General features: G+C 38.6%; 2 protein-coding genes across 2 annotated transcripts; both read left to right on the top strand.

Annotated features, from left to right (window-relative positions):
• Positions 1–14,978: 14,978 nt before the first annotated feature.
• On the top strand, positions 14,979–22,268 carry LOC114278318 (strychnine-10-hydroxylase). The gene is given in 4 exon segments (XM_082876108.1): positions 14,979–15,493; positions 15,495–15,963; positions 21,130–21,568; positions 22,183–22,268. Coding segments are annotated over 4 exon segments (1,461 nt in total). The 5' UTR covers positions 14,979–15,026.
• Positions 22,269–39,892: 17,624 nt separating this feature from the next.
• On the top strand, positions 39,893–42,027 carry LOC114278322 (ERBB-3 BINDING PROTEIN 1-like). The gene is made up of 5 exons (XM_028220346.2): positions 39,893–40,053; positions 40,320–40,404; positions 40,556–40,675; positions 40,770–40,923; positions 41,845–42,027. Exons 1-5 carry the CDS (start codon positions 39,963–39,965, stop codon positions 42,025–42,027), a joined length of 633 nt encoding a protein of 210 aa, XP_028076147.2. The 5' UTR covers positions 39,893–39,962.
• The last annotated feature ends 30,062 nt before the right edge of the window (positions 42,028–72,089 follow it).

Raw genomic sequence — 72,089 nt, 5'->3', positions numbered from 1 at the left:
CCTAAAGTCATGGATGGGAGCTCGGTTGTCTTTCAGCACCATGTCTTCCCCTCCTTGCGATTCTGGAACTTAACTTTCTTGTTAAAATCCCTGGCAATTCTGTTCTGGTAGCCCTGAACATGATACAATGCTTTTAGCCTTCTTACATCAAACAACATTAACTCCTCAAATCTGCTCTGTTGCCAGTTCGCCTCCGCTATCTGACACTCAACTATAACTCGCAGTGACGGGACTTCACTTTCAATTGGCAAAATGGCTTCCATCCCGTAGAGGAGAGAATAAGGGGTTGCCCCTATAGATATCCGGATCGAGGTTCTGTAGCCACAGAGTGCGAATGGCAATTTATCTGGCCAATCTCTGTAGGTCTCAACCATCTTCTGCAAGATGTTCTTGATATTCTTATTGGCGGCTTCAACAGCTCCATTGGTTTGTGGCCTGTATGTAGATGACTTATGAAAAGCTACATTGTATTTGTCCAACAAGTCTATCACCTCTTTCTTGAAGTGGAAGCCATTATCTGATACGATCTCATTCGGGACTCCATACCAACAGATTATATTGTTTCTGATAAATCAGGCCACATGCGATGCCTTCAACACTGCATAGGATTAATCTTCCACCCACTTTGTAAAGTAATCAATCGCCACCAAGATATATTCATGCCCATTCGACCCTTCTGGTGTAACTACACTGATAACATTTATTCTCCAAACAGAGAAAGGCCATAGCAAAGTCATGTTATAAAGCTTTGACGGGGGAATATTCATGCGATTGGCATGAATTTGACATTTGTAGCAGCACCGTACATAACCAATACAATCCTTCTCCATGGTGGACCAGTAATAACCTTTCCTGAGAATCTTCCGGGCTAACATCACACCATTCATATGCACCTCGCATTCTCTGCCATGGATAGCCTCCATAAGGTGCTATGATTCTTCTTCTTCCACACACAATTTATGCATTCCCAGATGACCTCTTTTATACAGCTTACCTTTACAGATGATATATTGGACGGCCATACGCCGTATTCCCTATTTGTCCTTGGCACTTGCCCCTGGTGGATACATCTCCTTTTCTAGGAAGTTCCAAATATTGTAATACCATGGATTTTTGTCTTGCACTTCATCTATCGTGGCAATAGTTTCATAAGCCGGCGTGTATTTCTGTTCGATGATAATCGGGCGGATCCGGACTCCAAGTGGGATGTCTATCATAGAAGATAAAGTTGCTAAAGTATCAGTGAACCTGTTATTCTCTCTTAGTAGATGCGTGAAAGTTAGCTTTTTCAAACCACGGAATTAGAATATCCAGGGTGTGTTGGTAAGCCTTCATCTTCTCTTCTTTGACTTTCCAATCTCCATTTGCTTGAGAAACAACTAAGTTCAAGAACCCAATGACAGCCAATCTCATTGCCCCTAGTTCGAAGGTGGCTTCTAAACCAACAATACACGCTTCATATTCTGCTTCGCTGTTGGACACCTTGAACTGGAGTTTGAAGGCTAAAGGTATATGCGAGTCGTCGGGTGTTATCAACAACACACCTATCCCATAACTGTACTGATTGGATGCTCCGTCAAAGAACATCATCCAAGTTTCCTCTTCAACTTGCAAAATGGCATCATCTGGGAACAAGTATTCCACTGCCTCATCTCCTTCTACCGGGTGGTCTGCCAGAAACTCCGCTACGACTCTTCCTTTGACCGACTTGTGGGATTACATATTTGAGATCAAATTCGAAAAAAATGAGCAACCAACAAGCTAACCTACTCTTAAGCACTAGTTTCTCAAAGAGATATTTGATGGGATCTAATCTCGAAACTAGGATTACAAAGTGAGCTAACTAGTGCCTCAACTTCTAGGTAACCCATACGAAGGCTAGGCAAGCTTTGTCCAACGGAGTGTACTGGGTCTCATAATCCAGCATTTTCTTGCTCAAGTAGTAGATGGATTTCTCCGCCCTATCTTCAGATTCCTGAGCTAGCATGCACCCCATGGTCGTGTCTATTACTGACAAGTACAAAATCAAAGGCTTTCCCGGCTCTGGCGTCAACAACACATGAGGATTCTAGAGGTACCGCTTAACCTGTTTAAAGGTGAACTGACATCGATCATCCCATCAGAATTTCTTCCCTTTCTTCAGGAGACCAAATAATGGTTCACAAGTTAAGGTTAATTTGGAAATAAACCATCTTATGAATTACACTGTACCCAGAAAGCCTCGCACCTCCTTTCAGTCCTCAATGGTGGCATTTCTAGGATGGCCTTGATTTTGGAATAATCTACTTCAATGCCCTTCTATGTGATCAGAAAGCCCAACATTTTTTCTGCCGTTACGCCGAAGGTGCACTTCTACGGGTTTAACGTCAATCTATATTCCCTGATCCGTTGAAAGAATTTCTTTAGCATAGTGTAATGGCCCTCTTGTTCTTTAGACTATACAATCATGTCGCCCACGTACACCTCGACCTCTTTGTGGATAATCTCATGCAGAATGGTGGTCATAACCCTTTGACAGGTAGCTCTAACATTTTTCAAACCAAACAGCATAACTCAATAGTAGTAGGTACTCCACGGCGTAGTGAATGTGGTCTTCTCTCTGTCCTTAGGCGCTATCAGAATCTGGTTGTCCCCGAAAAACCCATCCATAAATGATAGCAATGCATGGCCCGCAATGAAGTCCACTAACTCATTAATGTGCGGCAAGGAAAGTCATCCTTCAGACTGGCTCTGTTCAAGTCCTAGAAGTCTACAAACACCTGAAATCTACCATCCTTCTTCGGCACTGGGACGATGTTGGCCAACCAAGTCGGATACTCAGATACTAACAAGAAACCTACCTCGATCTGCTTGGTGACCTCTTCCTTGATTTTCAGTGCCCAATCCAGACAAATTCTATGTAGCTTTTGCTTGACTGGTTGGGCCTCGGGGTCAAAAGGGATCCGGTGCTGTACAATCTCAGGATCGATTCCAGGCATGCCTTCGTAAGACCACACGAAAACATCTTTAAAATCATTTAATAAAGCGATTAAACGTTCGTGCTCCTCTGAAGGCAACATGGACCCAATCTGGACCAGGTGCATATCCTTCTCAATACCCACATTAATGGCAATGATTTCATTAACACATGGTTTAGCAAACCTCTCCTCCTCCCGATTAATCAAGTTTTTTAAAGCCATGGGAATTTCTTCCCCTTCGTTTTCATTAAAATTTTGAAAATCTCAGTCAATACAATAAACCAACGGCACAGAAAAGTACACAGAATCTACAAAGTTCTCATTCAAAAAGTCCAAATCTTCGGTTACAGACCTAAAAGAAAAGCTGAATGAAGACCTAGACAGAACTTTGGTATTCGGGTTACCACCCCCAGAAATTCCAGACTCATGCTCCGAAGAACTTGAATCTGATCCCAACCCCACAGACTCAGTGAAATCAGATTCTAGCTCATCACTTGATTCAAAGCTGGACAGATAGCCTTCCTCCAGCTGCCAGATAAGAGATGGTACCCCTGATGCATCCAAAATACCGCTGGTTGGGTTCACACCCGATTCTTCCCCGATCATGGAGACAGTAAGGTTATCCCCTAAGTTCTCTAGGCGGTCGCAAGATCTGTCAGGAGATTAGCCAATGCTGTCCCTACTCCAAGTTCGCTACCATCTGAGTCACCTTCCATTCTCTATTCAGCTTTGATGCTTGGTTCAGGCCTTTCCTCATCATCACTGTCCTACAGCTGCAGATCAAAGAAAATCTCAAATCCGGGAACACGTTGCTTTGAGGAATTCATCCAAGGCTCGGGAAAGCCACAAAAAGAGAAGTCTTCTCCCTCCCTAACAAAGCGGCCATTCAGTGTCCCTTAGATTGGCCTGTAGATGAGTTCATAATGCTTTCCAACTCTCTTGGCCTTGGCCCTACCCTTCATATCTTATCCCTTTCTTATCCAGTCCGCTTTGGTGGGCACATGGCCTAGTCTAAAGGCATGTGGGTTGTGTGGCACATCTATCAGTACTGCAACACCTTTCTGACCACTCATTCCGAGTCCCATTCTCAGAACGTGCTGCAGTTTGTTTATGAAATAGATAGACTGGGCGCTAACGTATATGCCTTCGTCTGCGACCAGAATGGTCTACACTACCTGGGCTTCAACTGAAGTGAATCCCAAGAGGAACACATCCTCCTCGCCATGGTTGATCTCTAGCACTGGCATAGTCACTTCTGGCGGCGGATGGATGGATGAATTCACAAACACAATTGCCACTCCTTCCCCATGAGGATACATCAACATCTGATGAAGAGTAGAAGAGACAACCTTCACATGGTGCAACCAGGGCCTCTCTAACAACAAATTGAAGGTAACTGGCACATCCAAGACATAAAACTCAACCTCTTGCTCAACTGGGCCCACTTGGACTCTGGCTTCCACTGTGCCCATGACCTCTCTACTTGTGTTATCATACGTCTGAATTACTTAGACTGTGGGAAAAAAGTCCGCCAGTTTGAGGCCAATTGCATAGGCGATATGGGAAGGACAGACATTAATGGTTGAATTCATATCTACCAACACCACCAGCACCCATTTCTCCCTGCATTCCACAGGTATGTACAACGGTTTGTTATGAGTCGAGCCTTCCAGCGGCAACTCTTTGTCAGAGAAGGTAAGGGTTGGCCTGGCACCACTTGGAAAGACCAAACCCACAAGTTGTTCGGGCGTAGTGTCAATGGACAATTTAGCCTTGTCCATTGCCGACAACACCGCCTGTCGGTACACATAAGAAGCCATGAGAAGACCCCAAATGAAGATGTCAGCTTGGATTTTCTTGAATTATTTTAATACTGCCCCTCCTTCTAATTGTTTCTCTTTCTGTTTCTCAGCTTCTTTGTCCTTTCCAGATGCCTCTGCTTGATCTAGGTGTGACGGCTTAAAATACTGCCCACTACTTGTCAGATGGTCTATTTCCTCGACATACCATGTATTGTTCAAAAGGCACTTGCTCTAGTCTTCATCAGTATGGGCTAGATGCAAATCATTATCATCTCACCATTTGCCCTCAACGGCTGACAAACAGTTTTCCGGCCCTGCTTATATCACCTTTACATCATAGGTATCCCCCACAGGGTGTTGTGCATTTACAACTTCCTAGTTATCTTCAATCCTTTCTCGTTCAAACTGGCTCGGTGCAGCTTCCTATTCAACATCCCTAGTGTTTACAGTGCCTACTTCTGAGGCTGGGTTTTCCACACCAGCATTCTCCAGCAACTTTCCTTTCTCATCAACCTTTTCGGCCACTACAGCGATCTCTGTTTCCTTTTTCTCTAGTTTCATTCTAGTTTCTTCTTCTTTGTCCAGCTCATCACTCAGCCATCTAATGTTGTCAGTTGATCCGTTCAGGTCAAACCACCCAATCTACACATCTCCCTGATCCTACTCATCAAAGAACTGTAGGTTATCCAAATCCTCCTCGAGTTCTGCTAGATCATCCAACCCCTGGCTCAGGCCATCTTTCTTGACCACATTGATGTCTACCAAGGTTGGCAGCACCAATTCAAGCTTGTTTTGACCAGTTGACACAATATAGAAACTTGGATCATACACCCTATCAGGTAGGTCCTCAGGACACTCTAGCTACGGACTAGTACCTTCCTCCAAGGTCGACTCCCCTTCCACTATAAGTCTCATCACCACAGGCTTGGGTTGAGGTTTGGACGTGTCCATCATGCACAGATCCGCGCCTTCCAGAATGAACAACGTCGGTTTTGGTAGGTGAGATGGAGTAATATATATGCTGGGGTCATAAGAGGTGGCCAGTGTATGGATTACGTTGAGATTTCGAGGTGGGAGGACTTGATTATGGAATGGGAGTGGATTTGTGGTCACGTTTGGCTTCTAAGGTGGAGCGATCACCTTGTTGTCAATGAGATCCTGAATCTCATGATGCAATCGAAAGCACTGATCGATGTCATGACCATGTTGTTGGTGAAACGCACAGTATTTTGCGGGGTTGTGTTTGGGTGGGAGAGGATCAGGAAGCGAGCGAGGTTCTAAGGGTTTGAGGTGCCCTTTTTTGACTAGCACCTTCATGGCTTGAGAGAGAGTCATGCACAGTTGGTTGAAAGTCCTCTGGGATCGGGCAGGGTTAGACGGTGTTTGTGAGCTTGTGTTGGCAAAGGGGTCAGCGGTCTTGGTTGTGGTGACAACACTTGCGTCTGGCTGCCTCGCAACTGTGCTACCACTGGCGGCATTGGAACTGAGGACAAACGGCCTTTTTGCCTGCTCCTTCTCATCTGTGATAAGCCCCTGTATCATAACATCCTCAATTTGTACTACCATTTCATGGAGTTCTGTAAATATGAACAGAGGTAGGACAATCATCTTGTGCAGTAACTTGTCGTGTAGATTCCAGACAACCATCCTAATCTAATCCTTCTCGGACGGCCTTGTGGTCATCATTGAGGCTTTAGCTCTCCATCTGGTCACAAATTTAGAGAAACCCTCATTCGGCTCTTGGCGTGTTATCTCGAGATCACGAGTTGTGACCTCGATTTGAGAATTATACGAATAATGTGCAATGAAGGCCTCAGCCATCTCCTTCCAATTCTATTTGATAGAATCTTCCAATTTAGCTTACCATGCGGTCGCTATACTTGACATAGTACGGCAAAAGAGAGACAACTTATGCAGTCTCGTTAAGTCCAACGGTCGCTAGATGCCTAAAAACAGTCATAGGTGAACCATTGGATCTTCAAAACTGTCAAAACGGTCAATGTGCGGCATTTTAAACCGATCCGGTAATGTAACTACAGAATTAGTATACCCGTCCTCTATGTCCGGGATAGAGTTAACCCCTTGTGCCCTATTGAATAACTTTCTAGTTTATTGACCTTGAGTGCAGTTGGGTCAACCTCAAACTCAAATGGAGCCTCAGTCTGATAAACAGGGGTTTTGGAGGCTTGTGTTGGGATTGGCTCTACTGGATTGCCCTGGTTTTCTTGAACATTGGTGGTATGAGCAGTAGCTCCAGGTGCTGGGATACCTGTGGTAGGTGCATGGGATGCAGAGGCCGTAGTTGGTTATGGTTGCTGTTGTTGTAGCCTGGTTATAACCCCGGCCTGACGGGCCATGACCTCAACCTGACAAACCGCATCCTGTTATAGGGCTTCAACTGTCTACTGCAGATGATGTATCAAGTCTTCCACACTGGCTGGGGGATATTGTGCCATTGGAATAGGTGAGTGATCTCGTGCTGGGCTAGAAGTAGATGACCGTTCCCGAACCTGACTGGACACAGGTGAGCTGAAAGGTGACTGTTGTAAAAACTGAATTGGTGAATTCTGCATGATTCTCCTCTGTCTTATAACCGATGGGAGTGAGGTAAACACGGGCTATCCCTGAACAAGATCTCAGGCTTTACAAAGTCCTCTGACTCGGGTCCAGAGTACTTAGGGGATATCTAAACTTTCTGAAGCTATGGTTTTAAACTACCTAGCAAAAGAAATAAAGAAAAATTGTAGTAATCAGAAACCACACAACACCTCAGCTAATGATGTTATCAACACAGACATGATCAAAGTTATAGGATTGTACTCTACACTGAATTCTGCCCCCCAAAACAAATACCAAATTTGCAATTGCTATGCACATTCCTGTACAGTTTCACTATAAGGCACATACCAGTTAAGAGAGAGCCAAAATACCCCTATGAAGGGGTAGGGTTACCCTTCCTAGTTTCATTAGGAACTAGGGTTTCACTAGTCAATCCTATATTTTTGGGTGAGCATCCTGTCCTAGTTTGGATCAGTCACTAGGGCTTTACTATATGCAGCTAGGCGAAATGGTCAAAGAGGGTACCTCAGCAAGACTACCTAATATACCTCTCGCACCTAACAACGAGAAGTGAAAGGAGGATCAAACAGTACAGCGGTAGTCCAGATCCAAGGATTGTGTTTCCATCATGGCAGAGCCCACGACCAATCAGCTTTTTGGCATGCTTTTGGGCAAGCCTCCGACAAACCGTCCAAGAACAGCAAATGGCAAACACAGTGACTTAAGCGCACCAATGCAAATGCAAACGCAAAGAAACATATAAGTATAGATAAAAATTTCGCATCATGAAGTTCAAGTCAAGTTCTCTAAATCCCTAGCAGAGTCGCCAAAAACTGTAGCTCGACTTTTTGCGCTCCTTTCGGAAGACGATAAGCCCTACAGTTCGGACTCCCGTGCTTCTAAATCTGATTCCACAAGTGCAATGTGAAATAGAAAACACAAAAGAGTCCAAATCCGGCAAATCTTTTGAAAAATCGATTTTGAATCAAAATGCCAAAAATGGACTACTTTGCTAGATACAGAGTTGCCACCTAAATATTTTTAAGAAAGTTAGGAAACCCATGACTCATACCAAAGGCCACGTGTCCGTCATCACCAAGATTGTCTCGGCTCGGGAATTTAGGTAGAAGAGGGGAAGGTCGTTAATTAAGCACTCCACTCACCCAATCAAAGATGGACCTCTACTAATCATAATGTGATTCTTATTTATATTATATGCTCTTATTCTGATTATTAGGCTATTGTTACTATGTGATGCGCACACAAGTATAGACTAATTTGTAAAAATTAGAACAATTTGATTCTTGTATGTTTTGAAAATTGTTTCGAATATGTACCACTTGAAAAAGTGATCACATAGAAACATTACTCAAATTATTCCAATTCAAGCAATTAGCCTTCATCCACAGGCATTCAAACAATTTATCACTTAAGCACTTAGCCTCATGGTGAACATGCTTTGACATGGTAACAACCACACTCATGCCATATGTTAAAACAAATAAAATCTCACGTAGTACTCCAAGCCAAAAAAGATGGCAGAGTTAAAATAATGCATGATCCTAACTATGCAATATGACTAATGCAATACATGAGATATGCAATTACTAGACTCAACTACTAATATGGCATATGAATCAATTTGATAGCATGCGGTCTAAGCACGTGTTCAAAGAAGTATTAACTAACAATGCAAATTAGAATGATGCGCTAAGCTCAATGCATGCAAGACAATGGATGCAAGGCATGAGAGATGCTAAATGAAACATGATGTCCTAAACTAACCATCATAAACAGGTAAATTAAAGGGAGAAAGACATGGGGTTGGAAGACATGCACATTATTGCAATTGTGCCCTCGCGTAGAAGGGTTCGAATAAACTAACTAGCTAAGCTAATTAACTAGCTATTACAAAACGAATTAACTAATTACTTCAAACTGAATAAACTAACTATGCTAGCTAGTTATTACAAAACCATTAATTAATTAACTATTCTATGGAACTAACTAATAAATTACAACATGAATACAACATAAAAGAAGTAACTAAGCTAACTAATCAGCCCTAGAAAGCAAGGAATGCTCATGCATGCACGGATTTTCACCTGAAATGCCCATTGTTCTGCTACCAGAATGCCTCTGTTGCACAGTTAGAACATCTTTTCACCTCAGCCTCTGCTCTGTTCTGTTCCAAAAAGTTACCGCTCAATTTGACAAAAGTAGGGGCCAGCCGGCCACAAAAGGTAGCCTGCCGTCCAAAAGAAGTGGCCTACCGAATAGATAAAGTGGCTTGCCAGCTACTAAAGCCTGGTTCCTCCTACTATAATAGAAAGCATACAAAGCACAAATAGGATATTCTCGAGGTATGTTTGTACACCGTACCCCTCTTTATCATCAAACAGCTCAAAGGAGTGGCAAGCTCAATTCGCAAGCCATCAATCGATGAAATTTCATTGCATGATGGCCTATGAACTAAGATGTACAAATTCAATAAATGTACAATAAAAGACTCTCAAACCTCCTCCCTATCATGGATTGATCAAGAGAAGTGGTTGACCTTGGAAACTTGAACTATTTCATCACTAGCAAGTATGAAATGCTTCAAGTTTCTATGTATTCAATTAACATCTGATTGAACACCAAATTGCTTATTATCTTGCATCATTTTTAGTCCAATTTTGTTACTTCATTTTAACTACCAACCATTCCTTAGTTCATTAAGTTCAAAAGTGAAGATTAAGTTCTCTAATGGAAATGAGTACCAAACCAAGTGTTGTTTTAGGCATGAGAGAAGTGTCATGCCGTTGGTAATGAATCCTCAAAAGGATTAAACCATCAAGCACAATACCTCTATCTCAAGCTTAAACAAGCAACTAGTTTGAGACAACTTTCAAAGCAAAGAAAAAGCCAAGAAAAGAGGGAGGTTGCAGAGGTGATTAAATATGAATACAGGTATCGAAAGTAAGAAATAAACACTATCAACTCAAATAGATTGGTGGATAAGGCCTAAACACCAAGCCTATGAGGACAATTACACTACAAGCATGCTATACAAAGCTCAAATGTAGAGAAATAACTAAAAACAGTCCTAAAACAGTCCTAAAACATGTTGGAATTAAGACAAAAATAGCTAAAACAATAAGCTATAACATGGAGCAAGTTAAGCTAGTAAGCAAGCACAAGATGGAGAGGCTACCTCCTCCATTTTTGGGACTTCAAAACATGGTTTTAGCCACTAAATAAACTCTGAGATTCAGCAGTAAAAAGCTCAAAAAAATTTGGCAAAAATGTGGGACACACAAGGGCAAAGGCCTAGGAGATGAGGTACAAAAGAAGGGGGATCCACCCCTCCACCCTTGATGGCCTTAAAGCACAAGCTTCAGCCCAAAAATACAAACTATAAACAGTCCAAGAACAGTTCAAAAACAGTAGGAAAAATAGCAAATAAATCAAAGAAACAAGCCAAGACTTATACATTTTCAAGAGGAGAACCCTTTCTAGGTGACAAACCAACACTTACACGCCCTCAAGAGCTCAAAGTAAACTCAAAAGTACCTCAGTTCAAATACCACAAGGTTTGGTTTAGAATGTATAGGCGAAGGCTTAAGAATTTGCAAAAAGAGAGAGGGAATTGTAGAGAGAGAGAAATATTTTTGCTCGAAAATTTTCAACCTCAAAAATGGAATGGGAGGTCTTCTATTCATACAAAAACATGAAACTCACTCAGAAATATCCATATATATACGTGTGGGCAGATGCATGCACCTGTGGAAATAGCTAGCATCACTACAAGAAAAAACACTTTCCGTGACCAACATTTTGGTCGCGAAAAGTACCGTATTTGGTCGCTAAAACCTTTTCGCGACCAAAATATGTTGGTCGCTAGTTGGTCGCTAAAGCCTCATCACAGATAGTTTTCTGCGACCAAAAAAGCCTTTGGACGCTAAAAGGACCATTTGCGACCAACTTTTTTGGTCGTGGAAAGTCCAATTCATATTAGCCAAAAGTAAACTTTTAGCGACCAAAGATAAGTTGCTCGCCAAAAGTCAGCGCCTTGACCCAAAAAGAATAATTCTTTTGTGCTACCTGGGACTTGAACTCCTGACCAAGGAGTCACCATGCACCCAATCCACTCTGCCAGTAACATGCTTCTTGTTCATATTTGGCAAAAAATATATATAACCCATAAAAATTGGGTTATATATTATTTTATAAAACTTTTAATGCCTAAACAGAAAAATAGCATGTAATTACAGTAGTATCATTTTTTTTTTAAATTTATCCCGCCATAACTTTACGCGACCAACTTTTTTTTTTGGTCGCCAAAGGGTAATCTTCCGCGACCAAAAAAACCTTTGGTCGCCAATAGTATACTTTTCGCGACCAACTTTTTTTTTTGGTCGCCAAAAGGTGATCTTCTACGACCAAAAAAACCTTTGGTCACCAATAGTATACTTTCCGCGACCAACTTTTTTTTTTGTCGCCAAAGGGTAATCTTTCGCGACCAAAAAAGCCTTTGGTCGCCAATAGTATACTTTCCGCGACCAACTTTTTTTTTTGGTCGCCAAAGGGTATACTTTCTGTGACCAACTTTTTTTTTTGGTCGCCAAAAGGTGATCTTCCGTGACCAAAAAAGCCTTTGGTCGCCAATAGGTATACTTTTCGCTACCAACTTTTTTGTTGATCGCCAAAAGGTGATTTTCCACGACCAAAAAATTGTGGTCGCCAAAAGTTAAATTTTGGTCGCAGAAAGTGGAGTATTTGCGACAAAAAAAAAATAGGTGATCACCAAAAGTGTTTTTTCTTGTAGTGCATAGTTGGCATAAATATCTGCAAAAACACACAAGTGGCCGGCAGGCCACTAATGTTGGCCGGCAAGCCACACAAATGGCCGGCAGCCCACATTGGTGGCTAGCAGCCCACACTAGTGGACCTGCAGGTCCCAGGGTTTTTAAGCTTGAAAAACTGTGGTTTTGGTCCAAAACAAGGCAAAAGGTGTGTAGGGTTTGAAGTCTCAAAGTTGTGGCATTCTGTTGAAAACTTCGAGCACTTGGCAAACATATACAAATTCGTCATTGGGTGCGCAAGTGGTGGCGCCCAAGTCATAAGGGCGGTCAAAAATGGAGTGTCTGCAATATGTCTCTGTTTAGGCTACCTAGAAGTGTGGCAAAAGAGATTGACAAGATCCGCTGTGAAAAAGAAAGTTCACTTAGTGAAATGAAAGGATGTAATGAAGGATAAAAAGCATGGTAGGCTGGGAATATGAAATTTACAAGTAGTGAACAATAGCCTACTTGCTAAGTGGTGGTGGAGATTTGGGAAAGAAGATAACTCATTGTGAAAACAACTCATCTGCAGTAAGTACAAGTTAGAGGGAGGTAGATGCTTTCCCTTTCTTATGGAGGTAAATAATATTTCAAGATTGTGGGGTGATATTATACTTGTTAATCATTCTAATAGTAGTTTGGCCAGCTTTTATTTGGACAATGTTGAAATTAGGATTGGCAATGGTGAAAGAATCAACTTCTAGGTAGATAATTGGATGGGAACCAATTGTTTGAAGTTCCAATTTCAGATTTTACTACTTATCAGTGAAAAGAAACACAACTTTGAATCTGCAGGTGAATAGGGCCAGAAACCAAAGCAGTTGGGAATTCAACTTCAAAAGACCCTTATTGGTGTGGGTGGAAGAAGAACGGCAGAGACTACATGATGCTCTAGGTGAGGGCTCTGCATTGAGATTGGAACAAACTATGAAGCTGATTCTTCAAGTATTTTTAGTGTTAAATGTGCTGTTGATTGGTGTGAATCATTGAATGGTCATACTCTGAAACCTCTTGACTTGATTTGGAACAATCCTTCTCCACCTTAAGCCCAAGGGCTTCTTTGGTTTGCATCTCAAGAAACAATTTTTGAGAAAAAATTTCAAAATTTTGTTTGGTTCAAATTTATTGGAAAAAAAAAATCCAAAATCACTTTCTCTGTCATACACATCAATCAATCACTTTTTTTCTCTCATCTTTCCTTCTCAATCATTTTTTTCTCACACACATCTACTCAACTACAGCAAAATATCAAAACATCTCACACTCCCAAAGTCCAAAACTATTTTCAAAATATACAACCAAACAAACTAAAAAAAATTCTAAACTCTCTCTCTTCAAAAAAGAAAAAAAGTTTAAAATACAACCTAATTTTTCTCTTGGTTGGCCTGGAAAGGGAGGATTAAAACCTCAGATTATTTACATAGAATTGATGTTCTTAGTAATGATGTCAGATCTGAGTATGTTATGTCATTCTGAGATTGAATCACTCAATCATGTTCTGTTTATTTGCCCTTTTGCTTGGAAAGTTTGGTCCAACATAATCAAGTGGTGGGGTTTACAATGGGCCTGTCCTAGCTCAGTGGACATGCTTATGCATTGGTGGATGAGTTGGAATTTTAGAAAAAGAGAAAAACAACTTTGGAGATCAATTATTATTGCTAGTTTATGGTCCCTTTGGTAGTGTAGGAATGAATATTTGTTCAACGAACTGCAACCAAACTGTGAAGATCTTTGTGAGCTAATCAAAGTAAGAGTAGCCCTTTAGATGAAAACACACTCAGTGGGATAAGGCTACACGGTGGATGATTTTGTCTACAATATTCAACAAGTTAGACGCTGTATAGTGTGATTGTTGTAGTGTCGTGCGTTAGTTCCTCACCAACTCTTTTGGCCTAAGTTAGCACATGATAGTGTGGTTTTATTGGTACCAACCTAGCTGGAATTAAGAAGTTTCACTTTGATGCTTTCGCTCTTGTCTCTTTTAATGATATTTTTCTTATATGTATCATTTTGATTTTATTAATAAAAGTCTCTCTTTTGTTATTATACGTACTGTACCAGATATTTCTCTTTAATCAAATACATTGAATTGATTCAACAATCTCTCAAAAACATTTATGTCCAAACATCATTAAATGTTTAAATGTTATTATTTTTTTAACAACTAATTACATTTAGTCTCTTCTATTTTTAGTATACTTTTTAATAAAATTATTAGTATGTGTAGAATTATTCCTATTTTATATGTGTTGGAGGATTTTTATTAGATATTTAATAATTATAAAATATAAATATAAATTTATAATTAGTTTTAATTAAAAAAAATCATTACACGTAGAGACGGATCTAAGATTATGTCTTTGAAAGAGAGGGCTATTCTATAGTATAAAAAATTAAAAAGCTATTTTATATAATTTTAAAATTATTTATAAAAATTTAAGGATGCGAATTCATATAATTTGAAATTATCTTACGGTGCTTCTAAGCCTTAACTATACAGACAAAACTTGTGGAAAATGTGTGCCTACAAAACAAACTATCCTGCTGTTTGGTAGAGAAAAAGTTTGAGAACTATCCTGCTGTTTGGTAGAGAAAAAGTTTGAGAGAGAGAGAGAGAGAGAGAGAGAGATGTGAGAGTGTGTGAGAGTGACTAATGAATTGCTCGGGAACCACGGGTTGAATTTAATTCAGAGTTAAAAAATTACTCAAAGTCTGCAATAGATTCATTCATGATTGGGTACACAACAACAAAATCAAAATTTTATCTTATATTTGAATTTCTGAGTAACGTTTTTTTTTTTTTCCTTAGGCATGTGCATGCTTTATAAAGCAGCTTAACCACAGAGACTCTGGACTGGAGTCCTCCAAGTGCATAATCTGCCATGGATTTTTTTCTATCACACATAAACACTGCCATAGCTGAAGTCTTATCCATATTTCTAGTTCTCTGCTATTTTCTATGGATATCTAAAAGAGCTGCTAAAAACAGCACAGCACCAGAAGCTAGTGGTGCATGGCCCATAATAGGCCACCTTCACCTCTTAGGAGGCTCTGAGCTTCCCCACATAACCTTGGGAGCCATGGCGGATAAACATGGACCAGTTTTCACCATCCGGCTCGGGTTGAAACGAGCTCTTGTAGTGAGCAATTGGGAGACAGCCAAAGAATGTTTCACCACCAACGACATAGCTGTGTCAAGCCGTCCCAAGTTTGCAGAGGCAAAACACCTAGGCTACAACTATGCCATGTTTAGTTTCTCCCCATATGGTCCCTATTGGCGTGAAATCCGCAAAATAGCCTCCCTCGAGCTACTAGGAAGTCGCCGCGTCGAGCTTCTAAAGAATGTGAGTCTCTGAAACTGAGACCTCCATGAAAGTACTTCACAAGCTTTGGAGAGAGAAGAAAAACAGCTCAGGCCATGTGTTGGTGGATATGAAGCAATGGTTTTCAGACTTGGCTCTGAACGTGGCTGTTAGAATGGTTGCCGGAAAGCGATATTTTGGTTGTGAGGAGGAGAAAGAGGCGAGGCGGTGCCAGAAGGTATTCAGGAATTTCTTTCACTTTTTTGGGTTGTTTTTGGTGTCGGACTCAATTCCTTTTCTTGGGTGGTTTGATTCGGGTGGACATGTGAAGGCCATGAAACAAACTGCAAAAGAAATGGAAAGTTTTGTGGGGGGATGGTTAGAGGAACATCGCCATAAGAGAGATTCTGGGGAGGCTAAAGGAGTTCAAGACTTTATGGCTGTCATGCTTTCTACTCTTCAAGGCTCAGACTTTGCTGGTTATGACGTCGATACCATCAACAAGGCCACTAGTCTGGTATACTATACTACATATACAGATATACCCTAAATCATAATTAATTATAAATTCTTAATTGTTTATTATTTATTATATTTTAAATCAATTCTTAATTATTATTTATTTTCTATTTTTATTTAATTATTTTTAAATTAATTATTAATTACGGTTTATATTTTAGATCAATCGTTAATTATATTTTAATGGACATATTAATCTAATTTTAGAATTAGAGAAAATATTGATAAAATTGTCTTTTTATAGTATAATTTCATTTTATTTTTCAAAAAATCAAACCCACTCTAAAAAATGGTGTGTGTATGGTACATCTTCCGTTAATTTGGATGAAAAAACTAACCGTGAAACTTTAGTCCGAAATTATATAAGAGACTTCGGACAATATTTGAATATAGGAGGTAAACTACTTTAGCTCCAAACCACGAGAAGTTAAATAAATTTAATCCAAAATTTTTATCATCGAAACTACTCATGCGAAAGACAATGATAAATACAAATACTTGAGATTTTTAATAAATAAATATAAATATATATATATATATATATATATATAATATAATGGGAAATCCATATTTATTAATGAACTCAAGAGTGATGTTTACCCTAGTTATATCATTTGTATGTGTGAATTTTTTGCAAAAACTACCATCAGTAAAAGGTGGGGTAAATATTTAGTAAAATTGATAATTTTTATGGAGTGCAAAGTTTGTTGTGTCTTTTTACTCAGAAAAGATTTGCACTCTATATTTGTATTTATTTTTAATCAAATCTCTAATCACTTGTGACACTAGCCCATTCTAAAAACAGTGATGTTAGGTATAATGAAAAACCTTCATGAAAATTTTGTGACTATTGGATTATACTTAAAATAAAGCATCACACACGAATCAAGGTAATCCAATAATCATAAATCTTTCATAATCATTTTCATGAAAAAAAAATTTATGATCCCTAACTTTTCTCTTCTAAAAATGATTCCTTCACCAATCATCATTTATTATACTTTCTCATATTTTTTAATCACCTAACACAAAATTATAATACCTCATATTTTTTACCAATTATAATATTATCGAGTATCACGTAGTCATATCCAACTATCAGAATCATCTGAGCTTGACTTTTCTCAATCTGATAAAGCAGCGGGCTGAAAAAATATTTAGTGTGTGTTTGGTAACGTTTACGTTTTCAGTTTATATTTACAAAAATTTTATAAACTGATTTTTGTTTATTTTTTGTTTATTTTTAGAAAAAAATAAACTACAAACGCGTTTGGTAATTGAAAAAATGTTTAAAAAATTTTAAAAATATAAAAAAGAGTGAGAAATGGCAAGTGGTGGCAAGTGGCGGCGGAAGACGGTGGTGGAAAGTGGTGACGGTGGGTGGTGGGTAGCTGGTGGTGGGTGGGTGGTGGTGGTGGGTAGGTGGATGACGGTGGCGGGTGGTGGATGGTAGTGAGTGAGAGGTGGTGGCAGGTGGGTGGCGGATGGCGGGTTGTGGTGGGTGGCGGGTGGTGGGTGGTGAGTGGCCGATGGCGGGTGGTGATGGGTGGCGGGTAGGTGGCGAGTGGTGGTGGTGGGTGGGTGGGTGGGTGACGGTGGCGGATGGTGGGTGGTAGCGAGTGGGTGGTGGTGGTTGGTGGATGGCGGATGGCAGGTGGTAGTGGGTGGTGGCGGGTGGGTGGGTGGGTGACGGTGGCAGGTGATAGGTGGTAGCGAGTGGGTGGTGGTAGTGGTTGGTGGGTGGCAGATGGCGGGTGGTAGCAGGTGGGTGGGTGGGTGACGGTGGCGGGTGATGGGTGGTAGCGAGTGAGTGGTGGTGGTGGCGGCGGGTGGTGGGTGGTGGTAGCAAGTGGGTGGCGGATGGCGGGTGGTGGCGGGTGGGTGGCTGGTGGTGGTAACGGTGGCGGATGGATGGGTGACGGTGGCGGGTGGTAGGTGGTAGCGATTGGGTGGTGATAGTGGTGGGTGGTGGTGGCAGGTGGTAGTGGTGGTGGCGGGTGGTAAGTGGTAGCGAGTGGATGGTGGTGATGGTGGTGGTGGTGGTGGTGGGTGATGGGTGGTGGTGGCAAGTGGGTGGCGGGTGGGTTATGGTGATGGTGGTGGTGGTGGTGGTGATGGTGGTGGATGGTGGTGGCGGGTGGGTGTAGGTGGCTGGTGGTGGTGGGTGGCTGGTGGTGGCAAGTGGTGAATGGTGGTGGCAGGTGGGTGGTGAGTGATGGTGGCAAGTAAGTGCGGGTGGTGGTGGCGGGCGATGAATGGTAGTGGCAGGTGGTGGGTAGTGGCGGGTGGGTAGTGGTGGTGGTGGTGGTGGCGAGGGGTGGGTGGTGGTGGCGAGTGGGTGGCAGGTGGGTGGTGGTGGCTGGTGGTAGCAGGTGGGTGGTGAGTGGTGGTGGTGGAGGGTGGAGGGTGTGTGGTGGCGGAAAACGGTGGTGGAAAATGATGGCGGGTGGTGGCTAATGTTGGGTGATAAAAAAAAAACTGAAAACTCAAAATGGAAACATATTTTTTGTGTTTTCATTTTTTGGCCAAATTTATAAACTGAGACCACTGATTTACAAATTAAAAATTTTACCAAACAAGTTTTTATTTAAGTTTTTAAAATTTTTGTAAATATAAACAGAAAACTGAAAACGTAAGTGTTACCAAACGGCACCTTAATGTTTTTGGTTTTTTTTTTTTTTTATTGATGCAAAATGCAAGTACTAAGGGGTAGAATACTCGTCGAATGTTGCAGCACTTCGGCCATTATTTATTAAAATACCAATATAAAACTGATAATTTCATTATATTAACTAATTACATTCAAATTAGAACACCACATTGTAATACTACAAAACTATTGAATAACTTCTCCTCAAACTTGATATGCTGAAAGAATAATACTAAAGATCATAAAAAAAAATATCATGAAATGTATCTCGAAGATCATTAAAACCTTATGACTCCAAATGCATACACTACAGACAAAGGTTGCATATTACCAATTCATTCAAACTAGGGTACTACCATTTTTTTTTTTTTTTCAACAACAAAGAACCCTTTATTGATGATGGAAATCCTTACAGAAAGGAAGAGAACATCAACAAAAAAGAGAGGGATGATGCAAGCCATCACATGGCAGCACCAAACCAAGACCCTGTTGGTGAGAAACCAACAGAGACAGCAACCTAATCAATACAGCAACCAACAGAGATAACAATACAGGATATACAAATCAAAATAAAGGCATGCAACCTAATCCAAAAACAAACAAATCAAAGAGAGGCATGCAACCTAATGCTAGCAGAGGCCAAAAACAACAGCAGATACGCAGCTACAAATTAGCAGATTATCCTCAGATACAGAGTAGCAGACCAGCCACACAGCAGCAGAAAAACAGATTAGCAGATAAGTAGATTATCACCCAACAGGCCCAGCATATTATCACCCATCAGTCCCACAAACAACCCTTAGATTATATCAGACCACACACCCCAAAAATCAGTCCAGAATCCAACTCAGCAGACTAAAAATTGATCAAAACCATGGCACTCCTCAATTGCATTCCTTAATCTGAGCCAAGTTTATGATCATATCCCAAACAGAATACATGTTCCTTTTTACAGAAGCTTTAACCCGTAAAGCAAATATAATCTTTATCAGCTCACCTAGCTCAGATGCACAAGGTTGCACTCCATTAAACAAACATTCATTCCTTAACTTCCAAATGGACCAAAGTATAATACAGGGCAAGGCTCTCCACAATCTCCTAGCTAATTTCTTATAATTCCACCATATCCACCAATGAAATAATCCATCAATATTCCTTGGCACCACCCATAGGCACCCCCACCAAAGCATTACATCAGACCACACCTGCCATGAAAATGGACAATGTAATAATACATGACTAGCAGGTTCATTTTCAACTTTACAAAAAGCACATAACACAGAAGCCTCACTGTTCAGAACACCTATATGTTTTAAAAAGACCCTATTTTCACTCTATTCCTCCAGGCCAACCACCCCAAAAATTGGACTTTGGGGGAAATGTCATTATTCCACACAAACTTACAAATTTGGAGAGAAGGGCCTAAGAGAGAATCACTGTACCGATATATATCTGAGACCTTAAACTTGTCACCAATAGACCCATTCCAAACAGGGTAGTCTTCCTCATTCAGACTTAGAGGAGGGGTCACAAAAAGCACTGCTGCCAACCTGATAGCCTCTGCCTTTTCCCAATCATATAAAGGCCTACGGAAACAAAAGTTCCACTCCCCAGAACTGGATTTCCTCTCAAAAAATAGGACAATGTGCCATCTTTTACTGTTGACAAACTAAACAATCTAGGAAATTCATCTTTAAGACAACTGCCACCAACCCACTTATCATACCAAAACTTGATTCTACTCCCATTTCCCGCCTTTATCTGATATTTCTCCACAAAGACTAGCAACTGCAAGAACATCTCCCCAAATTCTAGAAAATCTAGCTGATGAGTTTATAGGTGGGAGCCAGTGACCCTCCTCAATCATATACTTGCTGCACAACATTTTTCTCCAAAGAGCATTTACTTCACTTCCAAATTTCCACCACCATTTAAGAAGTAAGCTTGCATTGACATCCTTAATTCTTCTGATTCCCAACCCACCTTGATTCAGACTTTTAGAAACTTCAGTCCATTTCACCAAATGAACCTTCCTCTTCAAATCATTCCCACCCCAAAGAAAAGAAGCTTCAAGCCTTTCAATCTCTCTAACCACTCCACAAGGCATTCTAAACAAAGACATATAATAAATCGGCAAGTTAGATAAAACGGACTTTATCAACGTTAACCTACCTGCAAAGGAAAGAAGCCTTCTCTTCCACCCAGTCAACCTAGACTTTATTGCATCCAGAACTGGCTTCCAAGTAGATTTCCTCCCTGGATTAGCTCCCAAGGGCAAACCCAAAAATTTAAGTGGCAGTCCATGTACCTTACAATTCAAGATATTAGCATAGGACACCAATATTTCCTCCTCCACTCCAACTCCACATACCACACTCTTATGGAAATTTATCCTCATGCCAAAAAGGATTTCAAAGCATCTTAGTATCCGCTTTGTGAGCACTATTTGGTCCAAATCTACCACTTATAATATTAAAATCTAATTGGTTGAAGTGTGGGCTTTGCAATTTACAGAATTTGATTACTGGCGGAGGCGACACCATTGCAGTTATGTTGACGTGGGCACTGTCTTCACTAATGAATAACCGTCATGTGTTAAAAATCGTTCAAGAAGAACTAGACATACACGTTAGTAAAGAAAGACAAGTCGACGAATCAGATATTAGCAAGCTAGTCTACCTTCAAGCCATAATTAAAGAGACATTACGATTATACCCAGCCGGCCCACTATCAGGCCCAAGAGAATTTACACAGGACTGCACCATTGGTGGCTACCATGTTTACAAAGGCACACGCCTAATTTTGAACACATGGAAGCTGCAAAGGGACCCAAACATATGGTCAGAGCCTTGTGAGTTCATACCAGAGAGGTTCCTCACCACCCACAAAGATTTTTTATTTTTTTTTTTTGATCGGCAAAAACGAAAAACTTTATTGATGAAAACCAAACAAAGTAAGGAAAATACATCAATAGAGAGGAGCTTGGAGCTAAGCGAAGCTCCAACCTCCTAGTTGGTGAGAAACCAACAGAAAAAGAAAAAAAAAACAACAGAACATAACAAGCAAAACAGAACACAAACTAGAAAATCAGTGCAGTCCAAGGGAAGACACAACAGATCAGCAGCAAAACCCCAATAAACCAACAGCATAACAGATTCATTAAACCCCATTAAACCAACAGTCCAAAGGAAGCTCCAACAGCGTGATAGACTCCAATCCTCAAACCAACAGCATAACTGAATTTTGACAGATTCGCTGCCCATTTTGACAGCATAACTAAAGCTCCACTGCCCATTTTGACATATTCAAAACCACAACACTATGCAGCCCAACTGAATTCATAAACAAAACAGCTGAATCAACTTAACCCTTCAACAACATCACCACAATGCAGCCCAATTGAAATAATAATAAACCAGCTTAAACAAACTCGTCTGCCAACCAAACACAAAATAGAATCAACCCACAGAGGGCAACCCAAACAGATTCAGAGCAACAACACAATGCATCCCAACTTAATTCATGACAAAACAACTGAAGATTAGATACAAATGCAGGTCAAAACAGATTCAGATACAAATGCAGCCCAGGGATCAGACATAGCAAACCAGGACTCAGATGCAGAACAGCAAAAGACAGCAAGACATCAATGAACTACACACAGAGACAGAGTTGATTCAGGTTATATATAACATCGTGCACCGAATAATTAAACCCCTTCAAAGATGAGGATACCCACAAAGCTACTCTAGCCTTTATTAGATCTTCCAAAGCATTCTAATTCGGTTGTACCTTACTAAATAAACAATCATTTTTGCTTCTCCACACTGACCACATAACTGCTACCGGTATTGTTTTCCAAACAGCTAGCATCTTCTTCTTCATTTTTATACATGACCACGACAGAAGTAATCCCTCCACTGTTCCAGGACTAACCCATTTGTAATTCCACCAGTTCACTAAATTGGCCGACAATTTCCAGATAAAAGGGCAGTGAAGAAAAACATGATTAACAGTCTCCAACTCAGATCTGCAGAACACACAGAGCGTAGAGATACTTGGACTCAACACTCCAATTCGTTGCAAAAATTTAGAGCATTTAATCCTTCCTCTCCATACTAACCAACTCAAAAATTGAACTTTGGGAGGGGCTAAATTGTTCCAAATACACCTAGTGACTGTCAAATCTACCCCTTGCCTTGCTTCCACCCATTTCCAAGTTGATGCCACAGTGAACTCTTCAGATGGATGAGCTAGCCAGGAACAAGAATCTACCACCCCTTCTTGGAGCCTAGGCGCATTCCGCAGAAGGTCATTAAGTTTTTGCACTTCCTCCTCTTCCCATGCTAGGAGGGGTCGTCTGAATACCGGATTCCAATCTGAATCTGACACCCTTCTGTGGAAAAAATCTACCAACTTCTCATCTTTTTCAACTGATAATGTGAATAATCTGGGAAAAAACACACTCAGATTTTGGTTGTTACACCACTTATCAGTCCAAAATTTCAGCCTTCTGCCATTTCCAACCACTAGCCTGAAATTTTGCACGAAGAAATCACACAAAGCAGAGTTAACTACAGCCACTGATATTATATCTTTCCACGTATGCGACAGCCACACTGAACTATTAAATAAAGGGTACCATCCGCCACCTAAACCTCCATACTTACTACAAATCACTTGTTTCCACAAAGCTGCCTCCTCCTTACCATACCTCCACCACCATTTAACTAGTAGGCACTCATTAACCTGGCTTAGGTTTCTCACCCCTAACCCACCTTTAGTTTTACTTAGGCATATCTCCTTTCAGTTAATTAAGTGCACTTTCTTTCGGATTTCAATCCCTCCCCAAAGGAAGTTAGCTTGAATTTTGTGGAGTAATTTTGCAATACCCACTGGCAACTTGAAGATGGAGAGAAAATAAACAGGCAAGCTTGACAGAACGGACTTGATCAATGCTAATCTTCCAGCAAAAGAGAGATACCTTCTCTTCCACGAAGCTAGCTTCCTCTTAAACATGTCTATCACAGGTTTCCAAGCAGCCTTTCTTCTTGGATTAGCTCCTAATGGTAACCCCAAATAACTCATTGGCAACTTTTGACTTAGGCAATTTAGCTTTTTTGCCAAGACCTGGACAATATCATCCTGCACACCTACCCCACACACCTTACTTTTGTGAAAATATATTTTGAGTCCAGACATCAACTCAAAGCACCTTAAGATTCTTTTTACGGCTACAACTTCCTCCCACTCCGCATCACAAAAAATAATGGTATCATCAGTAAACTGCAAGTGTGTAATTTTCAACTCAGTTGGACCTGCAGATACTCCTCTAATCAGGCCCACTTCCTTAGCTCTTTCCAAGAGAATGTTCAGACCCTCCGCTACAATATTAAAGAGGAAAGGAGAAAGCGGATCACCTTGCCTAAGACCTTTCATGGGCGAGAAGTCAGAAGTAGGTGAACCATTTACTAGCACTGAAATACGAGCTGTGGATATGCAAGGCTTCTTCCACCCCACCCATTTCTCTCCAAAACCGAAATTTTTCATCATCGAGTACAAGAACTCCCAATTTACGGAGTCATATGCCTTTTCAAAATCCAACTTTAGGATTAGACCTTTCTTTTTTGACCTTTTCCACCAATCCACCATTTCATTGGCAATTAGAACCCCATCTATAATATGCCTTCCGCTCAAAAATGCAGTTTGAACTTCACTAATAATCTTGGGTAACACTTTCCTCAACCTTCTGGATAAGACTTTAGCTACAATTTTGTATGCGGAGCTAATCAAGCTGATTGGCCTATAATCTCCCAACCCCACAAGGTTTTCCTTCTTAGGAATTAAGGTAATGAATGAACTATTTATTCCTTGAGCTAGCTTTCCATTAGAATGAAACTCATTCATCAATTGCACAAACTCTCCTTTCATGATGGCCCAACATTTCTGAATACATTTTAGATTAAAACCATCCGGTCTCGGCGCTTTATTCCCGTCACAATCTTTAACTGCTTCCCAGATTTCTTCATCCAAAAATTCTGCCTCTAACAACTCAGATGAGTCAGTTGGACTGATTGAGTCAAAGAGGCCTGCTAACTTTGGTCTATACTTCCAATCTTCAGTGAAAAGGTACTTGAAATGACTTGCCACTGCCTGTTTAATCATCCCAGGCTCATCCTGAATCACACCATTCACAGTAACTGAGTTTAACAAGTTTTTCCTCTGCCTTTTGGTTGCCATTAAATGGAAAAATCTGGTATTTTTGTCCCTATTTTCAGCCCAGACCCTTCTAGATTTTTGGAGCCACAACCATTCCTTCTTCTTACTCAGATCCCAAACTAATTTTCTTATTTCTACCCTTCTTTTGATCTCAGTATCTTGTAGATTCCTTCCTTCAGCTATTAAATCCCACTCATGCAATTCCTCCTCTGCTTGTTTCAGCTTCTCATCAATGTTACCAAAGACTTCACTGTTCCACCTCTTCAGATGGACTTTCAGGTTACCCAATTTTTTCAAAAGTCTGAAGCTAGCCCAACCACTAACCTGGTATCCTTCCCAACAGTTCTTCACTTCTGCTTTGAATTTGGGATGCAAACACCGTGCATTAATAAATCGAAATGGTTTTGGACCCCAATCCCTCTCATCATCCATAAGGAGTACTGGACAGTGATCTGAGATACACCTAGGCAGTCCCCACTGTTTATACTTGAACTCTTCCAGCCACCTCGGGTCAATTAAAAATCTATCAATTCTACTCCATCTATTTCCATCCATCGCATTACACCAAGTGAACTGCCTGCCTAACATTTGCATATCTACCAGCTCCAATTTTTCAATAAATTCATTAAAATCCTTCATCCCTCTTTCCCTTCTAGAGCACCCTTTTCTTTCGCTCATAAATCTGATTTCATTGAAGTCACCACCTATACACCAAGGGCTTGGGAAGGATGGATTCAGTGTTGCTAGGGACTCCCAAAGTTGCCTTCTTTTAAGCACATCATTGGGTGCATAAACATTAATAAGAGTGCAATTAAAAGTATGATGGACCATACCTGATAAAAGCATGTAATTCCTGGAACTGCAGCACTCCTTAAGCTCAAAAATCTGTGGATTCCACAAGCATAGCAAGCCACCAGCACTTCCTTCTGCACCCACCTCCATGTACTCCAGCTCCTCCCACAGCCATAAAGACTTTACAAAATTATCATCAACTGAGCTTCTCTTAGTCTCCTGTAGCAGAAGGACATCTACCTTCCTATCCCGAACTAAACTCTTTATTTTTGTTCTCTTCTCGGGTCTTCTCAGACCCCTGATGTTCCATGATAATAAAATCATCAAAAATCTACACATCTCCTAAAATCACTTGCCTTGAGTCCTGAACAGACTTACGAAATTCCGGCTACCCCTTCTACTCTCTCCATATCCTTCTCTTCGAGTTCAGTCAACTTGCCAATCACCTCATTCTCCTTACCTTCAAAGTCCAATCCCAGAATTTTCCCAACTTCCATGGTAGCTTGCGCTTCATTTAATAGCTTAATTCTCCTCCTGGTGTTGAGACTTTTCTCTACGGACATTGATATAGCAGCAGCTGCTGCTCTGAAGATAGCTTCTTTCTGGAAGCAGTTACCACTCATCACTCATTTTTGCTTAATCTGTTTGTTGTGCAGTTTTGACCTATTCGCCCATTACCATCATTCTTATAACATCTATTTACCATTGCTTGAGTGGGCTTTCCTTTCCTTGTTTGGTTGTCGTTGACTGTTACTTTTGACTTAGCTTCATGTTGAACAAGGGGCCTAAGTTGGGTTTGGGCTACACATGCACTTAAGTTTGAAGAATCAGTGATGGGCCTATTCTCCTATACCCCATTCTGAAACCCATCCAGCACCACCTCTAAGTTTAGTGGAGGCCTTAAACTCTCTGGCCCACTTAGGCTTCTGATAAACCCAGGAGTACATACATGGTCTTCAACAATTTGAATTTCATTTCTTGGACTTGTCGTATTCGCCAACCTATCCTCCATGTTATCTCCTCTAACTTTTAGATTTCCCATGTCATCCTCTGTTTCTTTTACGGCTGATACAGATAGGCACTCATTACCTTCATCTTCTTCCCCTGCTTCGCAGTCCACCATATCCTGTTTGGCAACGGCTATCTCATCTTTTCTGCTCAACTCCTCATTCCTTGTGTATTCACCTTCATGTTCCTCCTTGTCTGGCTCACCATTTTTTGACAGTTGATCAACTTCATCTTGACCCATCGAACCAGTGACCTCATTTTCCATCCAGGAACTGTTGCAATAACACGGGTTTCCTGCTGCTGGGATCTCTTCACACACTCTGACTGGGAATAGGCTTCCATTACATTCAACCTGTATCACCGTATTGATGAACTCCATTCTGGAAGTAATTACTCGTATCTTCCCCCACTGAAAAGAATTTGGAGTAGTAATATCATCGTCAAATTGGACAACTTCACCCCACAACTTGCCAATGTCTCTGAATGTATTAGCATTCCACAAATTAAATGGGACACCCACACATGTGAGCCACATGCACCTTTCCTGTTCAACATACTTGCCTTTTTCCCAATCTGTAATATAATCACACCATTCTAGCATCCACTCATCTAGCTTGGATCTGGCCTCCCTTTTGTGTTGCTGGGATTTGAAAGTTAGCATTGCTAACCTTCCTCCTCCTTCTCTGACTCGTACTTCCTCCATACCTCTTTTACCGACTTCCTTCTTAAACTCTTCGAAGGCAAGAAATGATTTCAACTTTACAATTACACTGTCATATAGCCACCCATTACCGACTTCAAATGCCTTTACAACCAACTTCATCTTCTCATTACTGCCACCACTCTGGACTACTTCTGCAAAAGATCTTCGACCTATACCATCCGTCCTTCTACGTCCGAAACTCCTCTGTGGACGTTGCATCATCAGATCATCTCCTTTGTTTGTCATTGCATACTGTTTAACCTCTCCTTTTTTGAACTCTGCTTTCTTTACTTTGAGGGCCTTATTATCACACCATAATCCATCAGCCACCTTGCAATCATACCACACAAAACCAAACCTCGACTCCGTCGCTTTTCGTCTTTTGGACGGGATGAAGACATCCTTAACTACACCAAACTTATTAAACAGAGTAAACAAACACTTTGGAGTCATTGAGTTTGGGATCTCATCCACAAAGATAGTAACCACGCCATACTCCACTGATCTACCGTTTTGATTTGCAACTCGTCTTCTTCTTAGCACCGGATTCCATCCTCCAATCTCCATAGGAAGAAGAGTCTTTTCCACAATGGCCTCTTTCACCACCCACAAAGATGTTGATGTTAATGGTAGACATTTTGAGTTGATTCCATTCGGAGCAGGTAGAAGAGTGTGCCCAGGAATAGCGTTTGGCATCTAAATGTTGCACTTAGTGCTTGCTAGGTTACTCCATGGTTTTGAGATTTTTCCAGCATCCAATGCACTTGTTGACATGAGCGAAAGCGCTGGACTGACAAATATGAAAGCCACTCCACTTGAAGTACTCGTGAAGCCTCGATTGTCTCACAATCTTTATTAGGCATGAAGTCTAGTAAATAAAATATTTTGTGAAATATGGGGACTCTCATTTTTTACTTGTGAAATTCTCAGTCTAAATTATTATGTAATTAATCCTTAATTGGATTAGATCTTCGGAGCACTAGCTTCGATGAATAAAAGTTTGGGTAAATTATATAAATAGTTCTTGCACGGTGTGTTTGTATGGACAAATTAGATAAAAAGATATTAAAATTCACCGGACTATTAGTCCTGGGATCCATTGTTCCTGGACTATTAGTTCTGAGATAAATTTTTCCCGAATTATTTGGTTGGACTGGATTTGTATCTCATGTTTGTTTAGTTATGGGTTTAGATGTCAGGAAATGACTATTTGGTGTGATATGATATGAATCCTATATTTATTTGGGATATTATGGAGAGGATAAATGTTCAAATAACTACATTTTCAATTATTTACTAAGTAAAACATATCTTTAATATTTTAATTATTTTTAACTAGGTTAAATAAAATTTTATTTTATTTTATTTTTTGCACAATTAAATTAATTTTTTTTAAATTAAATAAATAAAATATCAATAAAAATATATGTTATTTTTTTAATTAAAATTTTAAATAAATTTATTTTCAAAAATAATAATAATTAAATAATGAAATTAAATAAAAAAAATCTATGAAAATTTAAATAATGAAATCAAATAAAACATAAACAAAATTTTAAAATAAAACAGCAATAAAATATTTATAAAAAATTATTTTAAAAAATTAAATAAATAAAACATCAATAAAAATTAAATAAAATTATTTTATTTTTAAATTAAGACATTTAAATTTTATTAAATTTTACTAAATATAATACAAAATTAAATAATAGATGGTCAAAATGGTCACTTCACCACATAATCTCATATTCCCCCTTATCCCTCCATTTGTGTCCCACCATCCATGGGATATAATAGTTCAATGGATTTAGGACTAACAATCCAGAGAGACTAATAGTCTGGTGCCAAAATTTTGAGCCAAACAATGGACTATTAGTTTCGATGGACTAATAGTCCAATCCCATTGAATAATCCCTCAAAACAAACGCATTCGTATTTTATACGATGTGTTAATTTGGTCATTGTTATTTTAATTTGCTCGATTTTGCCCTTTAATTTAATGAATTGTGTCATTTTAGTTTAATAAATAATAGTTGTTAAGTTTGGTAGACGAAAAACATAATTCTAAATTGCATTATCAGGTAACGTAACGGTATCGATATCGATCACGGAGTATCGGTATTCGTAGTATCGACCGGTACGTATCGAAAATCGGGTGTCATGGTCGTGAAATTTCAAAAATATTAGCAATCCCTCTAAAACTTAATTTTATGCATTATTTATTTTTGGGACTCTTTTAGCCTTAATTTATCACATTTTAATCAAAATTTCGATATGTATATGCACTTTTGACTAATTTTTAACTAAATGATATGTATTTATTTTAGTCTCAAGCTTTTATTTGGCACATATGTTAAACTTTTAATAAAAAAATTGATGTGGAAATATTTTTTTTACTTAACAATTAAACCTCTTTAAAAAAATCTGAAATAATAAAAAAATCTAGAATAAAAAATCTGACAGATTAAACCTCTTTAAATAAAATAAAAAATTTGAACCACAAACACTCTTACTGTCTCTCTCTCTCCCCCATCTCTCTCTATCTCTAAAAGATGCAAAACAATGGCTTAAGAAGCCGATTACGAAACAGCAGGAAAAAAAAAATTAGAAACAGAACAACAACAACCACAAATAGAGCATAACAACAAACCTTCTTTGAAGAAGCTTGAAAGCGGTGGCTTTGCCGGTTTTGGGCAAAGTCGAGCATGCATTAATGATCGATTTGATGCTTCTCTCTGCAACACTTTACAAGATCGATGTTACTGGGAGATGGGTTTAGGTTTGATTGAGGATTTGGGTTTGGTCCAATTGAGAGCTTTTGTTTATAGGTTGTTGTCTCCACAAGTTGAAGGTTGAAGTGAACTTCACACAGTCTAAAGAAAAAAGATTAGATCTATAGAGCCAAGCCACAAAGAAGTTTGATTGTGAAATGTGAAATGCAAATCTGTAACTTGTATCAAATGCGTATCAGAACTGTATCGCTTATGTATCGGATTCAAGCCGATACGTACTGGGAATCGGACGCTACGTCTGCGAATTTCATTCTTACCGGTATACCAGTCCATATCCAAATCGATACTCTAATTTTTTGATAAGTATCGGCCGATATTTAGAACTATGACGGAAAGTCTACATAATGTGTCAATTTGGCCCTTATAGTTTTTTACACAATGTATCAATTTGGCCTCTATTATTTTAATTTGCTCGATTTTGATAGAGACTAAATTGACACATAGTGTAAACTACAATGACCAAATTGATACATTGTTTGACTTTCCGTCTACTAGACTTAACAACCGTTATTTATTTGACTAAAATGATACAATTCGTTAAATTAAGGAGGAAAAACGAGCAAATTAAAACAATAAGGATCAAATTGACATATTGTGTAAACTATAGGGACTATTTGCATAATCTATCCTAAAATTTTTCTAGCAATATCTTAGATGGTTGTTGTCATTTTTGTTTTATGAATATATATATATATATATATATAATATTTCTCTAGCAATAGGGATTGTAAATAGAGATTGTAATAATTTGGTATTCTAGCTATTCATATCGAGAAGAATATATACATATATGTATATTATATAATATAACTAAATACGTTGTGCCATGTTTGAGACTTGAAGTCACAAATCAATCTCTCTCGATTTACATGAATTTTATAATTTCCAAAATAGGCATATCATCTTACAATTGGTTTAAAATCTTATTTAGCTAAATTAAAATATGGTAAATTATACTGACACTCCCTGAGATTTTGTCCAATTACATCTCACCCCTTGACATTTTAGAAGTTACATTTCTACCCCTATGGTTAATAATCTTATTTCACAAACTTCTTACTTATATAAAAGGCAACAACTGTTAGAAGAAAAATAGAAGAAATTATATTGAAAAAAGTAAAGCAAAGGAAAGGAGAAAAAAACAAAACAGTGGAAGTAAAGCAAGGCAAGAAAAGAGAAAGTGCGTAAATTCAATATCTTCATTCTGTCTAAATAATTAATTGACAGAGGAGTTAGTGTAATTTTCTAAAGGTAAGGAGGTGGTATGTATTAAATCCAAATTTGAAAAGTATAAGTGTAATTTACCCATTAAAATAACATATAAATCCTCCTAACAATAGAACAATGCTTATGGAATTACATCACTTATTACTACCATAATAGAATCAATAATTATGAAAATAACAAAGATTTAATTCAAAAAACTTTCCATTACCTTCAATGTCCTCACGTTTTTCCTCTACCTCCTATTCCTATAATAACATTTCTATGGGAGGCAAATCAATACCGATGGTTCTTTTCATAGTAATTCTATAATGGTAGCCTTTTATTATTTTTTATCCTTTAAAATCTTCTTCACTAAAAGAAAACTATTTTTTAACGGTATCATATTAATGGCATAAAATAAAGAAAAATCGTAAGTTTTTACTTTTACGATTTCTTTTTTTCTTTTTCTTTTTTTTCCTTCTTTTTGTGTCATAAATAATAAATGGCATGTGCATTTCAGTTTTACAAATGTCATAAACAATATGTCGTTAAATGAAAGGAAAATGTTTAAGAGTCACAATTTTTGTGGTCACAATGACTTAAAATTGTCAAAACGACGTCGTTTTAGCATGTTTTGCACCAAAAACGACGTCGTTTTAACAGTTTTAAGCCATTGTTGCCACAAAAATTATGACCCTCTAGCATTGTTGTAAATGAAATATTGATAACTTTTTTTATAACTTGCTTTGTTTGCCATAAATAACAACACTTTTTCTGACATGGGGTGGTCATATTGTTAATACGTCAAATTTACACGGTAAATATGTGCAAGTCTTTGTACATATTTCACTTTAGACGACAAGTAATTATTGACCGTGAAATATTTGACCGGAAATACGAAAGGCGCCAAAATAAAAAATTAGCACCAAAAAATTAAAAAAACTTCCAAATAAACACCAAACACATAAGGCGCCGTTTGTTTGGAATTATAGAGAAGAGATTGGGATTACTAATCCCATTGTATTATTAATGGGCTGTTTATTTTGAGAGATGGGGAGGGGATTATTAGTCCCTTGGTATTAGTAGTCCCCTTGGAAGGGGGATTGGTAAGGAGGAGGTAGAGACGGTATTAGAAAAATAGTGAGGGGATTAGAATTTTTTTATTTTTTTATTTTTTATATATTGGAAATTTTTTTTTAAATATAATGTTTAATTTTTTATATATTTTTATTTGTTTTATTATTTTATATAAAAATAATTTAACAATTCCTCACTATTAACCCCCTCACTATCAATCCCCTCACTATTAATCCCCTCATTATCAATCCCCTCACTAACAATCCCCTCACTATTAATCCCCTCACTATTAATCGCCTCACTATGAATCCCTTCCATTCTATCTCTGAAAACAAACGGGGCCTAAGATCTTTCAGTAATTATTTCGATTTCAGTTTTCAATTTATATTAATAAAAATTTTAAAAATTATCATAAAACTTATTTAATAACTTTTTAGGCTTATAAATTATTGTCTAAGTTTATAAATTTAAGAAAAAAACGTAAATTCAAAAAATGAGTTTATGTTGATTTTTAAATAAAAATTTAAAAATTTGACAAACAAATTTTTTTTCAAATAATTTTTTTTAATTTGTTTTTTCAAATAATTTCTTTTTCAATTAATTTTTTTTCAAATATTTTTTTTGAATTAATTTTTTGTCCAATTAATTTTTTGTTAATTAATTTTTTTTTCAATTATATTGTGTATGATCCCAGTGTCATAAATAATAAAAAATAAACATAAATATTTTAGACCTGAACAAACATATTTTTTAGTTTATGTTTTTAAAATTTTTCAAATATTTTGTTCAAATCAAACGCGTTTGTAATTTATGTTTTTCTAAAAATAAACAAACAAAAATTAATTTATAAAATTTCTATAAATATAAACAAAAAATATAAACGCTACCAAACGCTACCTACTAAAATTAAGGGTAAATTACACATACACCCCTTGAGATTTGATTAAAATACAAGTTGCCCCTGTGGTTTGAAAAATTATAAATACCTCATTGTCAAAAATTTTTAATTAACAAAATTAATTGAAACAATGAAATTTTTAACTGCTCTCCTTTATAATAATAAAATTATCTGAATTATTAATTGAAATAAAATTTTAACATCATTAAAAATTATTAATTAACTTAATGATTTATTAATAAAAATGTCTATTTGTCATAAAATTAGAAATCTTAAGAGATATAATATAATTTTTAAAACTACAAAAAATAATTTATAATTTAAATAAATCTCACGGTATATTTGTAATTTACTCAAAAATTACAAGAAATAAAGTAAACAAAAGGCACATGAAGATAACCAAATCCCTTTTCTCCCTCAATAACGGGCGACCGTTGCTTCCGTCAGAGACACATGGAGAATAGCAAAACCCTTCACTCAGAGAGTCGGCAACGGTGCCAGAGTTCCATTACTCGATTCCGACAATGGCAAGGAGCTCATCCACTATCGTCATCACCAACCGTCCTCCCAACTCCCCAGGCACTTACTACATCTCATCCAAGTACTCTCTCTCTCTCTCTCTCTCTCTCTCTCTCTCTCTCTCTCTCTCTCTCTCTCTCTCTCTCTCTCTCTCTCTCTCTCTCTCTCTCTCTCTCGTTACGTACATATGTGTATGTTAGTGTTTGGATAATAATGGGGGATATTAAGGGTGTTTTGAAGGCAAGTGGTGTGGTTGAGCGATGTGGACATTGCCAAAGGTAATGCGGTTGATTTCTTCTCTCCATCACGTTGTGTCCACTGATCCAGTGATCAGCCTCCTCTCCAGCCTCCTCTTATCCGGCTCTGTCCAGCAATATAAAGGCGATTGCGACACGTGGTGGGCTAGACAATCTAAGGCCTGAATAAGTCCACATCATTAAGAAGATAAATAAATGGAATGGTGTCGTTTTGGATAAATGGACCCGCCTTGCTTAACACAGTACTGTTAACGAATGAAAAAAAAATGTATATTTGTTTCAGTTTTTTGAATTAAATTTTTTGAAAATTAAATTTTTTATTTTTTATATTTTTTTTATTTTTAGTGAATATTTTTAAAATTAGTTTTTTTTTTTACTTTTTTATATGCATCTTACTTAGATATATTTTAAAATAAAATATTTGTGAAAAAATACTTTTAAAATAAATAAATACATAAAAATATGAAAAATTTATTGAAATTTCATTTTTTTTTTGTACTTTTGGTATTTAGTGAATTTTTTTTAAAAAAAAAATCACAAAAATTATATTAAGTGTATTTATCTTAGGTGTGTTTAAAAATTAAAAAAATTGTTTAAAATATTAAAAACAAATTAGTAAAAATAAAAATAAAAATACAGAAAACAAAAAAAAAATAAATTTTTTTGAAAAATATTTTCAAAAAATTAAAACCTGAATAATTTTTTATTTTTAATTTCTATTTGGCTCATCAGCCCACTCATCTCTCTCCTCACTCCTCTTCTCTAATTGTTCATTCACTCCATCTTTGCCTAAATGAATTATCACAATCCAACTTCACAAAAAAAAAAAATAAATAAATAAAGAAAGAAAGAAGAAGATTCACAGCTTCAACATCGATTATACAAAGCTCAAAAACCAAGGTTCACCAACAACAAAGTTTAAATGTTTGCTTGGGTGGACATGAACTTGGGATTGGACTAATAGTCCAATAAAATTATTAATCCGATGTTTGGTTAAACAATTAAAGTACGGACTAATTATTTTAAACTTGACTATTAGTTAAGATAGGATACATAATCCAATGGATTCGTAGTCCTAGGACTATTAGTCATGGAAATACTAATCCAGTCCGCCCAAACAAACATGACCAAAAGTTCATATCATCAAGAGTTAAGTCATTAACAACAATCTTTCATTTGTCTCTAAGATGTTTTGAATTTGAAGATGTACGTGGAGTTCTGACCAAGGTTTAGATTATTAACCTGTGAAAGAAAAAAAAATTAGAACAAGTTAAAAATTGTACACACACATTCATCAACATTTATTAATTTACATTTATTTTCTAGTTTGACATTTAAATTTTAAAATGCTAAATCAATAAAAATAACCCCAAAATCAATAATAATAATAAAAAATTGGTAGTTTGAATATTTCAGCAAGAAATTGTAACCTGATGTAGAGAGAGAAAATCGAATTTTATGGGGGTGGAGTTCCTCCCTTCACTGGCGCCGCTGCTACTGGGTTCTCCTCGCCTCCATGGGATCTTGTCGCCGCTAAGAGAGAGTGAAGGAATGATTAAGAGAAGAGGAGTAAGGAGAGAGATGAGTGGATAGTTGAGCCAAACAGAATTAAAATACAAGGATTTTTTCAAAATTACTTTTCAAAAAATTCTATTTTTTTATTTTTCGTGTTTTTTGTTTTTACTAAATTTTTTTAATGTTTTAAGCAATTTTTTTTTACTTTTTAGACACACCTAACATAAATATACCTAAAAAGTAAAAAAATTTAAAAATTCACTAAATACCAAAAATATAAAAAAAAATACAAGAATTCAGTACATTTTTTAATTTCTATGTAGTTATTAATTTTTTAAAATATTTTTTCACAAATTTTTTACTTTTTATATACATGTAAGTAAGGTGCATCTAAAAAAGTAAAAAAAAATGTTTAAAATTTTAAAAATATTCACTAAAAACAAAAAAACACGAAAATCAAAAAAATCAATGTGACAACCCTCACCTCTGATTAGTGTTAAACTGTGACTGAGCATGTTAAGTAATTGATTAGAATAAAATCCTAATTTGTTTGCATGAGTGTGTTGCTTTAAATGCATTTCTATCTGTTTGATTATTGAATGATATGTTCGTGTTTTTTTTTCGTATTGCGAATTGAAGGCCTTATCGGCGACCGATTCCGAAATTGATTAGTGTTATATGCTAATTAGGGTTTATGTGATTTTATGGTAAGTTTAATTCAAATTTGATTTGGAATGATTAAATTAGATTAAATAATGTTAAATTACATTAGTTTGCATTGACTACCAAATTGCCATTGAGTGGACTAATGCTAGGCCATTTATTTAGTCTTGATTCATGTATGTTGGCATCATTCTTCATCACTTTCTCTAGATCAAACCGTGAGCAAGAGAGGGAGAGTAGGAGAGCTTTGAATTCTTTTAGAGGATTGGCTTGGAAATTAGTAGAATTGAAGAAGATTTGTAAAATTGAGCTAGCATACTTGGAATTCAAGACCTAAGGTAGGAGACTCACCCTCTTGAACTTGAATTTGAGTTGTTTCTTGCATGGTTCATGGTAAATTAGTAATTTGAGTCAAGAATTAGCTTAATGTGTTAAATTAAGAGTCCATTCATGCATGCATGTCCATATCATGGAGTTTTGAGGTTGTTTTCATCAAAATTCTTATATGCAAGTTCATATTTTAGTTGTAGTTCAAGAATTCACCATGTTTTAAAGTTCAATCTTGCATTTGATCATGTTTTAGAACATTGAAATTCATAGGAACTCATGCATGTTGTGTTCTTGTATTGTTCTTCAAGATTCTTTGAAATTGGTGTTCAATTGGCTTACCTTTGGGCTTGATTTCATAAATTGATCTTTGAAACATATCGTATTATGGGTTTCTAAGTGTTTTGTTGAAAATTAGCCCAAAAAAATCGAATTTGAAGCTTTAGAAGTTGAGTTTTGTGCTTGAGGATCAATCTGGAAATTCTAGATTTTGGATCCGCGCTCGAGTGAAGAACTTCACGCTCGAGCGTAAACTCTGAGTACATGCACTTCTACTCGAGCGTAGAAAGCCACGCTCGAGCGTGAAATGCATATGCCCAGAAGTTCATGTGTTTTGCAGTCCGCTCGAGCGAGAGAATTCACGCTCGAGTGAGGGTGTGAGTCTCACAATCGAGTGGAGGTCGAGCGTCCATCGAGCATGAATATCATGCGCCCAGTACTTTTCATGAGTTTACAGCCCGCTCGAGCGAAGGGAGTCACGCTCGAGCGAAGGGAGTCACGCTCGAGCGGAGCTTCATTGCCTGCTTGTCCGCTCGAGCGTATAAAGCCATGCTCGAGTGTGGACCCCTGTTTCAGCAAATTTTGAAAAGTATTTTAAAGTACATTTTTTGCATCATCATCCCATCTTAGGCATTCCTAGGCCATGTTTAAGGCATCTTAATAAGGATAATGTTATAGAACCACACCGAGTCAAGTTAAGGGGCTAAGTTATTAATCCCAAGTGTGTAACTTAGTGTGTGTTCGTTCTGCAACTGTGTAGGGTTGGCACCCGAGGACGCTGGCAAGCCTGTCTTTAGCCCAGTGCTTTGTGAGTAACAATGTTGTAAAGATACGTTCAATTATAATTATTTCTGAGCGATTGACTGTACCGCTTTCTGAAATGACGTTACTTACTGAATGAATGTTTGTCCTATTTGTGAACTATATTCGTGGCATCCATAACAACTTACTGTTACTGTACTGTTACTGCTACTGTTACAGAGATCTCTGTCAGTTCCCATGTTTGGAACTACTACTGTTTACTTTTATGATGGTCGTCAACTGACTGTTTGGTCGATTAAGACCTACTATACTGTTTTGCTATTGGACGTACCACGTATGACTGTTATGAATTCTAAATGACTGATATGGCATGAAATATGAGCCACTGATTGAATAACTAATTTACTGATGCAAATGACTGTTTTACTTAATGAAAGGGCATTCCTTTTTAACCCCTTTACGCATATGTTATTCACTAGGCACTAGCTCACTATTTATATTTATATGTAGGTGTCCAGGCACCAGATCGAAGCTAGGAGCGTCAAGTTAAGCTCTCGTTTTATCAAGCCAACCATCGTGCCTCACTTCAAGGTTCTGAGTTCGTTCAAGCTAAGGCTGTTTTGGGGTGTTCAGGATCACCCTTTCTGTCTCCGTTATGTAATGAATATTAAGACCCGTGACTGTACAGTTATGTTGAAGGAACTTGGTCCCTAACCCGGATGTCATGTATATATATGATGTATGTATATATGTTTTGTTTATCAATGTGGCTTGTGCATAAAGTCTTTTTACATTCAGGTTTTCGCAGCTCATTGGACACCTCTCATTTACTGTTTGGCTTCTGCCAGCCCCTTTACTCTGTATTACTGTCATTACTGTTAAGCTGGCCTTCGGTAATCTCAGATTACAGGCCGGTTGCGATGCAAAACCCATAGGGGCGGGTTTGGGTCATGACACTCAATTTTCAAAAAATTTAATCCAGAAAACTCAAACCAAACATTCATCCATTAACAATAGGCAAAAGGAGGTCGTTTTTTCCAAAACAACACCGTTCCATTTATTTATCTTCTTACTACATGATGTGGACTCATTCAGGCCTTAGATTGTCTTGCCCACCATGCACTACAGCAAAATGCATCTTTGGCGACTAAAAAAAATTTAGTTGCTAAATTTTTTTTTAGTCAGCAAAAGTACAATATTTAGCTACTAAATTTTTTTAGTAGGGGTATATTTACTATTGGCGACTAAAAAAAAATTTAGTCGCTAAAAACACCACAATTGGGGACAAAAAAAAAAGCTTAGTCGCTGTATATTGACTTTTTGCTACTAAAATATTTAGTCACCGAATGAGAAATAAAAAAATTATTTTTTCTCATTAGCGACTAAAGTTTTAACCGCCAAAAACTTACTTTCACCGACAAAAAAAAAATTAGTCACCATATATTGACTTTTGGCTACTAAAATATTTAGGCGCCGAATGAAAAATAAAAAAAATATTTTTTCTCTTTGACGACTAAAGTTTTAGTCACCAAAAACTTACTTTCAGTGACAAAAAATTATTTAGTCGCTGTATATTGACTTTTGGCTACTAAAATATTTAGTCGCCGAATAAAAAATAAAAAAAAATATTTTTTCTCTTTGGCGACTAAAGTTTTAGTCGCCAAAAACTTACTTTCAACGACAAAAAATTATTTAGTCGCCGTATATTATTTTTGGCTACTAAAATATTTAGTCGCCGAATGGAAAATAAAAAAATTATTTTTTCTCTTTGGCGACTAAAGTTTTAGTTGCCAAAAACTTACTTTTAGCGACAAAAAATTATTTGTCACCGATTAAATTTTTTTTTTTTTATCTTTCAACGATCAAAATTTAGTCAGCAGATGTGTTCAAAATTTTACAGGGAAACATTTGATATTTGGCGCCTAAATTTTTGCCCAAATCTATTCACACGGTTCTCTCTCTCTTGCTCTCCCTTTGATCAGTACACCAAACCAGACGTACGCTCAGTGACGATCACCACATCGCCACCACTGCACGTCGCTACCTCCACTGCTGCAAATCACAGGTTCTTGTCCCTCTCTCTCTCTGTCGCTTTCAGTCCTCTCCCTCTCTGTCGATCTGGATCTCTCTCTCTCTCTCTCTCTATATATATATATATATACAATCCATACCTTGCAATTTCTGTTGTGGGTAATTTTTGTTTTTCCCTATTCAATTTGTCTATCATTTTCAATTTTGGGTATGATTTGAGCTAGTTTTTCTGGGTTTTTTTTTTAAATTATAATTATTTTTAATCATCGAAGTCTTAGGTGTTTGTTAAGTTCGCATCGATGTCGGACAATGAAAGAGAAGAGAAGGAGTTGGATCTCTCCTCTCCTAAAGTTGTCACCAAATACAAGAGCGTTGCTGAGATCATTAACAGTTATTCTCTTTCTATATATATATATATATATATATTTGTATGTATGTATGTGTATGTATCTATGATTCTGTGTTTCTATATACGTAGCTTAAAAGTAACGCCTTTTGTTCAAGGACGAAGGAGAAACAAAAAAAAAAAAAAAATTGGGAATTGAAATGTGGTTTTGGGTGGGTATTCATTAAATGTTGTGTTTGATTATGCATGTATGCATTGGTTTTTGATGACCCAATTCTACAAATTTATGGAACAAATTGAAAATATATAGAGGCTTTGCAACTAGTACTGCCAGAATACAAACCAAAGGCTAAGATTGTTGATATTTGTGAGAAAGGCGATTCATTTATCAAACAGTAAGTTATCTCTCTCTCTCTCTCTATATATATATATATATATAGATATATATGTATATATATGATTGTGTATATACATGGGTTTGAGTTTACATTTTAAATTTTAAGGTTCTTTTGATTCTAAATAGTTGCAAATATGTGTGATATACAGTCAATCTAGGAATATGTACAAGAATGTCAAAAAGAAGATTGAAAGAGGGGTTGCATTCCCCACTTGTGTTTCTGTGAACAACACTCTTTGTCATTTCTCTCCACTTGATATGGTGAAGATGTAAGTTTTATTTGAGCACCATCTATCTATATACCATGAGAGGAGCTAATGTTACTGTTTGTGAATAATGATTTACTTTTATGTTTGGATGCAGTGACATTGGGTGTCACATAGATGGTTTCATTGCTGTTGTAGCACACACCCATGTCCTTCAGGGAGGACCAGTGACTGGTAGCCAAGCTGATGTTATTGCCGCAGCAAATACTACAGCAGAGGTTGCCTTGAGGCTAGTAAGGTCGGGAAGAAAGGTAAAAATATATTAGGCTTGCATTTTAATTTTGTCTTAACCTAATATGAATCATATGATACCATTTTGAGTTGTAATTGTTGAATTCTTAGAGTGAGTAGTGGCTTCTGTTTTTCTTTTTGTATCATAGACATTTGCCTTAATTTTTTTGGCCAACAATATCTACAACCTTGCAATAAAAAAAAAAAAAAAGATGCCTGATTGTTTTGTAGATGGTTTGGAAAAAAATATATGAAAGCATTTTATTGTTTATGTGGTTGTGCCTTGGTGTGACTTGTTATGCCAGCTCATAAATCCTTCTACCTTCCCCTAAATGAGGAATATTCTGAATAAGCTATGGATTAACATCCAGATGAAGCTTTTGTCATAGTTACTCTGATACATGATCTATATTGGGTGTACTTAGCATTCTCCTCGTATGTTGTCACAAGACACAAATTTTATAGAATATTTTGAGATCAAATAAACTATCGATAGAATAGTAATATAACTGCGTACACAATCTATGAAGAAGACAACTTTGCCGAGGTGATCAATCTGTTGTTGATTCCCTCTTTTCCATGTTGCCTATATTGTACTATGCCATACTTGGGATGTTGTGGGCTGATTTATTGCTAATGCTTACAATTCCTGGAGGCAAAATCTTTTTAATCAACAGAAAAAACTTATGTAGAGTTGTTCTAGACCTTCAGGATTTAGCCTAGTCACTTCAGTGGGTATGGCAATTACTCTTTTTTTTCACCAAGTTGCCTTATTTGGTTATATTGGGTCACATACTAACTGTATTAGATATGCTTTTGAATTTTACAAATGATGAAATTGAATTGTATACTTCACCTGAGTTATGATTTATATTCATGAAGAAGATAGCCAAAGGCTATTAGTTTATCTCTGTATCGCTGAATCTCTTTCTTTATGGCAGAATAAAGATGTAACAGAAGCAATTCGGAAGGTTGCTGCTGCCTATGACTGCAAAATCGTTGAAGGTGTCCTTAGTAACCAGCTGAAGCAGTTTGTGATTGATGGAAACAAGGTTGTATTAAGTGTCTTGAGTCTTGAGACTAGAGTTGATGATGCAGAATTTGAGGAGAATGAAGTTTCTTAGACATTCTTGAAACATCAAATGTGTTTTAGTAAAAATTTTAGTGAATGTAGTATTGCTCTCATATTTTTGTCATGTAAATGCCAATTCTTGATTAACCTCTCAACCAACACTACAATAAATTAAGGTTTTAGAGGAGGGGAAAATGCCAAATAGCCACCGAACCACCGCATGGACGTCACAACCAGTTTCCTTACGTCAAATAGGACTTGTGATAACAGACGGAATGTCATTAGCACTTGTAGGTTGAGAGTTAGAGCTGAAAACGACTTAAACTTAACTGAAAAAGGGCGTTAAGGGAGCGAAAATACAAAATAGCCCTCGAATCACCAAACGAACATCACAACCAGTTTTCTCACTTCAAATAGGGCCTGTGACAATAGACGAAATGTCATTAGCACGTGTAGGTTGGGAGTTAGAGTTGGAAATAGCTTAAACTTAACTGAAAAATGGCGTTAAGGGGGCGAAAATGCAAAACACCCCTGAACCACCGTACGAACGTCACAACCAGTTTCCTCATGTCAAATAAGACCTGTGACAAGAGACAAAATGTCATTAGCAGGTGTAGGTTAGGAGTTAGAGCCGAAAACGACTTAAACTTAACCGAAAAAGGGCGTTAAGGGGGCGAAAATGCAAAACAGCCCTCGAATCACTGTACGGATGTGTAGACACCCCATTTTTGACAGCCCATAAGACTTGGGCGTTACTGATGGTTTACTTGGTGATAAAAGGTGTGCAGGGCAAAGATCCAGTTTCTTCGGCAAGGAGAGAGACAAGTCTCAAATTCACACCCCGTTTTGGACCAAAGCTATTTTGGATGGTTTTTAGACCTTAAAACCCTCTCTTTCAAAACTTTTTTGAAATAAAGTTTCTGCGATGTTCCAAGGCTCGCATTTTGTCAAACGTCGCGCTTTTCGGTAAACCGAGCAGGGACGAAGTGGGAATGAATGAAAGAGAGATGAAATCTTTGAAAAATCTTTCAAAACACCTTGTTTAGGGGTTTGAAGTTGAAGAAAGGAGGGGAAGAGAGAAGAAACCAAGTTGGAGGAGAAGACAGGCATGAATCTGGGTAGAAGGGAGTCAAGCAGTCCTCGTTGAATCGGGCTTATTAATCTGCATACTTGGATTTTAGCTATGGGGCCACCACCGTCGGAAAGCTCACTTCCGGGGCTTCATTTTTCACTCAAGAATCTCTTAAAGCCAAGTCCAGGTGGGGGAGATATGATCAGTTGAAGTTGGGCATCATCCTGGTTGGATCGAATCTGCGCAGCTTCACCAAAAAGGGCATAACGTTTTGCATAGGAGGAATTTTAATGCAAGGTTTGCGCCATTGGAAAGCTAACTTCCGGGGCTTCAATTTGGACACCCACCGGATATTTTTTGACCTTGGCAGCATCTATCGGCAATATATTTATCCGACTGGCAATTTATTGTGCCGACCGGCCATTTAAAATAGCCGACCGACCATTTTTGCTGGCCGACAACCTTCCGGAGTATTCTACAGGTTGAGTGGATGCCAGCTGTGCCAGCTGGAGGGCACAGACTGGATCCTCCATGCATTTACTCTTGGTTTGAAGCTTCTAAGAGAAGCTTTAGTCTCTTGGCTCTATAAAAGGAAGCTCTCCTCTTCCTTATACCAGGTTAGAAAACATGCTGGAGCATTACATACAATCCTCCATATATCTATCTCATCCAAGCCTCCAAACCCAAAAATCCTTGCTCCATTTGCACTACACCCTATAGCACCACACCACCACTCCATTCCAACAGCTTGGAGGGCCTTCTCAGAGCTTTGGAGGCACATTTTCTCAAGCCAAAAGGCTGCTAAAGTTTGGTCTTCAAGGGTGAGCAACATTTCCTCTCTTTTAAGCTTATTTTTGTATCCTTTCTAAGCCATACATGCTTGCATATTTGGGCTCCGACCCTAACTGGAACTAGGATTATTTTGAGCTATTTTTCATGTTTGTTCAAGGGCCTCTCACTGTTTGAGGCCTCCTTGTTGCACTTACTTCATTATCCCTCTTGTATGCCATTATCTTGTGTAGTATTTTTGGCTTATGTATAAACTGTTTTGAGCTCTGTCATGAACTGAAAAGTTGCTTATTTTAAGCCCTTCTTCAACATTGTTGAAGGGCTCATTGCTGTTTGAGGCTTCCATTTGCTACTTGCCATTATATCTCTCTTTTGGCCATATTTTTGCATGATTTGTTAGCCTCTTTTGCTTCTGTTTTTGGGCTGTGGTCCGAACTAAAAATGGCCTTATTTTGACCCGATATTCATGTTTCATTAAGGGTCTTTTATGGTTTGAGGCATCCTTCATACACTTTGTGTTATATCTCTCTTTTGGGCCTTATTTTGTGTAATATCTTAGGCTTGCATGCATACTGTTTTGGGTCCATCCATCCACTGTAAAGTGCTATATTTGGGCCCCTCTTCAACATTGTTGAAGGGCCCCTTTGTGTTTGAGGCCAGCAACCACCACTTGCTTCTTTGACCCTCTTTTGGCCCATTTCTTGCATGAGAGCTTAGCCATACCCCTGTTGGTTTTTGTGGTTTGTTGTATACTGTAAAAGGTCATATTTTGGGTCCCTCTTCAACATTGTTGAAGGGCCCTAATCTGTTTGGGGTCAGCAGCTGTGAGTTGCTTCTTTATCTCACATTTAGGGCCATTTTTGCATGCTAGTTTTTCCCTATGTGTGTTTGCTGTTTGGCCTTGTTTAAAACTGAAAAAATGCTTGTTTTGGGGCTTCCTAGAATCTTTCTTCACATGTCATAATCGAATAATGCATGTTTTATATAGCTATAGGCCAATGCATGGGCCTAGTTTTGCATTTCGGTTTCATTTCATGCATCGGGTGCTATTTTGCCATCTTTCGGGGCTGTTTTATTTCACATTTCAGTGCTGAAATTACATGCTTGTATGCCATATTTCATGCCTCGCCATGCCTTGCTAGAGTTTCATACTATGCCTTAGGTTTGGTCCTCGGTTTGCGTGCATGCGTGCACGCGTTTCGAGAGTCTCATTTTCATCTAATGGCCACCGATTTTGGCATGCTTGCGAGCTATCCATGTTAGTTTAAGTCCATCATCGCATGTTGTTGCATGCCATGTTTACTTACATGTTTAGGTTGCGCGCCTAGTATACATTGCTCATTTGCATGTTCATGTTGCATACTTAGCCTCCATGCCTAGGTTGCATTTCATTGAGCATGCATCCCTTGCCTCTTGATCAATCATGATAGGGGTTGGGGCCCTTTGATGTGTTTTGTGCTTGCATTTCATTTGATATCAAAGTTGCAAAACTTGGCCTTTTAGGCCATCATGCGTAATTGATGGCCCGAGGGTCGAGGGGCATACTCCCTTGAGTCCATTACATGATTGGGAGAGTGGCCATGCATACACTTGCTTGAAATTCCATGCCATACACTGTCTGTTCTTGTTGCTGTCAAAAACCAGATTCTGCAGGAACTTTCTGCCGACCGGCAGTATTGAGTGCCGACCGGCAATCCTTCTTGGGCCGATAGCTTCATCAGCAGCCGATGGATTTTTTCAATGGCCGGTGGACATTTCCTTCAGCCGATGGTGTTCCACAGTGTTCAGGGGACCTATCCCAGAATTTTGGCAATTTTCAGAGAAGCAGGGCAGTGTAAACAGAGGCAGCAGTGGTATGGTACGGGCTTTCAGGGGAAGATAAATCCGAGCATGCATCATTCACGCATCCCGAGGCGGGGGCTGCGGCCATCTTCTCTTTGCATTTAATTTGTTAAGTAGATTAGAAATTTTGTAATAATTAATTTAGTATTATTCATTCAGACTGTAATATTTATTTGGACCCTCCGAGTGAGGGCAATTGTGTAATAAGTGTGCGTGAGTGTGTGTATGTCTTCCAACCCCACGTCTTTCTTCCATTTTATTTACCCACTTATGATGATAGGCTAGGGCATATTTAAATTAGCATACCTTATGCTATGCATGCGTTCATTCATACATTTGTCTTGCATGCACCGGGCTCGGCGCATCATTCTAACTGCATTTGTATTTCAAATTCCAAATTGAATACGTGTTAGTTGTGCATTTTCACATGTCATTCATAGACTAGCCGAGCCTACTCTAGTGACATTCTATATGCGTTGCATTAGGCATTCAAACATGGACTTGGATCATGCATTGATTGCTAACTAGTTTATTGTTTTGGCACGGAGTACGATGTAAGTATTTTCATGCTTTAGCATATCGCATGCGTGTGAATGCTATCATGACAGCATGCTTAGCATGTGGCTAGATGCTTATGTGATAAACTGTCTGAATGCCTGTGGGTGAAGGTTGGATTGTTTGAGTTGGAAAAACTCTTTGAAATTCATATTTTAGCCTACTTGCGAGTAGCAAATTCCAAAACATTTTCCAAAACAAACGGATATGCAATGCTTATTCCCAAATTAGGCAATCTAGTCTATACTTATTTGCTGTGCACATAACATAGTAATTCTAGGCTAATAATCGGGATAAGAACACATAACATTTTCAAAAACGGATATCACGGTTAATAGAGGCCGATCTTCGGATCGGGCGAGAGGAGGTGCTCATAGCTGACCTTCCCCAATCGTACCCAAGTTTCCGAGCCGAGGCAACTTTGGTGATGACGAACACGTGGCCTTTGGCACCGAGTCAGGGTTTCCTAAATCTCCCCCATTTTAAAATATTTAGGTGGCGACTCTGTATCTGGCAAAGCAGTCCATGTTTGGCACTTCTTTTCAAAAATTTGTTTCTCAAAACGATTTGCCGGATTTGGACTCTTTGGTTCAGATTAAGAACCGTGACACAAATCGAGTCCGAACTGTAGTAGCGGAGTCCCTCGCAGGCGTGCTACAGTTTCTGGCGACTCTGCTGGGGAGTTTAGAGAGCTTGACTCGAACTCATGATATCCTGTTTTGATTTCATTTATGTGTCTCTTTGCATTGCATGTGCATTGGTGCGCCTAGGACACCGTGTTTGCCATCTGCCATTCCTGAACGGTTTGCCGGAGGCTTGTCTTGTCAAGGCATGACCATAAGGCTGACCGGTTATGGGCTCTGACAGTATGGGAACACAAACCCCAGTTTTACTGGGGCACCCTTTTTTGACCATTCGACCTAGTGCATATTCGGAATCCATAGTGACCATCCCAAACTAGGACAGGTTGCTTACCCGTTGCTAAGTTGTTTGAAACCGCTTCGTGCGTAGTGAAACCATAGCTCCTGACAAAATAGGACAGGGAAACCCTACCCCAACATAGGGGTGTTTTGGCTCTCTCTTACTTGCTATGTGCTTTTAGAGTGTATCTCTACAGGGACGCATATACCAGTTTGCAAGTCTAGGTATCAGGCCTGTGGGCATTAGCATCAGTATTTGGGGAATCAGTTTTACCCGAGGGTATCAGTTTACAGGCAGATATTTGGGAAACAGTGATCAGTATTGAGTACATTCATCCTAGTATGCTCAAATCCGTTCCAGTGAAATTGTGCTGAGATGCTGTCTGTTTTCTCTTTTGCTAGGGTAGTCCTGGAACTATAGCTTCAGAAGGCTCCGATATCCCCGGGGTACATTGGACTAGTGTTGATAGACTTTGTTAGGTCAGAAATTCAATTCAAGGGCAACCAGTGTTCTTTCGCTGAGGCAAGGCAAAGAAAGGCCAGTCAAGGCTCACCGGCTCATCTGATCCGTCAGTCGCCAGTCACATCACCTTTGTTCAGACTCAGTAGACCATGATGGCCTAGGGTTCAGAAGAATTTGTGGCTGTGATAGCAGCGTTAAATCAGGGAACTGCCATGCAAGCTGAGACCAGTATTGAAATGCAGCGTCCATCTGGGGCATTTGCCTCACATCCAGCTTTGGGACCCCAGCCAAACTTTGACCCACTTCCGCCAGTTGAAGATTTACAGTGTCCGAATCCTCGAGAAAGGTTGACTCAAGCTCAGGTGCTCAAACCCCTGGTGCAGCCTAATGAGAGACTTTATCCCCTTTATGTTAATGAGCTCAATCCGACTGCAATGAAGATTGCGAACCTTGAGAAGCAATTCAAAAAGGCACAGGGCCTTAACTCCATTCCTGACATTGAGGATGGGCACACCGAGGCTTCCGTACGACTCCCAGACAGATTCAAAATGCCATATATTGACCGTTTCGATGGGTTTGGAGATCCAATGGTACATATCCGACTTTTCTTGGATGTCCTGAAGCCGATGGGTCTGACTAAGCCACAGAAACTCTCTCTGTATGGAAGAACCCTGTCGGGTGTAGCAGCCACTTGGTACGCTAAGTTGGAAGATAAAGTGAAGCAAGACTGGGAAGAATTGGCTGAGGCCTTTGTTGATCAGTATTCCTACAATACCCAAGTTGAAATGACCATGCAAGAGCTTGAAACAACCCGCCCGAACCCAACAGAGCCTTTTGTGGAATTTGTTGCAAGATGGAGAGCAAAGGCAGCACAGATGACAGATCGGCCTTCCGAGAGGGATCAAGTGCAAATGATGGTGCGAAACCTCGAGCACGATATGTTGCAAAAGTTGATAGTCGCACCACTATTCATTTTCAAAAGTTTGCATGAACTGGGGGTTCAGGTCAAGAATGCGTTCAACAGTGGGATCATCCCCAGAACAAGTGAACCGACAAGGAGGGTGATTTCAAGGAGTACCAATGCTGGTAGTAGCACTATCCCCAAACCCACCGAAATCAATGCAGTCGCCACAGCCAACCCTTTTGCCAAACCAAGCCTACAAACAGCCGGCCCAGCCCGAGCTCAGGGCAGAACTTTCACTCCCCTCTATATGAGCCTGACTAGCGCACTAAAAGCCTTGATGGAAAGAGGGCATCTCAAACCCCTCGATCCTCAACCTCTGCCTGACCCACTTCCAGCCAGACATAATCCCTCCAAGTACTGTATGTACCATTAACAGCGCGGTCATGGCACCGACCGTTACTACCGCCTTTGTCATGAGGTCCAAAATCTCATCGACAACCAGACGATAGCTCCACCTTCAGACCCTAATGACCAAGTACATCATCCACATCTCAATCTGATCCACACACTGGCCGTCCCTTATGACCCCAGCATGTACATCACCCCAGTCCATCTACCCAGGCCTAATGTGTTTATCCCAGAGAGCCTGGACTTATGCATGATGGGTGCATCTGAACCCAATCATCTCAAACCCACGAACCCACTACTTCTGAGCTGATGAAAATGATTGAAGACCTTCAGAGAACTGTGGCAGATCTGGCCTTTGGGGTTTTGGCCCCATCATCGACCACATCACGTACCAGGGAATTCATATCTAAAGGCTCCCCAACCTTGGGACGGGTTGCATTTGAAGAAGGCCAATCCCTTGGCAAAGTGGAGGCAAGTGGTAAGAACAAGGTAGGGGCAGGCATTGGTCCCCATGAACACCTTCAGTGGGATATTGAGGCTTTGAAAGTCGAAGGGCTGAACAAACCGCAAGTACTCGCAGTTGTTGCAAAAATTGTAGATGACACTTTCGCCACTCAGAATGAGAGCAGTCTGAATCAAGAGGCAAGCCGGGAGAAGGGCCGCTGCACCAGGAATGTTCCTTTCAGCTCTAAACACTTGCTCGAAAGAGATCAGCAAACCCAGGCAGCGCCTACCAATCCCTTTGCTGGTGCATCCAGCAAAACTCCACAAACCTCAAAACACCCACCTCGAGGCCAGAGGGTGTTCGCACCACTGTACATGTCTTTATCAGCGGCCTTGAGGGTCCTGATTAGAGAGGGGGATCTGAAACCCCTGGAGCCGCGACCACTGCCAGATAGACTTCCTTCCTCCCATGATCCGACCAAGTACTGTGCCTTTCATCAGCAAGTTGGCCATGTCACTGATGGTTGTTTCCGTCTTCGCCATGAAATACAAGATCTGATTGACAATAAGGTCATCGTCGCACCAACTCAGCAAAGTCTATCGGCATTGGATCAGTGAACTTGGGGGATAATGTGAATATGTGATCGGGGGATGAACCAGCTGCGGGTGGCGCTCGATTTACTCCAAATGTGGCATGTGGCACACACTATTTTGAGCATTTGCGAATGCTAGTTTCTGACTTGGGTACTTAGGTCAGTTTTTGTTGTGTTGTTTTGAGTCAGTCTCTTTGTTTTGAGTTTGTCTTTTTGTTTCGGGTCTGTCTTGTTGTATCGAGTCAGTCCTGTTTTGTTAGAGTCAGGTGATTCCGAGGGTGTTACCTCGGGCATCACTATTTTGTTTTGTGTCTGTCTTTCCGCTTTCTTTTGAGTCTGTTTCTGCCATGGAGCCAGTTACATCAACAGTTATGAATGAAACAACAGTAGTTTTTCATGCTTTTGTGCTTGCTTCTGCCTTGTGCTAGTTGTGCCAGAAAGTTTGAATGAAACGGTAGTACTTTTTGCCTACTCTTCTGCACCCCAAAATCATTGCATTGACCTAAGTTTTTCAAAACTTTTTGAACACTGCGGTGAAAACGAAGAGGAAGGAATTCCTTGGGTTTTGCAAAAATTGATCATTTGAGAGAAAGAGAGGCATGCTAAGCCTTTAATGATCGAGATCATGCTTGTTAATGTGAGTACTGAGAAGGATCCTGGCTTGATCCAGATTGGTCTCACACTGTCTTCAGCGCGAGCGACTAGTCGCTTTCTTAAAAGATTTCAAAAAAAAAAATTATTTTGCGCGATCCTGCGAAGACCTGTGTGGAACCGCTCTTGAGATTGTGCAGCCTAGGATCGCTCTCAGCCTCGGGACTCGACCCCTCATTTTCAAACCTCGGACTTAAATTCAGAATGGTCAATGGTCAACTATCAAAGGAGGCCCGTGTGGCCATATTTAAAGCAGCCCTCAAACTAGGGGCAGGGAAGTCAGATCAAAGGGGATCAGATGTCGCCAAAAGAAGCTTGCAAAGCTAGATCAGAAGTATCCCTGGAACTAGGGGCAAAAATGCCAGATGTGCTCGAAGAGCCGAAGATTGGTCGTCCTGCAAATCAATGAAGACTGGCAAGAATGCCAAACCCCAGAAGAGAAGAAAGAAGAAAGTATTGCTGAAGAACTACTAAGTTCCTATCCACAACACTAGGGGCAAATCCAGCCCCCATGGGATGGACTCCTGCATTGTCAGCGAACAACAGTCACTCTCCTGGATTCAGACGGATTCGAGATCTCAGAACCATTTGACATGGACAAAGCTACACTTTTACCCTTGAGAGGCTCGCTGGGTCGAAAACCCGGAAGGGCGACCCAGGCAAAAGTTAGAGCAAGGAAAAAAGGAAAAGAACAAAAAAGAAGAAGAAGAAAAATGCAAAGAACAAAAAAGAAATGAAGAAAAGAAGAACAAAAAAGAAAGAAAAAGAAAAAGAAAAAAAAATGAAATGAATGAAAAGAATTGAAAAGAAAAGAAAAATAGAGCTCACAAGGTTGAAAACCCGGAAGGGTGGCCTTGGCAAAAGTTAGAGCGCAAAAGGAGAGGTTAAATACCCGAGTGTACCTTAACCCCCGAACTACGTAAGGCTTGATTCTCATCTTTGGGATACGTAGGCAACTTCATTCCGAAGTCCAGCCGTAAAACACTTTAAAATCAACTGTGTCCATGTAATGGTTTTGATCATCTTTGCCTTCTCTATATCCGAGAGTTTGGTTGTCATCGTTACTCTGAGGACTGATTGCAATGCGCTGCGATGCTATCCAAACAAGGGGCAACTTTCCGTTGCCATACAGTGTGCCGCGGTGCCATTCAAACAAGGGGCAACTTTCCGTTGCCGTGCAGCTCTTTCCAAGCAAGGGGCAATTTTCCTTCGGATCTGAAGTTGCGCATCTCAAGAGTAGGTTCCGTGCTTGTTGAGCATTGGCCGTTTGCAAAAATAATTTTTGAGAATTTTTATTGAGGTTGACTGATCTCTAAAAAATTATTCCATCTTTTCCAAGACTGGACCATTTCTTGTACCCAAAAAGGGAAAATTTTCAGTGCTCATAACCTAACTTGCGTGATTTTCAAATCAAAAATTGAACAAGTATGTTAATCTGACTCTCATATTGATCAAAATTGTTTCAGTAGAAAGCAAAAACAAAAAATAGTCAAAATAATGAACTAGGGGCACAGTTGAGTCAGGCTTCCTGTCTTTCTCCCGTTGTCAATGCATTTGCCAGAAAGGGCACTCTACCTACCAGAAAAGGGCACCACTGAAGCTGACCGCAAAAGGGCACCACTGAAGCTGACCGCAAAAGGGCAGAAGGCTCTCACATCCTCCACGCAACGAGGTATCAAGCCAAGTGCGAAGCACGAACGGGAACGGATCAAGATATTCCACTCCTTTGTTTGGACAGATCTAATCACGTCCAAACTCTCCAGTAAGAGCATCGTCAACTAATGTCGATTGCAGATCTGCTGTACATCCAGCCGCATCGCAACCCCTTTGTGGGAGAAAGTTCACTATTGTGAGCAGAAGAAGAGAATCTAGCAGAATGCTTGGGGCAAGAACCCGCAACTTCCTGTTTATTCATCAACCACCCTGGGGAGGGATGAAAAATGAGAGATTAAAGAATAGAGAGATGTGCGTTGAGAGGAAAAGTAAGAAAAGGGCTTTTTTTTCAGAAAAACAAAGCTTGAGGGCCGAGCGATGTGAGAATCACAAATGAGAAAGGGTGGGAAACAATACCCGGGGAAACAGGCTCCATGTGCACATTTGAGTCTTGTGTTTTATTTTGTCTGTCTCGATTCTTGTTTTGAGTCACTTCGAGTGTTACTCGATGTGTTTAGGTTGTTTACCTTTGTTTTTCCCTTGTCGAGTCGTTTTGGCTATGGCCAGTCGTCGGCTCAATACCCGGTTAAGAACTCATTTCTCGATTTCCAAAAAAATCATCTTGTGCTCAGAGTGCTGTGCCATTCTCTACATTTGTGCAAAACAGTACTTGTTCTTTCATAAAACTGCAGGGTCCACCACCGATAAGTGTGAACAGTAGAACAAGGACCTATCTGAAGCTATGTAGGTTCCAGACTACAAAGCAAAAGAAAAAAGGAAAATTTGGAGCATCTTAGGGTGTTCCAGCTTTGGCAAGATCCGAGACTGCATTTCAGGTGCACCTTCCCAGACCTCGCCATTTCTCTGGAGTATGAGTGTATCTCGACCCCAAGTGTAAGCCTGCTCCAAGTCAGAATGGCAATTAAAGCAGCAGCAGATGTTATCTCTTGCCAACATAAACAGGGTGTGCCCTTTTTTGAGCTGAGTGTGTTACAAAGTCCTCCGAAAGGTAAATCGGAGGCACCAGAGTACATGTTTGATGCCCTTCCATTGCATAGAATGTGCACTTTCATATACACTTCTGTTTCATGCATGCCGCGCAACGTTATGATTCATGCATAGAATATGCTTGCTTTCGATTCTGCATAGAATTTGCTTTCAATATTGCATAAAATATGCTCCTTTTTCTTGCATAGAAAATGCTCGTATCTTTTGCATAGAAAATGCACTCTTCCATACTTGCATAGAAAATGCACCTCATTTGCATAGAACATGCATTCACTCGCACTATCTTGTGCACTTACACTTTGTATCTCACTAGCGCTGTCTTATGTATCTTGTGGTTGTATCTCACTCGCACTATTTTGTGCATTGCAAATCAATCGCACTGTTTAGCGTATCGCACTGTTTAGTGCATTTCATTTCAATCGCGCTGTTTAGCGTATCGCACTTTCTTGTGCATTTCAAAATCACTCGCGCTGTTTAGCGTATCGCACTGTTTAGTGCATTTCAATCGCGCTGTTTAGCGTATCGCACTGTCTCGTGCATTTCAAAATCACTCGCACTGTTTAGTGTATCGCACTGTTTAGTGTATTTCAATCGCACTGTTTAGCGTATCGCACTGTCTTGTGCATTTCAAAATCAATCGCGCTATTTAGCGTATCGCACTGTCTTGTGCATTTCAAAATCAATCGCGCTGTTTAGCGTATCGCACTGTTTAGTGCACTTTAAATCACTCGCGCTATTTTGTGTATCGCACTGTTTTGTGCAGCTACATTCGCGCTATTTTGCGCACCTCAATTGCACTGTTTTGTACAGTTTATCATTCGCGCTATTTTGCGCATCGCACTGTTTTGTGCAGTTTACATTCGTGCTATTTTGCGCATCGCACTGTTTTGTGCAGTTTACATTTCGCATTATTTTACGGACCTCAATCGCACTTTCTTGTGCATTTCAAATCACTCGCACTGTCTTGTGCATTTCAAATCACTCGCACTTTCTTGCGCATCGCACTATTTTGTGCACCTTACTTGCATTTTGTAGGCATCCTATCGCGCTATCTTGCGCACCTCACTTGTACTTGTTAGTACATTACATTGTTTTGAATACAAACCGGCTTCGCATAGCGTATAAGTCCAATTGTCAAAGTCTTCTTTCATATCATTTGCATCCTGCCTCTGAACTATGCTAGTTTGATTCCTTGCAAAGGGATACTTAGGCAGCCTGCGGGCACAACCATTCATTCATTTGTATTTTGTTTGTTTGTCCAAGTCTTCGGCCTTGTCAAAAATAGGTCGTCTCTGGGCTTTGACATTCACTCCCATCATTCTTATGACTTCCGAGTTCTGTCAAAGAGGGGCAACTGTAGACATCCCATTTTTGACAGCCCATAAGACTTGGGCGTTACTGATGGTTTACTTGGTGATAAAAGGTGTGCAGGGCAAAGATCCAGTTTCTTCGGCAAGGAGAGAGACAAGTCTCAAATTCACACCCCGTTTTGGACCAAAGCTATTTTGGATGGTTTTTAGACCTTAAAACCCTCTCTTTCAAAACTTTTTTGAAATAAAGTTTCTGCGATGTTCCGAGGCTCGCATTTTGTCAAACGTCGCGCTTTTCGGTAAACTGAGCAGGGACGAAGTGGGAATGAATGAAAGAGAGATGAAATCTTTGAAAAATCTTTCAAAACACCTTGCTTATGGGTTTGAAGTTGAAGAAAGGAGGGGAAGAGAGAAGAAACCAAGTTGGAGGAGAAGACAGGCATGAATCTGGGTAGAAGGGAGTCGAGCAGTACTCGCTGAATCGGGCTTATTAATCTGCATACTTGGATTTTAGCTATGGGGTCACCACCGTCGGAAAGCTCACTTCTGGGGCTTCATTTTTCACTCAAGAATCTCTTAAAGCCAAGTTCGGGTGGGGGAGATATGATTAGTTGAAGTTGGGCATCATCTCGGTTGGATCGAATCTGCGCGGCTTCACCAAAAAGGGCATAACTTTTTTCATAGGAGGAATTTTAATGCAAGGTTTGCGCCATTGGAAAGATAACTTCCGGGGCTTCAATTTGGACACCACCAGCCATTTTTTGACCTTGGCAGCATCTATCGGCAATATATTTATCCGACCGGCAATTTATTGTGCCGACCGGCCATTTAAAATAGCCAACCGACCATTTTTGCTGGCCGACGACCTTCCGGAGTATTCTACAGATTGAGTGGATGCCAGCTGTGCCAGCTGGAGGGCACAGACTGGATCCTCCATACATTTGCTCTTGGTTTGAAGCTTCTAAGAGAAGCTTTAGTCTCTTGGCTCTATAAAAGGAAGCTCTCCTCTTCCTTATACCAGGTTAGAAAACCAGCTAGAGCATTACATACAATCCTCCATATATCTATCTCATCCAAGCCTCCAAACCCAAAAATCCTTGCCCCATTTGCACTACACCCTATAGCACCACACCACCACTCCATTCCAGCAGCTTGGAGGGCCTTCTCAGAGCTTTGGAGGCACCTTTTCTCAAGCCAAAAGGCTGCTAAAGTTTGGTCTTCAAGGGTGAGCAACATTTCCTCTCTTTTAAGCTTATTTTTGTATCCTTTCTAAGCCACACATGCTTGCATATTTGGGCTCCAACCCTAACTGGAACTAGGCTTATTTTGAGCTATTTTTCATGTTTGTCCAGGGGCCTCTCACTGTTTGAGGCCTCCTTGTTTCACTTACTTCATTATCCCTCTTGTATGCCATTATCTTGTGTAGTATTTTTGGCTTATGTATAAACTGTTTTGAGCTCTGTCATGAACTGAAAAGTTGCTTATTTTAAGCCCTTCTTCAACATTGTTGAAGGGCTCATTACTGTTTGAGGCTTCCATTTACTACTTGCCATTATATCTCTCTTTTGGCCATATTTTTGCATGATTTGTTAGCCTCTTTTGCTTCTATTTTTGGGCTGTGGTCCGAACTACAAATGGCCTTATTTTGACCCCATATTCATGTTTCATTAAGGGTCTTTTATGGTTTGAGGCATCCTTCATACACTTTGTGTTATATCTCTCTTTTGGGCCTTATTTTGTGTAATATCTTAGGCTTGCATGCATACTGTTTTGGGTCCAGCCATCCAATGTAAAGTGCTATATTTTGGCCCCTCTTCAACATTGTTGAAGGGCCCCTTTGTGTTTGAGGCCAGCAACCACCACTTGCTTCTTTGACCCTTTTTTGGCCCATTTCTTGCATGAGAGCTTAGCCATACCTGTGTTGGTTTTTGTGGTTTGTTGTATACTGTAAAAGGTCATATTTTGGGCCCCTCTTCAACATTGTTGAAGGGCCCTAATCTGTTTGGGGTCAGCAGCTGTGAGTTGCTTCTTTATCTCACATTTGGGGCCATTTTTGCATGCTAGTTTTTCCCTATGTGTGTTTGCTGTTTGGCCTTGTTTAAAACTGAAAAAATGCTTGTTTTGGGGCTGCCTAGAATCTTTCTTCACATGTCATAATCGAATAATGCATGTTTTATATAGCTATAGGCCAATGCATGGGCCTAGTTTTGCATTTCGGTTTCATTTCATGCATCGGGTGCTATTTTGCCATCTTTCGGGGCTGTTTTATTTCACATTTCAGTGCTGAAATTACATGCTTGTATGCCATATTTCATGCCTCGCCATGCCTTGCTAGAGTTTCATACTATGCCTTAGGTTTGGTCCTCGGTTTGCGTGCATGCGTGCACGCGTTTCGAGAGTCTCATTTTCATCTAATGGCCACCGATTTTGGCATGCTTGCGAGCTATCCATGTTAGTTTAAGTCCATCATCGCATGTTGTTGCATGCCATGTTTACTTACATGTTTAGGTTGCGCGCCTAGTATACATTGCTCATTTGCATGTTCATGTTGCATACTTAGCCTCCATGCCTAGGTTGCATTTCATTGAGCATGCATCCCTTGCCTCTTGATCAATCATGATAGGGGTTGGGGCCCTTTGATGTGTTTTGTGCTTGCATTTCATTTGATATCAAAGTTGCAAAACTTGGCCTTTTAGGCCATCATGCGTAATTGATGGCCCGAGGATTGAGGGGCATACTCCCTTGAGTCCATTACATGATTGGGAGAGTGGCCATGCATACACTTGCTTGAAATTCCATGCCATACACTGTCTGTTCTTGTTGCTGTCAAAAACCAGATTCTGCAGGAACTTTCTGCCGACCGGCAGTATTGAGTGCCGACCGGCAATCCTTCTTGGGCCGGTAGCTTCATCAGTAGCCGATGGATATTTTCAATGGCCGGTGGACATTTCTTTCAGCCGATGGTGTTCCACAGTGTTCAGGGGACCTATCCCAGAATTTTGGTAATTTTCAGAGAAGCAGGGCAGTGTAAACAGAGGCAGCAGTGGTATGGTACGGGCTTTCGGGGGAAGATAAATCCGAGCATGCATCATTCACGCATCCCGAGGCGGGGGCTGCGGCCATCTTCTCTTTGCATTTAATTTGTTAATTAGATTAGAAATTTTGTAATAATTAATTTAGTATTATTTATTCGGACTGTAATATTTATTTGGACCCTCCGAGTGAGGGCAATTGTGTAATAAGTGTGCGTGAGTGTGTGTATGTCTTCTAACCCCACGTCTTTTTTCCCTTTTATTTACCCGCTTATGATGATAGGCTAGGGCATATTTAAATTAGCATACCTTATGCTATGCATGCATGCATTCATACATTTGTCTTGCATGTACCGGGCTCGGCGCATCATTCTAACTGCATTTGTATTTCAAATTCCAAATTGAATACGTGTTAGTTGTGCATTTTCACATGTCATTCATAGACTAGCCGAGCCTACTCTAGTGACATTCCGTATGCGTTGCATTAGGCATTCAAACATGGACTTGGATCATGCATTGATTGCTAACTAGTTTATTGTTTTGGCACGAAGTACGATGTAAGTATTTTCATGCTTTAGCATATCGCATGCGTGTGAATGCTATCATGACAGCATGCTTACCATATGGCTAGATGCTTATGTGATAAACTGTCTGAATTCCTGTGGGTGAAGGTTGGATTGTCTGAGTTGGAAAAACTCATTGAAATTCATATTTTAGCCTACTTGCGAGTAGCAAATTCCAAAATATTTTCCAAAACAAACGGATATGCAATGCTTATTCCCAAATTAGGCAATCTAGTCTATACTTATTTGCTGTGCGCATAACATAGTAATTCTAGGCTAATAATCGGGATAAGAACACATAACATTTTCAAAAACGGATATCACGGTTAATAGAGGCCGATCTTCGGATCGGGCGAGAGGGGGTGCTCATAGCTGACCTTCCCCAATCGTACCCAAGTTCCCGAGCCGAGGCAACTTTGGTGATGACGGACACGTGGCCTTTGGCACCGAGTCAGGGTTTCCTAAATCCCCCCCATTTTAAAATATTTAGGTGGCGACTCTGTATCTGGAAAAGCAGTCCATGCTTGGCACTTCTTTTCAAAAATCTGTTTCTCAAAACGATTTGCCGGATTTGGACTCTTTGGTTCAGATTAAGAACCGTGACACAAATCGAGTCCGAACTGTAGTAGCGGAGTCCCTCGCGGGCGTGCTACAGGATGTTACAACTAATTTTCTCATGTCAAATAGGACCTGTGACATCAGACGGAATGTCGTTAGCACGTGTAGGTTGGGAGTTAGAGCCGAAAACGGCTTAAACTTAATCGAAAAAGGGCATTAAGGGGGCAAAAATGCAAAACAGCCCCCAAACCACCGTACAAACATCACAATCAGTTTCCTCACATGAAATAGGACCTGTGACAATAGACAGAATGTCATTAGCACGTGTAGGTTGGGAGTTAGAGCCGAAAACGTCTTAAACTTAACTGAAAAAGGGCGTTAAGGGGGTGAAAATGCAAAACAACCCTCGAATCACCATACGGATGTCATAACCAGTTTTCTCACATCAAATAGGAACTATGACAACAAACCAAATATCATTAGCACGTGTAGGTTGGGAGTTAGAGTTGGAAATGGCGTAAACTTAACTGAAAAAGGGCGTTAAGGGAGCAAAAATGCAAAACAGCCCCTGAACCACCATATGGACGTCATAACCAGCTTCCTCACGACAAATAGAACCTATGACAATAGACGGAATGTCATTAGCACGTGTAGGTTGGGAGTTAGAGTTGGAAACAGCTTGAACTTAATCGAAAAAAGGGCGTTAAGAGGGCGAAAATGCAAAACAGGTCCCGGACCACTGTATGGACGTCACAACCAACTTCCTCACAACAAATAGGACCTGTGACAATAGACGGAATGTCTTTAGCACATGTAGGTTGGGAGTTAGAGCCGAAAACGGCTTAAGCTTAACTGAAAAAGGGCGTTAAGGTGGCAAAAATGCAAAACAGCCCTCGAATCACCGTACGGATGTCCCAACTAGTTTTCTCACGTCAAATAGGACCTTTGACAGTAGATGAAATGTTATTAGCACGTGTAGGTTGGGAGTTAGAATTGGAAACGGCTTAAACTTAATCGAATACTTAGTCGAAAAAGGGCGTTTCGGGGCGAAACTTCAAAACTGCCCCCGAACCTCCGTTTGACTCTCACGGACAGCTTTTCCATTACAAATAGGACTTGTGACAACTGACGGAATGTATTGGAGATGTATAGTAATTGAAAATTATGGGAAAAATATTCAGAAACCAATATGAACTCAGTTTACGTGTTGTTTTAAACTTGCTAATTTTTTGAACGTATATGTTGCATACAAATAGAAGATTGTTACATTAGCTTTATGTTACTAATGAAAGATTTAGTAATGATTGTTCTGCATTTAACAATGTTCCTTAGAACAAAAGACTTTAGAAAGACTGTAAAATGACTGATAATTGATTCATCATGGAAGGTTACTTCTCACTTATTTTTATTTGTCACTTGTTGTCAAATTCATTCATAAAGTTGGGCATTTTTGGGTCCAATTCTAATTTTTTTTTTTTTTTTTTTGTAAATGACTTTGTTGCGTGGACTTCTAGAGATATTTAGGTGTATGGAGAAGAAATTGTACTTTTGTATAGACGTAATATAATACTTTTGTCGTCTCTGGCTTTTGTGCAGTTAACTATTACTGATACAGAAAACTTTTGGCAGCGAAAAGAAAATTACTGGCATGGTAGATAAATCACCTTTTGTCGCCGTACAGATATATGATTTTTTGTCGTGGTACATAGATGTACTTTTGGCTTGGTACATATATTACCTTTTGTCGTGGTACAGATTACGATGGTAATTTGTACCATACCAAATGGTTATTTCACATGGTATAGTAAATGTAATTTTGTATATAGAGGGCTTTACTTTTTGTATGATTCTATATGTTGTATGGAATTATTATTTTAGTTTGGACAATAGTTGGGTTATATGTACTTGAACAATTAAAGTAATTTATTTTTTTGTATACGGATGTAGATTGTGGAATGATTGATAGTTTATGTATAATTTTATTTATATATGTATTACAGGTTGCATGGAATACAGACAAGTTATGGACACATTATAATATTTTCAATAAAACATAATATCATGTTTTTGCCGACTAAACGTTTTGTGGCCAAAAAAAAGGAAGAAAAAAAAAACAAACATTTCGCTACTAAAAGTTTTGTAGCCAAAAGAAAATCAAACATTTGGCTACTAAATTTGTTGTAGGCAAAAGAAAAACAACCATTTGGCTACTAAATGTTTTGTAGCCAAAAGAAAATCAAACCTTTGGCTACTAAAAGTTTTGTAGCCAAAAGAAAATCAAACATTTGGCGAGTAAAATATTTCGTAGCTAAAAACAAAAGTTGAAGAATAAAAATACTTTTGGCGACTAAAAATTTAGTAGATAAAAATGTGGGAGTTTAGGCGACTAAATTTTTAGTAGTCAAAAATGCGGAAGTTTAGGCGACTAAATTTTTAGTAGCCAAAAGAAATAGTACTTGCCGACTAAAATTTTAGTAGCCAAAAAAGATTGACTTTAGGCGACTAAAATTTTAGTAGCCAAAACACTAGTATTTGCTTTAGGAGACTAAAAAATTTAGTAGCTAAAAATTTTCCACGAGTAAATCATTGGCTTTTGGCGACAAAAAAATTGGTCGGCAAAAATGTATTATTTAATTAATTTTTCAACCTATTGGCAGCTAAATTAAGTTTAGTCGCCAATTAGCTTTCCCGACTACTCTTCGGTTACTAATTTTCCGACCAAAATATTTAGTCGCTAAAGGCTATAGGCAACTAAGAAATGACTTTTGGCGACTAAAAATTTAGTTGCCAAAAGTGAAAATTCTTGCAGTAACGTGTCCCAATCGCCTTCTTATTGTTGAACAGAGTTGGATTGGAGAAGGCTGAAGAGGAGGTTGATCCTCCATCCAGAGGCTTATCTCTCTCCTTGTATATACACTCAAGTAAATTCAATTTGTCACAGAATTTCTACTCTATGTGGTCTCTAGTGTTTATCAATTGGTGTTTTAGGGTTTAGGGTTTTGGCTACTTTCATCCACTGCCTTGATAACAATCGATTATCATAATGAGATAAAATGTCATTAATTAGAGTAATTTTGGGATATGATTAGATTTATAAGTATATTTGTTTGAAATGTCTGAAAATTTATATATTTGTTTAGTGAAACGAAAATTTTGGATTTGGGGATTAATTAAGTGAGGTTTTTCTCATCCAGTCGTTTATTCTTGGCTATGATAAGGAAGATATTCTATAGGCTGCAAAGAAGAGAATTAGTAGTATAACAACATACTCTTGAGGTGTACCATAGTAATTCCCTTGTAACAAGATTCTATTAGTTAGTTAGACAAGTGGTTAGGTTCTTAGTATATGGTTAGTGAGGCTTGTAATACAACTGATATATATATATATATATATATAAGTTGTTGTGTGAATGATATTCATTGAATAAAACCATTCTCTCCTTTTCATCATGGTATCAGAGCAATATTAAGCTCTAACAAGTGATCCGTCATGGTCTCCTCAACAATGGAGTCTTCTTCATCACCTTCAATTCCAGCAAACTTGAGCATGTTGATCTTGAATCTAAATTCATTTGTTACAGTCAAACTTCACTGTACAAATTTCATAATCTGGAAGAATCAACTCCAAAACATTCTTCACGGTACTGATCGATTGAAACTTCTTGATGGATCATATCCATGTCCTAGCCCCTATGATACGAAATTCATCAGGTGTTCAAGTTCTAAATCCAGATTAAATCATTTTGGAGGACAATCAATGCTCATCTTCTGTGGAACTAACTAATAAATTAAACTAATTAATTAACTACAAATTAGAATTAACTAATTAATTACAACATGAAAAAAGTAACTAAGCTAACTAAACAGCCCTGGAAAGCGAGGAATGCTCATGCATGATTTCCACCCAGAAAGCCCATTGTTTTGCTGCCAGAATGCCTCTGTTGTATGGTTAGAACATCTTTTCACCTTAAGCCTTGCTTGGGAACAGGCTAATTTAGTAACTTTTTTGGCTATTTGGCTAAAATATAAGCTAAAAAAAACTAGTATGTTTGGGATGACTTTTTTGGCTTTTTACGAAAAAATGTGCAAAAATTAGAGAGAAAAGAGAATCTTTGACTTTTTGGTATGAGTTATTGACTTTTTGACTTTGTTAGTAACTTTTTGGCTTTTTGGCTAAACGGGCTGGTTCCCAAACAAGGCCTCAGTCTTTGCTCTGTTCTGCTCCAAAAAGTTTTCGCTCAATTTGACAAAAGTAGTGGCCGGTCGGCCACAAAAGGTAGCCTGCCGTCCAAAAGAAATGGCCTGCCAGATAGATAAAGTGGCTTGCCGGCTACTAAAGCCTGGTTCCTCCTACTGTAATAGAAAGCATACAAAGCACAAACGGGGTATTCTCATGGTATGTTTGTACACCTTACCCCTCTTTATCATCAAACAGCTCAAATGAGTGGCAAGCTCAATTCGCAAGTCATCAATCGATGAAATTTCATTGTGTGATGGCCTATGAACCAAGGTGTACAACTTCAATAAATACACAATAAAAGACTCTCAAACCTCCTCCCTATCATGGATTGATCAACGGAAGTGGTTGACCTTGGAAACTTGAACTATTTTATCACTAGCAAATATGAAATGCCTCAAGTTTCCATGTGTTCAATTAACATCCAATTGAATACCAAATTGCTTATTATCTTGCATCATTTTTAGTCCAATTTTATTACTTCATTTTAATTACCAATCATTCCTTAGTTCATTAAGTTCAAAAGTGAAGATTAAGTCCTCTAAAAGGAGTACAAAACCAAGTATTATTTTAGGAATGAGAGAAGTGTCATGCCGTTGGTAATAAATCCTCAAAGGGATTAAAACATTAATCACAATACCTCTATCTCAAGCTTAAACAAACAACTAGTTTGAAACAACTTTCAAAGCACAGAAAAAACCAAGAAAAGAGGGAGGTTGCATTGGTGATTAAATATGAATACATGTATAGAAAGTAAAAAATAAATACTATCAACTCAAATAGGTTAGTAGCTAAGGCCTAAACACCAAGCCTACGAGGACAATTACACTACAAGCATGCTATACAAAGCTCAAATGTAGAGAAACAACTAAAAACAGTCCTAAAACAATCCTAAAACATGTTGGAATTAAGACAAAAATAGCTAAAACAATAAGCTACAACATGGAGCAAGTTAAGCTAGTAAACAAGCACAAGATGGGGAGGCTACCTCCTCCATTTCTGGGACTTCAAAGCATGGTTTTAGCCACTGAAGAAACTCTGAGATTCAGCAGTAAAAAGTTCAAAAAGGTTGACAAAAATGTGGGAAACACAAGGGCAAAAGCCTAAGAAATGAGGTGCAAAGAAGGGTGATCCACCCCTCCACCCTTAATGGCCTTAAAACACAAGTTTCAGCCCAAAAATATAGACTATAAATAGTCCAAAAAAAGTTCAAAAATAGTAGGAAAAATAGCAAATAAATCAAAGAAATAAGCCAAGACTTATACCCTTTCAAGAGGAGAACCCTTTTTAGGTGACAAACCAACACTTACACACCCTCAGGAGCTCAAAGTAAGCTCAAAAGTACCTCAGCTCAAATACCACAAGATTTGATTTAGAATGTATAGGCAAAGGCTTAAGAATTTGCAAAAGAGAGAGGGAATTGTAGAGAGAGAGAAATATTTTTGCTCAAAAATTTCCAACCCTAAAAAATGGAAGGGGAGATCTTCTATTTATAGAAAAACATGAAACTCACTCAGAAATATCCATCTATACACATGTGGGCAGATGCATGCACCTGTGGAAATAGCTGGCATAGCTGGCATAAATATATGCAAAAACACACAAGTGGCCGGTAGGCCACTAATGTTGGTCGGTCGGCCACACAAATGGCCGGCAGCCCACACTAGTGGACTTGCAGATCCTAGGGTTTTTAGGCTTGAAAAACTGTGGTTTTGGTCCAAAACAAGGCAACAGATGTGTAGGGCTTGAAGGCTCATAGTTGTGGCATTTTGCTAAGAACTTCAAGCACTTGATAAGCATATACAAATTCATCGTTGGGTGCGCAAGCGGTGGCGCCCAAGTCATAAGGGTAGTCAAAAATGGGGTGTCTACAATATGTCTCTGCTTAGGCTACCTAGAAGTGTGGCAAAAGAGATTGACAAGATCCAAGCAGCATTCCTGTGAGGAGATTCTGCTGTGAAGAAGAAAGTTCACTTAGTGAAATGAAAGGATGTGATGAAGGATAAAAAGCATGGTAGGCTAGGAATATGAAATTTACAAGTAGTGAACAATAGCCTACTTGCTAAATGGTGGTGGAGATTTGGGAAGGAAGATAACTCATTGTGGAAACAACTCATCTGCAGTAAGTACAAGTCAGAGGGAGGTAGATGCTTTCCCTTTCTTATGGAGGTAAATAATATTTCAAGATTATGGAGTGTTATTATACTTGTTAATCATTCTAATAGTAGTTTGGCCAGCTTTTATTTGGACAATGTTGAAATTAGGATTGGAATGGTGAAAGAATCAACTTCTGGGTAGATAATTGGACGGGAACCAATTGTTTGAAGTTCCAATTTCCAGATTTTACTACTTATCAGTGAAAAGAAGCACAGCTTTGAATCTGCAGGTGAATAGGGCCAGAAACCAAAGCAGTTGGGAATTCAACTTCAAAAGAACCTTATTTGTGTAGGAGGAAGAAGAACTACAGAGACTACATGATGTTCTAGGTAAGGGCCCTGCATTGAGATTGGAACAAACTATGAAGCTGATTCTTCAAGTATTTTTAGTGTTAAATGTGCTGTTAATTGGTGTGAATCATTGAATGGTCATACTCTGAAACCTCTTGACACTGCTGAAAAATCCACTTTTAGCGGCATTTAAAAAACGCCGCTAAAAGCCCTAAAAACGGCGCTATTTCTTTTTGTGACGCTTACTACCAAACGCCGACGACGCGGCCGTCGCTATAACTTTATGGCGTTTGGAAAACGTTGTTATATTAAACGCCACTAAATGTCCTACCCCTAGCTGTACTATGACGTCACTATGACATTTAGCGACGTTTTTGAAAACGCCGTCATAGATATTCATACATTTTAAAAATATAACTACTGGGGTGGGATATAGTGACGTTTTTTAAACGCCGCGATAGCCTTTTTTTTAATTTTTAAATTGTGCTAATTTTTATATGATTGAACAAAAAAAATACCTGTCAAACAATTATCAAGAACTAATAATTGATGTTTATTAAAATAATAAATAAACTAAGCTTGAAAACAAAATTAAAAATAAGAAACAATGCATTGCATACCTAAGAATAGAAACAATTCAGACTTTAAATGCATCAATTAAAATCAAAATGGTCAAGAAGTGTAATTTGCCCAAAAAAATTAAAAAGGAATAGAAAGCACACTTAATATGGCTTATAATATTAAAAATACCACTTGTCTTCCAACTATATCCAAAGATGAGCCTAAACTATATGCAACAGATGATACATTTGGAACCATACAGTATGCTATAATCCAATTAAACAAGATAAAAAGAATTAGAGAGGGGGAAAAAGTAAAAGAACAAGAACAAATAAAGAAAGCTTCATCATATTCCCTCCAATGGCTTTTTCCCTATCCTCTCACATAAATTCTACATGTAGCAACTTCACATCCATCATGATGATCATTCAGAGTTAAATAGTTTCTCACAATCAAATAGAGTCGTGTTTCAAATTATTCTATCTTGTCTTCTTCCAAATCACCGTTCAATACCTCGTTGTTTCCATCGTGTACTGATCCGACTTCAAGTGGACTTCGAATATCCTTTGAAGGCATATGAGATGGTTTTATGAGTGTCAAAGTATTATCATCCCTGTCAAACTCTTCACTTGCTTCTCCCGAGTAAGTAGACGCTGCCACATGTGAAAATATTCAATGTGGAGACAAGAAAATAATTGACAATTAATTTTTATAACATAGAAGAAGCCCTCTGCGAGGAGTTTGCAGCTTATTTCTATGTTCCACCATAAAATTGATTGACAGTTGGGGAGATTTTTCCTGGACACTCAAGTCTGTACGAGTTATTATGACCTAATGTGACAACAATCATAATACTCACAAATTACGACCTCAAGAATTAGTGATTTTATGTACTAATTCAACCATTTTCTTCTTTGCCTGAAACAACCCATCTTCAAATTTATTATTAATTTCTCATAATAGTGTAAAATAAGACAAATAAAGAAATTAATTTCTCATAATAGTATAAGTAACATCTTTAAAGGGTTTAGAAACATAATTATTACTCTTACTAATATATTAATGAGGATTAGGGAACATAATTACTGTGTATGTAATATGGTTCATCATTACTTTGGACTATTAAGGATAGTTATTATGATCTTAGTTTATCAGGTAAAATAATTCATACGAAATCATGTTATTAGGTTCCTTGTAAAATTATTAGCTAAAAGCCAGTAAATTAGAAATGCTACTTATTCAAAAAATTTACTCAAAAAAATTATCAAAATTTAAAATGTATAAATTTAAAATTCATTAGAAGTGACTCACAAAAGCCTTGCCATCACTTTGCGAAAACAAATATACTCACTTCATGTAATCCCCAAACTTGGTTTCATCTTAATCAAGCTATTATGTGGGTTTTGAGTCTAGCCAGTTTAGTGCAGCTTATTATAAGTTAAAAATTAATAATTAAAAAGCAAACTCATCTATCAATTATGAAAATAAAAATGATACTTTAGACGCACCAGTAGATCCACCCAAGCACTAGCACCAACAAGGACAGAGAACCCCAAAAGAACCTGTAGGAGAAAGAGTTCATTGTGAGTGATAAAGGACCAAAAACAGAAACATAAAAAAACTTACTTTTCCTGTTCAATTCTAGAATCAAGAGGTGCTCAATGAGCAATGCATTGGATAATCTGAAATAACATATGGATGGGTCATATTTACTCTTCAACTATGAATCTCAACTTGCAAAGACATATGATGACACTAACAGAAGCAATATATCCATAAAAATGCCTCCTTAGGCATTCGGTGCCAAGTATCCAAGGATATAACCAATGGTAACAATACAATACAACATTGCCAACAAGACTTCAATCTTATCCTCATTTCCCTTATAATGGTGTTAGGTGTCCAATGATATAATCAATGGTGACAATACAATACAACACAACAAAACTTAACCCTTATCCTCAGTTTCTTTATAATTGAGCACAACAAAAAAAAACAATTGAACCACAAAAAGCCACTGGCCACACTTCAATTAGGAGTTGGAATGTTTGTCCCAAATGCTGCATCAGTGGACGCATGAAGGGAAGTCAAATCTTAATGACCTACTGGATACTGCTGCAGGCCACTAACAATATATTTTAATGCATCGAGAGCTAAAAATAATCAAACTCAAAAGATAGTAACCATAATTCCCCCTTTTTTGGTGCTCTGGATCAGACTTGAATCTTGCACCTTCTTCTAGTGGGGAAAAAATCAGGTTTGGGCCACAGTTTGTTTCTATACTTTTACAGAATAACATTGGCATCCCACATATCATATCCATTCCTTTTTGTCTCTTTTTCAAAAGACTATCCACATAAATGCCTCACCAAGAAAAACAACAAATTACCTCCTCTGGTGGAGAAGAATAAAGAGGACTCCACTAGATTCAAACACCTAGATACAACATCCTCTAAAGCAAAATTGATGACTGCATTCACCAAAGTACCATTCTAGAGAAGGGCTTTGGAGGTCCTTGTATCTCTTATAATTGGTTTCAAAATAATGCAGTAAAAGTAGTTTCAAAGGTTTCTGCAGTTGGCAGTGCCAATATGGGTTAATGAAAATTAAGAAAGAACTTTTTTGCATTCTCTAAAAACATGTCTTTGGCTGCTTCAATGGCTTCAGGAATGGAAAGATCACCATCAATACATGCATCACGTAGAACAGAGAAGACAACTTCACGTGCTCTCTTTGCACTTGTAAAAACAATAAACTAGAAAATAAGACCAGGAAACAAGAGAAATAGGCTCTATTTTGTATTCATATTAATTTCAATCTGCAATCAGAACTGGCTCCTCCAAGATTTCAAGATATTATCACAAAATAAAGTATAAAATTGATAGATAACTAATTAAACCAACCTAAGTAAAATGTCTCTGGAAATGCATAACCATCAATGCTGAACATCACCTACAAATTGAATTATAGTGAAAATGAAAATTGGTATGAAATTAATAAACAGAGGACAAATCAGGCCAATCCCAGTCGTGTGCACGTACGCGCGCACACACACAAAAAAAGCACAGTTCATTTATATTCTACCAACCACTGGTGCAAAATTCCTATGCCATTCAATGTCATGCATTTTGTCAAACTTAATTCCATCATCAATGAGTACTGCAGCGATTCTTGTAGCCTTGAAGCATATTGAGCTTATGGATTGCAATTCATTGCCCTTGCGGTATTTATGAATGTCGTCCAAGGATAACTCAGTTCCATACAGTCCAGCAATATCCCTTATACCTCTCTGAAAAACACAAACGAGTGCTGTCAGAATGAAAGCCCTACACATAAATTTTCATAACAATCCAGCAAACATGTCAAAGAATCTTCATCTGTAATTTCCAAATGGGTTGAAACCAAATACATTCACAATGAGGTAGAGAAAGCTCGCCAAGGTTGATCCGTGGGTTTTTTAGATAAGCCTCAAAGATGAGGTAACTGACATCCTTTATCAGGGACTCTTAAAAAAATATAATATGAGGTAACTGAACAAGTCTATGATGAACAAATCTAGACCTTAAATTGACAATAAAAAAAAAATAATTGATGACACCAGCTTGAAATACCCATTTAAACAAGTGTACAAGCCCAATTCAATAAAATATGCAAATCCAACTAAATTCCTATACTTTGATTAAAAAGAAGTAAATTATAGAAAGTAAAAATTATACAAAATAATGTAAAAGGAAAAGAAAAAGATGCCTAAAGCTACTATGAGCAAATTGGAACAAACATGCCTAAAGAAAACAAATTGGAACAAATTCGAATTATGGACAAATGACACCCTCTAAAGTTATATATGGTTGATTAAGTAGTTAAGCACAAATTAGAATTATGGACAACATAAAGCATTAATTGATCCAAAAATACACTCACACTAACTATTTCCGAGTGTCGGAGTTTGACCATTCTTTCTTTATCTCTACGTTCTGACTCTTGCTCAGGAGCAGTCATCTGCTTTACTTCTTCCCCAAGTTTGTTAGAGCCTTCATATGCCTCCTGGCAGATGTTCAAGAGGACTCGCTTAAACGTGATTTCTTTCCCACCAGGTTCATCTGATGGGAATGGAGGGAGCTTTTCAATTAGATCCGAACACAGCTGTGCATGCATGGGGCAAAATGTTGGTTCCAGCACTGCCGTGTCAAAAATCAAGGAGACAACATCCTGTGCATTGCAAGCAGAATCTACATTAGCCTTTAAAAACCAAACTGAAAGTAAAATTATAATTAAGAAAATTCCCCAATCCATGTCTGGGAGGTTTGGGGATGGAGGGGTAAAAACAAAATTAAAAAGAAAAAAAGAAAAAAAAAAGAACAGAAAAGAGGAACCTTCAGAATATCAGCTGTTGTGATGCCAGAATCAATTAACTGTCTCTTGAGAAGGTCAAACTTCTTTGGAGTCGGCTTATTCAGTATCCTAAATAGCAATCGAAGATAGAAGTCGGCATGCATAATTGATATGAAATGACATTCAACATATATGCTAACTTTAAAAACAAGAAAAAAAATTCTTCAGCTACAAACTCCTGTCAATTGACATTCATGAGATCATTAGTTACTAGAGCCAACAATTTGTTCTTGCAATCAGAAACAATATTAACTAAATTAAATCAGAGACAGAATTAAATTATAATATCAAATACACAGAGTAGCGATAAACTATTTCAAAACCTTAATGATTAATATAAAAAAAAAATGGTTCATGACTGAGTGAAATTAACTAAATTGCAGGAATATTATTAGTGTCCACCATAGACACTAAACATTCAGAAGGATCCATACAATATAGCAAGTGATAATCACTTGATTGCACAAGTGTCAGGAAATCATACAAAGATCTTCAGAATAAATTACCCTTTCACTGTCCTCAAAACACGATCCTTATTAGAGAAGGTTCCCCTTCGAGCTGTCCATGGCACCTCAGCCTTAATTAGAGCAGGAGCAGGTCCTACCTGGTTCATTGACAAAGCATGACTGGATATTAACTCTAAACAGGAACTATTTACAGGCAGACAATAATTTACATAGTAAACGGATAACTTCTTAACAACACACAGCCACACTAAGTAAAAAGGCAGTGGCAAATGTCACCACAGTTTGCATATATAGCTTAGATCATGCAATATGTTTATACTTTCATTTTTAAGGAACTGTGAAAATTCACTAGACTAGTCTGTAGAACACAACTATCTCTCCGTGCAACAGATTTATAACAGAGAAGCTCATCCATTTTCTCATTCCTAGTCATTCTACATTTTCTACCCACCTTTCAGAGATGTCATATACAATGAGGTTGCATTTTCTTAACAACTGAAGGATGCCACTTCTCATACTACAGCTCCATAAGAAAATAACACTACGAAGAAAAAAAAACATGATATAGATGAAGTGCGCTAGTGTCCCCCTTCTCTCCTTCCATTTTCTTCCCAATCATGCTACATTCTTGTATAAGATAAAGGAACAAAACAGTAAAAGAAAAACCAGTATAAAAACCTTAAGCCATGATTAACCCCATGAGTATCCCTCAGACCGTCTGCACAAAATTGATTGATCAACTGACAAAGGACAACCAGTTCTCAGATGCAAACAATGGGACAACCATACAGCAATCCCAATCAGAACTTAAAAGTTAAACTTCTAGCACGTTTGGATAACATAATTTCCAAAACTTATGGAAAATTGCTAAAATCGATAATCTGAGAAAAAAGAGGATGCCATTTATTCCTCCCTAGATTCTAAGGCAGTAGCACTATCTAGGAGCAATTATTATCAATAAAGGAAGTTCTTCATCGGATAGTGTTTAACACTAAACTTACTAATAAGCCTCATATAAAGATATAGATGGATTGTTGATTGAGCCCTTATGGGAGTCAACACTTAAAGAATGATTAGATTTAAAACACAACTTTTTTTTTGATCGGCAATGAAGAATTTTATTGACTAGCAAAAACAAACTACAAAGAGAGGACAAGGAATCTGCTCCAAAAACCAACAGCCATTACATCAAAACAAAAACACCATTTAGATTTCAAAACACATTTATGTTGAAAATCTAAAGAC

This window comes from Camellia sinensis, chromosome 6, assembly GCF_055761805.1.
Source record: "Camellia sinensis isolate YWXY chromosome 6, ASM5576180v1, whole genome shotgun sequence".
Classification (NCBI taxonomy): Eukaryota; Viridiplantae; Streptophyta; class Magnoliopsida; order Ericales; family Theaceae; genus Camellia; species Camellia sinensis.
Note: the sequence above shows the minus strand (reverse complement) of the source record. Positions and strands in the feature narration are given on the sequence as shown.

Coding starts and splice junctions, on each gene's coding strand:
- LOC114278322 (XM_028220346.2), top strand. CDS start 39,963: ATGTCGGACAATGAAAGAGAAGAGAAGGAGTTGGATCTCTCCTCTCCT. Junction 40,405..40,555: donor GGCGATTCATTTATCAAACA/GTAAGTTATCTC, acceptor TGTGATATACAG/TCAATCTAGGAATATGTACA. Junction 40,676..40,769: donor CCACTTGATATGGTGAAGAT/GTAAGTTTTATT, acceptor GTTTGGATGCAG/TGACATTGGGTGTCACATAG.